The sequence below is a fragment of the Podarcis cretensis genome, assembly GCF_951804945.1.
Source record: "Podarcis cretensis genome assembly, chromosome: 2".
Classification (NCBI taxonomy): Eukaryota; Metazoa; Chordata; class Lepidosauria; order Squamata; family Lacertidae; genus Podarcis; species Podarcis cretensis.
The window spans coordinates 59694515-59766311 of NC_137171.1; the positions used below are offsets into that span (position 1 = coordinate 59694515).

A 71797-nucleotide genomic window follows, 5' to 3' on the forward strand; every position below is an offset into this window, starting at 1 on the left:
CTCCGGCGCTGGTGCGACAGTTCCCTCCCCAGTCAGCATGGCTTAACAGTCCTGCTCCACACACCCCACCTGCCTGGACTATTCCCTTGAATTATGATAGTGTCTCTAGCTTGGATGGATGAATTGAAGTGTATATAAAAAGGGGGAGTATTAAAAAAAAATTCTGGCCTTTGCATAACTGAAATGCATCCTACTGTGCAAAAGTAAGAGTTGCATCCATTGCGCTGCCCCTTTTTAATCTCAACTGCTACTCCACACTAGCAAATGGTTGCTCTTGATCCTGTTAATGCCCTCCCTGAATCCGTACAAATGTTTCTCCATGCAGATGTGAACCATACTCATAATCCTACAGACAGCAATGGCCATTTGCTTTGAGGCTACACTCCAAAGCACACTTACCTAGGAGTAAGTCCAAATGAACTTATTTTGGAGCAGGCATGTTTAGGAATTGAAAGCAGAGAGTTTAAACAGTTTTAAAGATAATTTTGCTCACATTTATCTGCCTTGGGGATCTTGTAACCTTCCCTTCATTCCTCAAATAAAAGATCAACAATAGGAGAGGAGAGAAATGTAACTCTGTAAGGAACCAGGGAATTTGTAGGGCTGAAATGGACATTGGATATAGGGACAGAGTCACGTCTGAGACTAAATAGGAATTAGAGAATGTGTGTTTTCTCCTAAACAGAAATGGCCATTTTCTGTCTATTCTGGTATTTCCTTTCTTCCATAAAAATTCTCAGTGCTATTCAGGGCTTTTCATAAGTCTCTAGGAACTCTCCTTTTAAAAAAACGCCTTGTGATTTCACTGTAGCACTGTATTTCCCCCCATTATTGTTTGCCAATATGTCTGTGGGTAAACAGAAACATTTGCCTTCAAGACAAGCCAGCTTCTCCTTCCTAAACGATGACCTCAGGCTGCCATTGAGCCCCATGTTGGCACCAACACAATCCCATCCATGGAAAGCAAACAACAGAGTGAGAAAGGGGGAAGAACGCTTGGAGAGGCAAACATGGATGGAGCTATATTTAGTTTTGACAAATTCCCACAAACTTATACTATTCCTGAATTAAATATTTCAACAACTTAAAAATTGGATTTGCTTTGGCATTTGAAAGCCCTTCTCCCCAAAGCTGTGCATATAAAGCTACTTAGCTAGCAAGTAAATATGTTAGTGAAAGTAACATGCAAATAGGCATTGTATTATTATTATTATTATTATTATTATTATTATTATTAAAATTTGTTAGTTGCTTTATCTTGACCAGGGCAAACCAAAGAAACTTATAAACAGACAGACAGATGAACAATGAACACCTCATAGATACATTAAAACCAAGGGGAAAGAGAAATACAATAAAAACATCCCACCCACTTCTAAAAAGCCAAAGATAGCTAAAGGCCAAAGGCCTGGTTATAAAGGAAAGTTTTTGCCAGGCGCTAAAGATATATGATGAAGGTGCCAGGCAGGCCGCCCAGGAGAGAGCAGTCAATAAATAGGGAGTCACTGCAGGAAAGGCCCATTCCTGTGTTGCTGCCCTCTGTGGAGTGGGCAGGCATAGAAGGGCCTCAGCTGATGAGTGCATGGTCTGGGTTGGTTCATATGCGCAGAAGTGGTCCTGGAGTTATTACAGTCCTGAGCCGTTTATTGGGTAAAGAAAGGGGCTTGCCAAACAAAATGTGCACATTAGTCGACTTCCGGGTTGGCGCCATCGCCCAATGGCGGACTCCCTCCGAGCTCCGGAGGGAGCCTGCTCGGCAGGGGCTGGGTTCTACCGCGCCGGCGACGCGGGTACCCTTAAAAACCATGGGCGCTGAAACCCATGGGCATGGTGACTCGGCGGGCACCGTTTGCGCCCCCCCAACCTGCGAAGGAGCCTTTTTAAAGGCTGCGGAGCGGGTGACAGGGGGGGTGGTGGTGCTGTGAGTCCTCCGCTTCCCCTGCCGAGCGAAGCCGCATGCCATTCGATGGAGAGCGCTAACTTCTTCCATTGAAAATTTGGACTTTAAAAGAATAACCCGTGAGTAATTGGAACTTGGATTAAAAAAGGGGAAAAATTCTTTTTAAATTCGGAGCGAGCGGGGGAGGTGCAAAAAGGAAGTCAGCCTCCCCCCAGTTGTAGAGGAGCTAAAACAAAGGATTTGACAACTAAGATCGAGCGCAACCTTTTTTTTTGATAAAGTTATTAACTTCGCGATGGAAAATTATAAGACTGGGCTGGAGGAGAAAAGTGGAATGTGAACTAAAATGCAACACCCCCCCCCCCCGGAAATCCCGGGAGCGATCCGTAAGAGCGCCGGGAGAGGAGAAATAGAGGTTTTGACAGCTGTCAAAGGAGCTGTCAAAGCGGAAGAACAAAAAGAGAACTTTGTTAAGAGGACTTTGCTGGTCACATTTGTTAGAAATTGGATATAAATTGTTTAAAACAAGGAATAATAAGTTACTTTGACTGTTGGGTCTGATCGGGAAGGAAACTGAGTTATTATAATCCCTCTAGAGGAGCTGTGGGACACTACAAGTATTGTTGGCATTGAATTTGAATAGGACTTTTTATCGCCTGGGAAACTGCAGAAATGGAACACTATTTTGTCTACAGAGGTCTACACACTAAAGGAGACAATAGATTTATCTATTGAAGAATGGAAGGGACTTGACGTAATGTTTTGTTCCTGAATAACCAAGCCTCTGCAGAGGAATTAGAAACTTTTTGGAATTAGAACATTTCTGCAGGAGAGCAGGGGGAAAAAAAAAAAGAGGAGGAGAGAGAACAATAAGAACAACAAGAATAACAAGAACTGCATAAAGTTGGAAGATAGACTCCTTCCAAGATCGGACATGTGAAATCAAAGATGACCAAAAGACGGCAAAGACTAATAAAAAGACGGCAAAGCGGATTGGTGAAGGACTGTGGTTTAGATGTGGGAGCTCCAGGATGACAGTAGACAGTGACAGACATTGGGAACGCAACCGGGAAGGGGGGGAGGGAAATTTGGAATCCAAAGGGTGTTAAATTACATTTTATTCTTTTTTCTATTTTTCTGTTTATCTTAATCTGTATTGCATATTAAAGAGGGGAACTCGCGGAAGGGAACAGGTCGATTTTAGGGGATGGGAAAATATTTTTTAAATTGGGCCAATGATAATAATTTTAAAATCTGGGGTAAGAATTTGTTGAATCTATTTGAAAGAACTGGAATACAAGAGGGGGAGGGGAGGGGAAGTCCTGGAAAGAAGCCAATGAAAATAAGGTTTTAAATTTGGATGTTTTTCTTTTTTTGTTATATTTGAAAATCTTTAATAAATATTATTTAAAAAAAAAACAAAATGTGCACATTAGTCATAGCTACATACAGAAATGTGATTATCAGGAGAAATTCAGACATGAATTTTCATGTGGATTATAAATAAATAAATTGGAAAATTCTGTGGAAATGTGGAGAACTGAATTTAAGATTGGAAAAATGAGAAATTGACAGGCTTGACTGTCCCTGGGAGTGAGCATTTCATATCAGCATCTTTAGTGTAAATGCCATCATGAGCTCTATGCAGAGATTATTTGTGTGCAAACAAAGCGCTGTTTGCAAATAAGTGGTATAATACTTCCAGTAAGGCAGGAAGTGATTGGGAACCTTCTGGTTTGCTCCCAACAACAAACACCAATCTCCCCCATGACAACTGAATGATGTCAAATAACCAGGCCGGCAACAACCTGAATAAGAATAAGCATAGGGTTGGGGTCAAGAGAGGAGTTTCCAGTTCTTCTGCTTTAAAGTTTTCTCTTTCCACTCATACAGAGGTAAGAGATGCCTGAGAGCGGGCCTACAGTGAACTTATGCCTGCAGCCAAAAACTAGCTGTTTTATTTCTACCCCTCTCAAGTTTTCCTTCGTGATAGATCCCAGGCTTAGAGGCTTTGGCTCAAGAAAGCTCACTTCTAGACACATCTGCAGAAGGAATTGCAGCACACACAGGAGACAGCTCCACTTTGTATGTGCAAATTATGTTAGACTTAATTCTCTTGATCATACTGTAGTTCTGTGAAGTCTGAGCGCAATAAACAAAAGTCTGCTTGACAGCTACACTTTTTTATGGAAAGAATTTGGGATTCAGAGCAAAACACAACATCTCTGGACATAAAAGCACAGAATTTTGCACCCAGTTTGGAATGGAGAGCTTCCTGTTGTTCCGCTTCTGGCTATATTACAGTACTGTGTGCTCCAGTGTGTCTTAAAACTCAGCGATGATGATATGCTAATCCTGTATCTCTTTGGTAATCTCCAGGCTTCTTATTAGAAAGAAAAGATGACTTTGAGTTCCACTTGGGACAAAGGAATATTTTCCCTCTGTGTATGAAGTCAATATAAACAGAGAAGGGAACTCTGCCCAGAGGCTGGAACATGAAAGAAATCCAGGACTTTAACTGATGAATGTTATGAATATGGGAGTAGAATGTGTTGCAGTAAAGCAGGTGCAGAGACATGAATTATAACTGCGGATAAAGGACCTGAAGGCCTTGATGGCATCCAGGTGGCTTTCTTTCCCCACCCAGAGAGTTTCATATCCTCAGCAGCCAACTGGATTGAGAGCTTAAAACATCTCCATTAGCACAAGTTGTTGGCAATGCAAGTGAAGGCAGGAGAAGAGTGGAACTGGACAACTGGGAAGAGAGCCTGTCTGCCAAAAGTCCAAATATCCTGTACTAGTTCAAGCTCTCACGCTAGTCCAGACTCCTACATTAAGGCAAGTTCTTCAAGAGTCCATACCCAGCATGTATTAAAGTATTGAAGGCAAAAAAGAGGAGGGGTTGCAGACAAAGTGTTGCTATTATCTTTCCTTTGCTTCAAGACATTTGAGCAAGTCGGTACCAGAGTAATAGCTAGGCTCTGGCATTAACTGACACGTTGATGAAAATATCATCTGCTGAATATTCTCATGTGTCTCATTTGTCTTTTTAAAGAAAATTTAGCACTTCAGGGCTGAGACAGATATGACAACAGAAGGAGATCTCTGATCTGATCTCCCTTTTTTTAACTTTACAACACACACAGGGCCCTCTGGGTTTGGATGCAAAAGCAGAGCTGGTAAAGATGCTTAATTCTTTTATCGACACCAGTTTCCTGATTAAATTGGCCTCCTAATTAAATTGTCCTTCCTCACCTGCTGTTATATCCACAGCAGGGATGATAAATGAAGATACAGCATTCTACCTGTATTCCACCCCCTGTGTAGTTTTGGGGGAGTGGGAAGTCCACCCCACACCTGTTTTGTTTTGTTTTTTTACATAATTTCAGAGTGCCAGTCATGTATTTAATTCCTCATCGTGTCTTATTTACCAGCCCTCAGTTGTATTGGACAGACTTGGTGTTCACTAAATGGGATAATAAAGGCCCAGGGAAAATCAGCTCTTGCTGACAGCAGATGGCAGTGTGCTAACAGTTTTCCTTTCTTTGTTTCTTTTTCATTTCACCTGCTGCTTGAGTCAGAAGCAGTTTGTGGCTTGTCGCTGATGGCCCAAATGCAAAAGGCAGACGAATTCCTTGCAAGCCATGACTTGGAGCCTAAGTACAATGATGCTAAATGCATCACTACCAATAGCAGGACAGGGGAGGGGTTTTCATGGATATCACAGCGGCGATTTGGAGATGTGAAATCACCCTTGCATCATAGTCTTGATAAAAAGTGGGTGTTCACTATTAAATAAACAAAAGCCACTGATGTGGATGGGCAGTGACCCATTTAATATCACATGTAGTTAGAGTTTTAGGTTTGTGGGGTCATCAGAGCCAGGTGAACTTTGAGCTAAGTTTACAGGCACATAAAAACAGTTGCACGTGTACCCCTTTCCTGGGAAAAGCAGCATTTCAAGGTGGAGTGTGTGTGTTGTGATTATCTTATTAAACGAAGTTCAGTGAAAATGAATCAGTTTTTGGAAAAGTTGCAAAAATATGGCACATATGTGTTTTGAAAGTTTTATCTAGGCAGCTTAAGGAACCATAAAGGAATTTAACAAATATTTTTGAGCAATGGTGTGCAACGATTTTGGTTTCCCTCAGTTTCTCATTTGTCCAATCTTATGCTCCGTTCTTTACATTAGCACATCGGTTTGTGAATTTTTTAACTCCTCGTGCAAAATCAACAGCATTTCAGTAATATAACATTTGTATGCAATTTTACCTATTAGACTCATTTTTACAAAGCAATTTTTTACTCTTCACAGATATATGCTTTTTTAATATACCTTTTCTCCTAGTGTGTGACTTTTTGCACACATTTCCTGGCTGGAGAACTGCATTGCAATGTTTGGAGAAGCCTGAATTTCACAGGATGGCTGTCTTTCAGTTTGCACAATGTCTCAAAAAATGTGAAATAGTTAGAACTGAATTGAATTTCTCTTCCCTGTCTGCTCAGAACTAAGAGATGACAGAATTCAATCAGTCTTACCTTCCGGTATTTGTGAGCTGGAAAGGCGAGCCTTATTAGACTTGCTATGTCAATTATTCTTGAGACGGCTGAGAAGATATTAGAGCAGCTGTTAATCTGCTGATGTAATAAAGTAAGCCCATTGCAGAGTATTATCCCTTGGCACTTTTTCTCTCACAGACATTTTTGACAGGTCATCTTTCCTCTGAGCTGCTGTTGGACAGCAAAAACCAAACCCCCTCATTTAATTTTAGATCTGTACTATATTTCCAGTTACTGTTTTCTTTCACTGTATGTAATTCAACTTCATGTTGCAGAAGAGCTAAGAATAGTCACCAAATCCATTCTGGCATGACTTGAAGAGTGGGCACAACAGGAGTTTGGATTGGGTAAGAACTAAGACTGTCACAGCAGAAGTCTGCACCATATTCTCAAACAGAAATTCAGAAGACTGGTTAACCAAAGTATGGGTTATAGTGAATATGATAAAAGTGACCAATCAGATAGGGCAAGAGGGGAAGGCAGTTTTAGAATGCTTTATAGAAGAATGATATACGGTACGTTCATAATGCATTGGATGACTAGACACAATCAAATGCAACTCACACATACAGTGGTACCTCGGTTTAAGAACAGCCCTGTTTAGGAACAATTCGGTTTATGAACTCCGCAAAACTGGAAGTTGTGTCCCGGTTTGTAAACTTTACCTCCGTCTAAGAACGGAATCTGAACGGTGGAAGGGCCTCATTAGGGAAAGCACGCCTCGGTTTATGAACGGTTTCAGTTTAAGAACGGACTTCCAGAACTGATTAAGTTTGTAAACCGAGGTGCCACTGTACTTTGTTAGGTGTGATCTATGATCATTGTCAAATGCACACTTATTCTTAGTCTATATGGCCATGTATATGATAGTATAATTATTAATGGAAAAGGTAATCTTTTTTCTTCATTTTTTAATTATCTTTTCTTCCTCTTTTTGCACATACATTATATAAATATATCTTCCTTCACTGGTACTGTACTTTTTTACAACCATGATCATGATAATGACATTCAGAAGATGTCACACAGTGGTCTCTCACACATTTTCCATAGCTGACTTTGTTTTAGCAACTTGTTCATGTCCAAACTGTATTGTTTTAGAAAATCCCAGTGAGATCATTTGCTTTCATGATTGTGGCTCTGTTGACTGGCCTGCTTCTTTACACCTCTAGAGATTATTTCTCTAAAAGCTTAACTTAAATATGAATGCACTTAAATGATAAGCGGTTGTTTTCTTAACAATAGTCACAGACGTGAGGAAATAAGAGTTCATCCTGGGTCTGCACAATTCATAGTTGGAAATCTTTTACCTTTGGGGTAAAAAGTAAAGAACTGAGGTCATCATATTATGAAATTAAGTGATCTTAGTTAATGTGCCACTGGTTTTATCTGATAATGTATAACTATAGGTCAAGAGTGAAAATCCTGAGAGTTTGGTTACTACTGTGCTAACGAATCCCAATCCTCATTCAAAGTATTAGCACTGGGCTCTGTGGATTCTGAGTAGCAAAATGTCATTTCCATCATGGAAATTTTCTTAAATGCACAGGCCAGGGTAGGGGATGCAGTGCTGAGTTTGGGAGTGGGAGGCTCAGATTCAAATGTATGCCTAGCCATGATTGAACTGGGTACATAGACATTTTCTTACAAAGAGGGGCAAATACCCCCACCCCACCCCACCCCACCCCACCCCAATGAATGTGCAGAATACAATATCCAATTTCCTTAGATTTGCTTTTTGGGACAAAACACATACACAGTGTATACAGTGAAGGAACAGCACAGTACACATAACTCTGTGTGTATGCTGGCTTAACCATTTTGCAACCTCTGTGATACATTGTCCACTCTGGACAGTTACTTTGTATTTCATAATTCTGAGATTAGGAAACCTGTTTTTCTAGTTCTCAGTAACCTGGCAGCAGCTGATGTTGCTCCTAAAATATGCCTCAGTTTAGCAATCTGTTTCCAAAGAATTCAACCCGTTAATTTGCTTGTTGCTTGTCCAGTCTCCTTCTTTGCATGACATTTGCACCACTGTCCCAATAATGTGAAAAGTAAGCCAGCAGATCTAAGCAGTGTGTGCATATAGTGAAATGTACACAGGAAGAAATTCAGCAGTAACAAAAGCCCCATATGGAATAAACATGTGTGAGGGTGGACAATTGTATTGCACCTGCTGGTCCAACAAACTGGCTTTCATATGTTCACTTGAACCTAAGAAAGGAGTCTACATGCGATTCAGGGATCACTGATGCAAACAAAGGTTGCAGGACTTGTGTACTGACCCAAAGCACATACAAGATGAATGGGTGCAAGATCTGTCCAGGCATTTGGGCGAACAAACAGAGGACGCAGCAAGTATGACAAGTTCATATCCCAAAGGGATTGCTATCTAAAACAGACCTGGGGAAACAACAATATTAAATAATTAGCTGAGCACTCCTTCTAGAAATGCATTTTGTTGCAGCAAAAGAGGAAGAAGAAGAAGAGAAGAGTTTGGATTTGATATCCCGCCTTTCACTCCCTTTAAGGAGTCTCAAAGCAGCTAACATTCTCCTTTCCCTTCCTCCCCCACAACAAACACTCTGTGAGGTGAGTGGGGCTGAGACACTTCAAAGAAGTGTGACTGGCCCAAGGTCACCCAGCAGCTGCATGTGGAGGAGCGGAGATGCGAACCCGGTTCCCCAGATTACGAGACTACCGCTCTTAACCACTACACCACAGGTGAATTGATTATGGCACTAACTTCCACATCCAGGTATCTATTGGAAACACCTTCCTGTCCATCGTTACATTTTGCTGGAAAAACAATTAAGAGCATAGGTATATTTCTGATTATCAACAACAATCCTCCTAGTGTTGATGGCTGGGGATGGGTGGGTATTAACAGAGGATCAAGTAGGCCCCATCCCAGCCTACTTGCCTCTTCACCAACCTCTGTGAGTAGAGAAGAGCACTGCTGCTGGGGAGCAGGGGGCTCACTAAGCAAGCTTCACCTGCCAAGTGGGAATGTACCACTAGCAGCAACCCAGGGTGTTTCACAGCACTGGCAGCTTTGCATCTGCTGGATGCAGATCCTTGTAATCCCTCCACAGCCCTGATCCTCAGGCTCCTCAGCTGGGCCAGCCTAGAGCTAGTGCAGCAAAAAATGTGGGGTGGGTGGGAACTGTCCCCCACTTGCACTTTCCACCTTAGCCAGCAGGAGTTGGCAGGGCTGCAGCTGAAGTGGTGGGTGCCAGACCCTCCCCAGCCCCCCACCAGGATTGCTCTGTAGCTCAAAATGAAGCAGCAGCAACTCATCTGTGTTAAAGCTAATGCTGTTTAGCCTAAATTCTCTTTTGGCTAAATTTTCCTTCCTATTCATCCAGAGAATTCATGACGATCTTCTTGAGTTCTTCTGTTTTCAGGAGGATAGTTAAGTTAAAGATTGTCAACATCTTTTAGAAGCAGAGTGCTCTCATGTTTCTGTAACTGCTTAGTAATGTTCACCCTATGGGTGAGGAGGTGAGATGACTTTCATTTCATCCCCGCAAATATTGCTGGCCACTTTGGGTTTCTTATATGGTTATGTAATTCCAGCTATATGTCCACCAGTGCCAGATTTACGCAGGAGCTAAACCAGCTATAGCTTAGGGCCCCACTCTCTTGGGGGGAATTTAAAAGAAAAAAAAACCTGGATGTACATTTCCAAAATATAAGAATAAAAACAAATAAAATAAAACCTACATACAGCAACAGTGTTTTGTGTTGTGTAGGCTCCTATAATGTAAGTAATGGGCCCTGCAAATTGTTATTTGCACATTTGTTATGTGCAAATGGCTTTAGATACCTATTAGGTCCATAAATTACCATATAGCATATATTCAACACAAAAAACAGCGATAATTTGTTGTTGACAAAGGACAGCTGGACATATAAAAGGCCTCATTACCTTCAGTAGCTTAGGGCCTCATCAAACCTAAATCTGGCCCTGATGCCCACCCATACAATTGTACTTTTGGGTTGCAAACCAGCATGCACACACACACACACACACACACAGAGAGAGAGAGAGAGAGAGAGAGAATGAACTTCCCTTTTTCAAAAGCAAAAAACATATATGTGAACAAAGCAACTTAGTTATTTGCATTTAATTGGTAACGTATCCAGACTGTTTCTGTAGCCTTTGACTCTTGTGGCACTGTCCCTTTAAACTGGGTGAGTGTGATGTCACTGTGGGCTTTGAAGGCACTTTGGGAGAGACACAGTGTGAGAGGTTGGAATCAGAGTTGTTTCAGTTCTGAGGCTGCTGAAAGTTGTCAAAGAAACAAACTGCTGCAGTCACTCTGGGACACTGTGGGATGTGGAAAAAAACAGGCTGAAGGAGGCAGATTCAGATTCTCTTCTGTTGCTTGCTTGGTGCTGAAGGAGCTGAATGTGAACTGCAAACTGCCCAAGAATAAAACTGAACAGGACTGCTTTTTAAAAAACAATAATAATAATATTATGGGCAGCCTTCAGTTGGATGATTTTGTAGCTGGATGGGTAGGAGGTAAGTGAGCCTTGTGGGGTGCTGTGAAAAAGGATCAGCAGAGGGGCACATATTGAGCTGAATACTAGTTAACTCTGAGCTTGGCTTATGGTACACATGACATTCTGTGTAAGTGTTCCATGTATGTTAATATGTCCAATTTTGGAAGAAAAATTCTGAATTCAGCAGTATTCCTTGTGCCTCGTGAAGTTTTATCTACTTGTTATGGATATAAAGACCTGTGTGTGTGTGTGTGTGTTTGTGTGTTTGTGTGTGTGTCAAAGGTAGCATACTCACACCCACAGGTAATGTATGGTTCAGATAAAAAAAAAAGTATACTTCTGGGTGAAATACCATTATTAGCATATCCTAGGTCAATTAGCTACGGAGACAGAGGCCAATGTTTGGACAGCTGGGACATTGTGTTGGCCAGTCAAAATGCACCATTCATCCACTCCCTTGCCCTTCATGAACTCCAGTTCTTTCTAGAAATTCTGATAAGAAAATATGGATAATTGCCAGCATTTCAAGTCCACTTTGCTGCCTGTTTTTGCTGCCTGTGGACAAAAAGGCTGATTGCCTCCCCTCACTCTTCTTGTTCAGTTGGATCCAGAGGTACTGTAAGGCCCTACAAAAAAGAGACCATTTCCTCGGATTTCCTCTTCCCATGTAGCTCCCTATCCTCCATCAAAATTTGCTCTGGAGATGTGGGGGAAACATAAATACCAATGGGCTTGATTCATAGATCCAGCGGATTTTTGTTCGTTGAATGTTTCAGTTGATAGAAAGAGGGAAGCGAATTTCCCAAATTTATCTGCCAGCAGCCTACTCTACAAAAACTGCATCAGAGGCTCAGAAGAAGACCCCTTTCCCCCCAAAACACCATGAGAGGTAACGTGGGTAATTTGAACCCCTGATCTTCCGATCGGCAAGCCCAAGAGGTTCAGTGGTTTAGACCACAGTGCCACCTGCATCCCTAGGGCATGATTAGGGGAAACTAAGTGAAAATCACCTTTCCCTCCTCTAACCGAGAGAGCTTCTGCTGAACTGAAGCCAGATCTGCAAAGAGATGAAGCCCTTCCAGGAATGGAAGAACCCCTTTTGCAAATGGAAGGGCTCTGCTGGCTTCACGCCAGTTGTTTTTCCGGATTCCTACTGAGAATTGAAAGGCAATGCTTGCCACAATGGGCTACTAATAGTCCATGAGTAAATACACACATACATGAAGCAGTCAAAAGTGGATCTTGTGGTGACAAGCGCTGCACTGTACATTGATGGGTAAAATCTCTCACCAGCTCCCTTTTTGCTCAGAATTTACCAGCTCTCTGAGCAAGCATTTGGGAAAACCTCATCTGTTTTCTAAAAATGTGGACTACAGGAGCCACATGCACCCCAGGAGATCACCTTGTGGCAAATGGTGAAATTTGCCATACATGCACAGCTACTGAGAGCTCAGATAGACAATTTGCCAGATTATTTTTTTTTGTAAAACTGTCCAAAGGAAACATTCTGGACAGGAAAAATTACTTTCTGTGCTTTTCTCACTGGAGGAATAGTCATGCAAAAAGTTGCTTCAATTTAATGAGCTCTTAATGCATTGCAGCCCTTGAGATGAAGCTGAAGACAGGAACAGTCATAGCTCAGTGCTAGCAGAGCATCTGCTTTGCATGCAGAAGCTTCTAGGTTCAATCCCTGCCATCTCCAGTTTGGGCTGGGAATGTCCCCTGCCTGAGACCCTAGGGAGCTGTTGCCAGTAGACAACACTGAGCTAGACAAACCAGCAACTTATGTTCCTAGAAGGAATCGGAAATACTGGTGTGTGTGTTTTAGTAGAAAGGTCATATTGGGTAGGATGGGCTTTTGTCCCTCCAGTAATGGACAGTTGATTAAGTGAAGGCTTATGTAAGCAGAATGGAGGAAGGAAAGCAATTTTTGCATATTCCCTCTTCTCCCTGCATTATCTACCACCTACCCCTCCAAATCTGCCTGGTGGATTGGGGGACTCTTTGAACCATGTGAGAGGTGGCATGTGGGTGAAGAGGGGAGGGCAAATTGGGATCAATATTCCCCTCCTTGTTCCATTGACAGGAGCCTCTGATGGATTAAAGAGCCTCCCCATAGCAAGAAGCAGAATTAGATACGACTAATGTATTCCCAAACCTTTGTTCATGTGTTTACTGTATTTTCCAAGTATGACACAAAGTAAGACCCTCCTGGAATGTATCAGGGATTTGTGGCTTTCTCCAGAAAGGAGAGCATATGAAATGTCTGTGATAGCTTTGCAGAGTTTCATTGAGCCTGATCCTCCTTTGAGCCAAAAAGGGGGTTGGTCTGTCTTATCCCATGATTCTTTGTACTGTCTGAAGCAGAATGTGCACATATTTTCCCCCTGTGCAATGTGAGAGCTTCCTCTCTTCATCAGGCCCTCATATGTTCATTAGGAATATCACTGAATCTTAGAATTGTCGAGCTGGAAGGGAGCCCAAGGGTCATATTGGTGGTGGGTGATGAGAGGATTCTGCTTCACAGATTACAATGAAGCAGAGAACAGGAAGTATGAGTGGCTTGTGCTTCCTTTGGCGCTCTCCACCAAGTCATAAGATTCGAAGTCACTGAAGAGATGAGTTATAGAGAAGAACAGGAGTACAGTCTTCCTTGTTTTCTTCTTTTGAGGAATTTCCCTACTCCTTAGATTGGGTTGCCACATTCAGTGTTTGGCCCTCCTTCTCGAGCCTTGGAGACGGCCTTAGATCTCAGGTCCAACAGCTTCTCCATTGGCTTCCCCACTCTCTCATACCCAGTTCCAGGGCTTGTCCCTCATAATGATGTGAATGCTTGTGCTCTCTTGATATTGACTGTTCGTGCCTTCCTGCTTTTAAGAGGTGCAAAGATGTATAGTACCAAATTGTAATCCTACCCCTTTCAGGAGAACCTGAGGTGACAGCCTCTTATTGTTATTTCCAGAGTAAGAGTTCAAGCATGCAGGTGTCCCAGGAAAATGTATGAGATCTCCTGAAGAGGCTGCAACAATGGCCTTTAGTTTACTAGAAGTGAGCACAGAAGGAGGTTGAGGTGGAAGATGGACTGGGGGTGTTCCTGGTAACCCTGTTGAATTTCTTAAGCAGGAGAATCATGTGCACCATCTTGAGCTCCTTGGGAGAAAATGTGGTATATATAAATCATAGAATCATAGAATTGTAGAGTTGGTCATCTAGTCCTACCCCTGCAATGCAGGAATCTCAGCTAAAGCATGTAAATACATACATACATACATACATACATACATACAGAAGTGGCAGATAGAAAAGCCAGCTATCCCAGGACTCTTGTTTTGCTAATTAACTCTTATAAGAGAGACTGTTAGTTACTTTGCAAAATCCTTGGAGTAAGAGAAATAAGGCTATTTTTCTCATTGCTTCTTACCCTAAGATGCAGAGCTTTTGTAACAGGTGTAAAATTCTTATATTTCACTTGATGAAAGAGTTAAGGAAGGGGGAAGTCTTCAAATTATAGCCTAATAGTGTTTGTTTATATATATGTGTGTGTGTGTGTGTGTGTGTGTATGTATGTGTATATATATATATATATATATATATATATATATATACACACACACACACACACACACACACATACAGTGGTACCTTGGGATGTGAACGGGATCCGTTCCAGAGCCCTATTCGCATCCTGAACAGAACGTAAGACACAACTCCGTGTCTGCAGGTGCGCATGCTGCCTTTTGACGCTTCCGCGCATGCGCATGACATCATTTTGAGCGTCTGCGTGAGCGGCACATGCGTGAGCGGTGAAACCCAAAAGTAATGCACTCCATTACTTCCGGGTCGCCACGGAGCGCAACAATACTTATCCTGAAGCGTATTTATCCCGAGGTATGACCGTGTGTGTGTGTGTGTGTGTGTATAGTGCCATGCTCATGCAACATCCTCTTCTGTTTTTCAATGGGCAAATGTTTATTTGGCAAATAGCACAGCCTGCCGTCTTGCTATTACCTCCCAAGGGAGCACATTTCATGGCCACCAGCCTTTCCACCTGATTTTGTCTAGTGGCAGTCCCAGACACTGTAGTGGTTGTTTATACTGTAAAGCTGTAAAATGACAAGGTAATTAACGGTGAGGAAAAATGCTCCCTCTTATAGATACAGGGAGAGGCAATTTCCATTGAATGGCACTACAGTATATATATTTATATCTCCACTCATTAGTGCATATTCACTGGGTACTTTATAAATACTTTCAGTCCCTGAAAATCTACTCTAGATAATTGGGGGATCCTTCAGTCCTACATGGAAGGTGGTATAGAAGCTTGAAGCAGAAAGGTGGGAAATTTGGCCAAAAATTAAAATAAATCACCTCAATCAGTGAGAGTCTCTGCTGGATCAAAGGCTCTCCAAGAATGAAAGATCAATTCTGGATCCAAAATTCTCTCTTCTATTCCACCTACAATTTTACATTAATTTTTAAAAAGAAAAGGGGGGGGGGGAAGAAGATTGTTACTTCAGGTACAGAACTACTCATGTTCTCAGACTTTGCTTAAACAATATCACAAGGAACAGTAACTGTTCAAATTTAGGCAAATGATAAAAGTATAGTTTTATAAGCAGGTGAGACTGATGGTCCAATGGTCAAGAAGGTGATTTCTGCAAGTGCTGTAGAGGGAAATGAGGGGCGGGCAGGTAGCCCAGCCTGATCAGATCTAAAAAGTGCTGCTAGTGATCTTATAATAGAATTCCAAGAACTGATCTTATTAACACCTTGTGATACAACCCAAGATCTCTGTGGTAGAACATCTGTCCTGGACGCATGGAACACCAGGTCCAATCCCTGGTGTCTCTATGTAGGGATGGAAAAGGCTTGTGCCTGACACCTTGGAATGCCATTGCCAGTCAGAGAAGACAATCTTGAGCTAGATGGGCCATGGGTTAGATTCATTATAAGGCAACTTCCCTATGTTTCTAATAGATAAGCAGAACACAATTCTTGCATAGAGAGAGCTATTGATTAAGTTTGGAACCTAAGGCTTGTATCCCATGTAGTGCTAGGTAGCTGCAGGGGCGTAGGAAAGGGGAGTCAGGGTTGGGTCGCCCCAGGTACCATCATGGAGGGGGTTGACAAATTATCAAGGAACAATTACTGCCCTACTAGGGCGGTTCATTAAAAAAAAAATTTTTAAAAAAATGTCTGCTCCAAAGGTCTTATCTTACTACACTAGGGATTATATAGCTACATACGAAATTTCATGCATATCAGTTAATATCTTGACCCTCCTCCACGAAAATAGCTGTTTACTTGGCCTTTTTCCTATGTCATGAAGGCTGAAATTTCAACAAAGCACACACCTTTGCTAGACACTTTTCGGGCACCTGCTAAAAGCCTTCTTCTTTAAGCAAGCATACCTAGATGCTTAGGAAGTTGAAGTATTTTTAATCTTAATATTTTAGCTTTTGTATGTTTTAAAGTAGGATTGTTAATTTTTCTTGATTTTATTGCTGTGGTGTTTTTTTGTTTTGGTAAACCACTCTGGAGGTTTTTTAAAATAAATTTTATTAAATAAATAAACAATAAATATAAATAAAATAACACAAGCCAAAACACAATCCATCCTGTAGCTTTAAGTATCTGTCCATAGTTGCATTCTTGTTATCAGAGGCTCAGAATCCACATTCCTTTGTAAGAAAATGTGAAATAACGTAAAACCATTTTTGCAGGCAAAAAAAAAAAAAATCAATGTGGGGGGCGTGACAAAATATTTTCCCCACCGGGTACCACCTGACCTTCCTACGCCTCTGGGTAGCTGTCATAGAATCATAGAATTGTAGAGTTGGAGTCATCCAGTCCAGCCCCCTGCATTGTCCCATTGGTGCAAGGATTTATTCTTGCGCAATGGGACTTTCCCCCTCTTTCTTCCCACACCTCCTGTGCATGCCCTGTGCCCTCCCCGTAAAATCTGCTCTGGAGCATTGGGGGGAAATCCCAGAACAGATTTAGGGGGTATGTAGGGGGAGGAGGTCCCGGGACCCAGGTGGCGCTGTGGGTTAAAGCCTCAGTGCCTAGGACTTGCCGATCGAAAGGTCGTGGTTCGAATCCCTGCGGCGGGGTGCGCTCCCGCTGCTCGGTCCCAGCGCCTGCCAACCTAGCAGTTCGAAAGCATCTCTGGGTGCAAGTAGATAAATAGGGACCGCTTCCAGCGGGAAGGTAAACGGCGTTTCCGTGTGTGGCTCTGGCTTGCCAGAGCAGCGATGTCACGCTGGCCACGTGACCCGGAAGTGTCTCCGGACAGCGCTGGCCCCTGGCCTCTTAAGTGAGATGGGCGCACAACCCCAGAGTCTGTCAAGACTGGCCCGTACGGGCAGGGGTACCTTTACCTTTACTAGGGGGAGGAGAAAAGGAAAAGCACCATTGCGCAAGTGGAAATCCTTGTGCTGACAGGATGGTTATGCAGCGCTATTTTGGATACAAGCCTAACAGTTTCAAAACATTGGCAATATTTAGATCCTTGGTGGGAGGCAAGCCAAAATGCCAAGGTGCTAATCGCTTGGCTTTTAATCTAACAGCTAAGCTGTAGTTGCCAGATATCTCAGTTTGAGAATAACAACCACAGATACTGATGGGTTCAAACTTGTTCTATAGATTGGTTGTCAGTACATCATCTGTGACTTACCTGGCTAATGACCAAAGACAAGAATGTTCATTTCCTCATCTGTATACTTAAATAAGTTTTGTCATAGCACTCGCTCAGAAAAGTTAACAGTATATTTGACTCCACATTGGTATGTGCTAAAAGAAACACACCTTTGGTGCAGGAAAGTATAGGTAGCTTTCTCTGACTGAAAGTAATTTGATGGGAATCCCTTCCAATTAAGAGAATGCATCACATATGACAAAAAACACCAACAACCTGAAAAGGGTGGAACTAAATTTTACTCGGAATATTGAAATTAATGGGCTAAATCTGTGATGTTCATTCATTTCAGTGGGTTTGCTCTGAGTAAAACTTAGCTGAATACCACCCTAAAACAGGAAACGGTTTCCAGATGGTTTCCAATAATAGTTTCCAATAAAGTTGATCAAACTAATTGGTTTCAAATTGGTAGGCAAATTCCTGCCCCATTTATTTACATTGATTTACCAATTACATTGGTTTCAATGTTAACCGAACCAAATAGCATGGTAACAATTGGGATCCTCATCAATATTGTACTTAAAAACCTCCCCAGGAGCAAAATCCTCTCCTGGCACCTTACTTCACTGATGACGATGATGCATTAGATATTTTCCTGCTGAATGAGAAACAGGTGGGTAAGAGTTGAGAGTGTTAGCTCAGATTTGGCAGCCTCCTCCTCTCGCACAACTACTGTCTTATTGAAAAACTCTCAGAAATGCTCCCAAGTAAGCAAAAAACCCCCAAAAAATCTACACAAAACTGTCATTTATTTTCTCCATGAAAGAAATCTGAAAACTTAATTTCTGTATGCATGTTATGCACGTCTTATCCATAGTATGTTTAATTATTTGTCTGTATTCTCAGTGTCTCCTGGCAATTTTGAGTCATCTTGATCTCAAATCGGGTGAACAATCAATTGGATGTAAAAATCAATGTTAAGGGTAAATCTTTCCAAATACATTCTGTAGATGTGCTTTCAACACATCCTGACTTGTAAAAGAAAGCTTCAGAGAATCTTTCCAAATACATTCTGTAGATCACTTTTAGCACAAGTTGTGGAGGGTTATGGGCTACATAATTCCTCACAGGGAAAGTACCGCCTGGATAGGTGAATTGAAAATAGGCAATATTTAACTTCAGCTGACGGTCTGTAGTTATTTCATTCATGTATTTTTCATGGCATCCAAACGATTGTGCTCAGGAATATTTTTCTAGAAAAATAGGTGCCAGAACTCACCATGAAACCTTCCTCATTCTTCTGAGAGGTGCCAGAACTGAGTTCCTGTGAGTTCTCCCTGGAAAAAAAAAGCCCTTATTACATTCTGACACACAGGTTGGAAATTGCCGGCTCAGGATGCAACCCTAATCCTGGCTAGTCTTAAGAGAGAGGTGGGGCCATTGCTGCATCCACAGCCCCACTGAGCATGGTGTCAAGGGTGAAAGGGAAGGCTGATTGCTGCACCAACCTGGATATGACACAGTGAATGGACCCAGACTGGACCCTATGCTATCATGTGGCAGCAGTGGGGCTGGCCTGAGATCTATTCCAGAGCTTTCTGTTGCCTTCTGTCAATGGGGAACCCACCAGCAGCACTTTCACCCACCTGTTTGGTGGGCAGAAGGGTGGCTCTGTGCTAGAGATGGGGCATCACTCTGCAGACAGAAGTTGGCAGAGCTGGGCAGAGGAACCCTTTCGCCCAGCCTGGTCCAGAGAAAGTACAGATTTGTACTGACAAGCAATTCCTCTAGGGTGCTTATGCAGTGACCATCTATGGTTCATATTGTTTTCTCAGCTTGCATAATTCTGCTGGTGGGAGCTGACTAGGAATTTACAAAACAGAGAGGTTTGTCATTTGTTTAGATGGCAACCCGCCCCCCTGGCCATGCTTTGAGGTAAACAAGAAGATCCATGTTAAAAAAATGACTTGTTTTTTATTCAGTTGTTTTATTTTAATCTCCAGGAGCTGCTGCTGTAATTGTGGGACATCCTCTGGACACAGTAAAGGTAAATAGTGTTGTGGTTGTTCTGAAATCAGTTTAGTATACCTCGGGTTACAGACGCTTCAGGTTACAGACTCCACTAACCTCAGGTTAAGAACTTTGCTTCAGGATGAGAACAGAAATCATGCTCTGGCAGTGCAGCGGCAGTGGGAGGCCCCATTAGCTAAAGTGGTACCTCAGGTTAAGAACAGTTTCAGGTTAAGAATGGACCTCCAGAACAAATTAAGTTCTTAACCCGAGGTACCACTGTATACAAAACAGAAAGAGATTATGTTACAGAAAACACAGGTACTCTTTGTAGTGAGATACGTAGTGAGAATCTTGCACACCATTCAGAGATTGAGGTGGTGTGCAACAGTGTGTGTGTATGTGTATGTGTATGTGTATGTGTATGTGTATGTGTATGTGTATGTGTATGTGTATGTAAAAGGACCCCTGGACGGTTAATTCCAGTCAAAGGCGACTATGGGGTGTGGCGTTCATCTTGCTTCAGGCTGAGGGAGCTGACATTTGTCCACAGATGGCTTTCCGGGTCATGTGGAAAGCCTGGGGCAGCATTTCACAAATGCATGAAACACCCTCATAGTTGTGTTTAGGGTTGCCACCTTTTCACTGACCCTGCTCTTATGTCTTTACTTCAGAGAAGTCACAGAAATATCAGTGAAGTTTTCTCCATATTTTACCCGCTTATTTTCTTTCCTGCTGTTAATTCACAGAAGTAGGACTAATTTAAAAATGGCAAATCCTAGCTATAATTGGCAGGAAGTTTAGTATCATAGTAAGTTGCAGGTGTCTGCACAATTTATGCCTGGGGGGGAAAGCCCATATGCCTTTTTTGTCCTGTTTCTGCAATGTTCAGTTCGATTTATTGTATTTAGCGAGCAGTCATTATACACATAAAATTAATAACAAGAATACTGCTAATAATAGTGGTTTACATTTTTACTCCCTGACCTCTACAGGATAAATCATTTCCCATTCCCCCTTTAAGTTTCATTACTCAAATCTGTAAAGCCTTGGTAGAAATTTGGATGTTCTAATCTAAACGATAAATATACCTCCCGATATCAGAATACAAAAAACAGATTTTTGCAAGAGATGTCCTTCCCTTCTGCGATCTTAACAATGGGTGGATGCAATTGTTTCTAAGGGCATAAGAAAAAAGGCAAAAAGGGTTTCTGCAATGTGAATCAGAAATGAAGGTCCATGTTATAGAAAATTGGTAGCTGCTCCATTTGGGGGGTTCTTCTAGAGATGCCTTACATTTGTGTGGTTGTTTCCATGGCTTGAAAATATCCAGTGCTTTTTTTCTTAAGAAATGTTTAGGGGTACTCTCATTTTGACTCAAGAAAATCACCACTTTATAGTTCAAATCGGGAAAAATAAATCCAGTAAATGGACAAAGATTCACAAAATGTTTAGGGGCATGCGTACCCTTGCGTACCCCCAGAAAAAAAGCACTGAAAATATCTAAAGAGAAGCCACTGTGACTGCAGAAAGCACCACCAGAGTTCAGCTCCTGATTCAGCATGCCACTGCGAACATTATACCATGGATTTGCCATGCTGCAACCCAAGGAGCACTTGGATGCACACAGATGTCGCTGTAGGTTGCAAAGAAGCCGTGATCCATGTGAGACTCAGCCCTGAGACTGGGTGTCTGTTCCAACCTTGGTTTACAGCCTTGTCCATTTTACGATGCAGAAGATGCTGCCTGTTGCCAGGGCCAGGATATTGCAGGAGACTGTTCCAGCGTGTAGCAAGTGCTGTCTTCCCATGAACAGGGTTGTGGCTGTGCATGCTTGGAGGGTTTGAAAGCGAGAGGCGTCAAAGTACAGTGCTTGGCTGAATGCTCTCCCCCCCTCCTTCCTGTTGTTGCTGTGCCAGAGGACTAATCGCATTTGTGTGTTTACAATTTGTTGTGCCGTCCATGAAGCAAGCGTCGAAGGAATATGTGCCTTCCAGTTCTGGCAAATGGATTGTTTCATACTGTCGCTGCTGGTAGTGCGTGCCGCGAGCCGACAATAGGTCTTGTGGGAACATTTTTCCTACGTTTCCTACATTTGCTTGAGCACAGCCAAGAAACAAGCAACGCATCTTTCAAGGCTTAAAAGACAACTGTCAAGCTGGCACCTTCTTTGCCCTTGGATCTGGATGCAGCAGGGGAATAGCAACGAGGCAGCTTTGTTGCATTTCCAAATCAGTGGGGGGAAGGGAAAGGTCTTAAATGGTGAATGGAGAAGTGGAGTCATAGAGTAATTCAGTATTTACTGATGAACATAGCAAAGGCGCATCCTGAAGAATAGGGGGGTGAGAATGGGGAGCTGTGAGGAATAGCTTGGTGCATTGAATGTGGATTATGTTCCAGTACATCAGGTCTCTTCAAACAAACTAACAAGTAAGCCATGTAGGCCGTGCTCAGAGGGAGTACTTTGACAAAACTTTAAACCCCATGAGAGATCTGCCAGCCAGAGGGCTGATTTCAGTGAACAAGAAATTAATGTGATGGTCAGTGAATAAAAGGAATTTGGAAGGTAGCTTAAGCAAGCATGACCTGGATTTTAATGTAGCTAAACCAGATTGCTCTTATGGTTTGTGTCTGTGTATGGGTAAGTATGGGACTCAGCTTTTGCTTAAAGCCAGACAGAGACACTTAAGTGCAGCCCAGCACTCTAGTTTTTGATGAATCCTTGAGTAACAAATCTGTTAAATGATATGGTATAATTAACCAAGCAAATAATAAAATAAAGAAGTGAAAAAGTAAAAGATTGTGCTAAATCCCACATGTGCTGTCTCCCTCTCTCTCCTCTTTTACTTTTTGGTAAGACAGTAGTTAGCCTGGTATTCTGTAAAGAATTTAAATGCTATTTCCCAGACTGATGGATCTATACAAGATTCATTCTCATAAATAATATAGGATCCTCCCCAATTTTTGTACTCTTTTTTGCCAAAAATAAATAATTTTATCCTACAATGTAGCAGTATATAAATCTTTTATATTGTAAACTGTCCTGTGTTCCTCAGATGAAGAGCTCTATAGAAGTAGTAGTAGTAGTAGTAGTAGTAGTAGTAAATACGGTAATTCCTACATTCAAAATATGTTGATAATAGGGGCTTTAGATATCACATTGTGGTTAGAACTGCTTCTGGTAATGCATAGACTGGACAGAGAGCATGATTTGTTGCCCTGATTTTTCTTTGGAACAAAGCAAGAATTATAGTCAAATAAAAGTGGACATTGTTTGTAAAGCATGTGCTCTCGATTAATTGGAAACACATTTCTTTCTGTTTAATTTCATAACTGTGTTCTTCTGCAGACTCGCTTACAAGCTGGACAAGGCTATGGAAACACATTTAAATGTGTTCTCACTGTCTACAGGAATGAAGCTGTAAGTATATAATTTTGTCAGAATACACCATGACAACTCTAGATTTGAAGAGGCCCTCAGCATAGCAGCCTCTGATCCTATTCTGCTAGTGTCTCCCCCCACCCACCTGCTCACCATGGCAGCCTTAGCTGTTGTTGGGTGTTAGTAGCAGGCAGCAGTGTTGGTGATCAGAGTGCCAAAAATAGGTGCTGAGCAGCGTTTGGCCCAAGCAGGACATGTCAGGTGCTGAAACTGTCCTTGGAATATACAACACTAAATGGATCAATGGTCTAATTTCATGTAAGGCAACTGGCTCATGATTCTGCTAACCGACATGGCTCATTCTGTGGTGACTTGAGACAGGGCCTTCTTGGTGGCAGCACCCAGATCAGACAGTTCCTTCCCTGAGAAAGTGTGATTGTCCCACACACTGTCAAGTTTGAGATATCAGGTAAAAAGATTTTTGTTGGAGATATGCTTTTCATCCTGGGTCTTAACAGTGTTATAGCTCCACCGCTGCATACCCTCCAACATTTCTCCAATGAAAAGAGGGATGTCCCATTCCATAATGATAATTTAACTATTTATACCCCACACAACTTACTGGGTTCCCCCAGCCACTCTGAGCAGCTTCCAACATATACAAAAATGCAATAAAACATTAAACATTAAAAAAAGCTTCCTGTAGAGGATTGCCTTCAGATGGCTCAGGGGTCGGAGAACTCCAAACCCTCCAACATTTCTCCAAGAAAAATAGAGATATCCTAACATACCCTCCAACACTTCTCCAATGAAAATTGGGACTTCCTAAGGAAAAGTGGGACATTCTGGGATCAAATCAGAAACCAGGACAGCCTCTGTAAATCAGGGATGTCCCTGGAAAATAGGGACACTTGGAGGATCTGCTGCTGTATGATGTCATTATTTTAGTTATGCTGTTCTTAAACATATTGAGTTACTGTGTACAACTGCTGCACTTGCTATTGTGTTGCTCAGTGTCAAGAGGAAGGGAGGTGTTGTTTTTTAAAGCCATCACTCTTGTCTTATCCGGGTAAAACTGTGATTTTAAAGCTTTCATACACATTCTTATTCACATCCAACTTTCTTTCATCTGCAGGTGGCTGGGTTCTTCAAGGGAATGTCTTTCCCACTAGTTAGCATTGCTATCTACAACTCAGTGGTATTTGGTGTATTTAGCAATACCCAAAGGCTCATTAGCCAACAGCGCTATGGAAATTCTCATCATCCTCCATCACTTGCGGACTTGGCTTTAGCAAGCATGGCAGCAGGGGCTGTTTCAGTTGGAATTGGTGGTCCAGTTGATCTGGTAAAGATAAGGCTGCAGATGCAGACACAAACATTTATTGCAGGTAAAAGGAAATCAATTTTTTATTTATTTTTAATCTTCTGTGTTTGTTTCTAGCTTATACTTTATCCCACCTTATAATGATATGTCGGTGGTGTTATAGCTAGATATGACCAACATATATGGCTCATTCTTGTATATAATATTTTTTACTCTACCATGTGTTCTCATATGTGTAGAATGAAGTATACCTAACACAACTCTCATTTAGCATTTATGGAGCAAAAAAGTTTAAAATGCTTCTAATTGCAGATGAATAAATATTTAGCCACATGAAGGTGCAAAGATTATTCAGAGTCCGGACCTCAAATTATGTGATGGAAAACATACAGGGAATAGAAGCAGTATTGTGAGGCTCATTCATCTGATATGAGTGGAGAATTTCTCCCGCTCTTTAATTTCTGAGCTTTGAGCTACAGAGAACTACACAAGCAAAAAACAGTATCTGCCACAGTATTGTTTTATTTATTAAAGCAGAAAACAAATAGAAAACAGTAGGTTTTTTATAAGCTGTTAAGGCCAGAACATGAGTATGACAAAGAAAATCTGAATGTATTGTACAGCTCATTTTGAAAAGTGAGCTGTTGTTGAAATGAAAAGATTACCATCAAAGCTGCAGGCAATTTTCCTTCCTCCTTTTTTGCCATTGCTGTCAGTTTTCTCCCAGTGCAATATTACAGAGGGATGTTCCCAAAACTATTTGTCCTACAGGCAAACTGCATCGCATTAGTCACATGTTTAACTTAGTGTGATTAGCACTTAATCTGACCAGTTGTATTTTAGAGAGCAGTTTCAGGGGCAAAAGGCAGACCAGGAAAGGGTAATTGGCAGCAAAAGTTGGAATAGGACCAGAATGGGAGCAGGTTCCAGATTAAGGTTCTGCAGTGCAGATACTTTTTATTCAAAGTTAAGAGCAGCTGGATCTAACACTTTTGTTAAATATGAAAGGTAGTTTGGACCTTAAATTGCAATCCCAAGCACCAGAGCCAGCACTGGGTTTGTAGGTAAGGTGCCTCCCCCACCTTCCCAGAACCACCTGGGAAGAATCATAGAGTTGGAAGGGACCCTGAGGATAATCTAGTCCAACCCCCAGCAATGCAGGAATCGCAGCTAAATAATCCATGACACGTGGCCAGCCAACCTCTGCTTTAAAACTTCCATAGCAGCTTTTAGTCAGACAGAGATTGTCAAAACGAAAGAAGGAACACATGGAAAGTGATGTTCTGAAGAATACCAGGTAACTTGATACTAAGCATGTTTTTCCTTGCTCCAGCAGCCAACCTAAACCTGAAGCACAGAGCGGCTGGCTTTTCAGTAGAGACTGCTTACAGAGGTCCAGTTCACTGTGTTGGCATGATTCTTCGGCAGGAGGGCTTAGGGGGATTGTACCGTGGTTCTTCTGCCATGATTCTGAGGGATATTCCAGGATATTGCTTATACTTCATCCCTTACACGTTACTTTGTGGATGGATCACTCCAGATGGATGCCTTTCTCCGAGTCCCTTTTCTGTGTGGATGGCCGGTGGCATTGCAGGTATGTCCATTTCTGTTCTCCTTCACCAGAAATGATGCTGTCTAGAGGCTTGATTAAATTTGAGCTCATTTATTCATTCCTAACATGCTTTTTTTCTGTAGTGATGGCAGCCCTAGAAGTGTTTTAAATTGAAGACATATTGCGTTTATCACATAAATTGCTCCTAGGATTGCCATCAGTATTCTGAAAAGTTTTAATGTGCTTATCTATTATATGAAATGCACACTGTGCAGGGAGAGGCCCAGAAAAATATGTTATTACTGTGCAATACACTGATCAGTGTGCATAATTTAGCAGCTGTGTGCTGTGGCTGATGTTGCACAAGGCAATGAGGTGTCTGGCTGGCTGCCTCCCTCCACTTGGTGGCCCATGCCTTTTGAGCAGTAGAGTCACAGTGGAACGGAAGAGAAAAGGTGATGAAAACAGGGCACACAGTCAGAAGAAGCTGACATCTGACTGACACCTTGAGTCCACCAGCCAAGCCAAGCTCATCTCACCTTAAGGATGAGCTAGCTCAGTCTCACTCATCTGCTTGGTGCCTGCCTACGTCCAATAATTTAGTTTTAATTATTTAATTGGGTTTCTATACTGCTTAATCAGCCACAGCTCAAAGTGGTATACATGGTTGCTTCGAAAACCTCCTTCTAACAACAAAGGGACAGACACTGGAGAGACCTGTCAGGAGTAAACATGGACCATTGGTATCAAATAGTATGGGAAACAGCCTTATTAGAAAAGCTAACCAATACCCCGAAACTGACATGGGGACAAGTAGAAGAAGACGCCTTCACCCCGGTTTGTTTCCCCTTTATCACATACATAGCCCAACAAGACAACAACAAGAATCCCCTGACAACATACGAATCAATCTGGCTAACCTGATTAAAAAATACACACTCACACCCCACTCACACACAAAAACAATTCTCACTACAGCCAACCAAAGACAACCAGCCACACCCTTAGCCACACCCAACCTCTCTCACCACCAAGGAAATACAAGTGGATAGTAAGAGAACACATACAAGTAACACTGACACAACCCCTCACACACACTAAGTAGAATAATAGAAGCATAACCACCCGACCCCACCCCACTCACCACTCCCACTCCCCCACTTCCCCCCTTAATTTTTTCTTCTTTTTCCTAGTTGTTTAAACCAATTCATAAACCAAGAATTTATACATTGATCACTAATAATGAAACATATGTTCTAGATATTTTCCCACATTTATTGTGCTGTTTTTTTGATATACAAATGACATGAGAAAACTTGGTATGCTTATTTGTATATTATTATTCTTGTTTATAAAACCCAATAAAAAAGTGGTTTACATGGAATATAGTGGGAGGAATTCAACGTTTCGCTCTTCTCAACATTCTGCCAGTGCAAGCATTTCTGCTTGCCAGAAGGAACAATCCTCCTCTCCTCTCCACCATGAGATATGTTGGGGGTGGGGGGTTCTCCTGATCAGCCAGAGTGGATTTGGGGGGAAGCTTGAGCTTTGAGGGAAAATCACAGAACAGCAGAGAGCAAGGATTGTTCCATCTGGCAAGCTGGCATTGAATTCCTCCCTATGCATTTTTATGAGCATGGGTCTTTCATTGTAAACCACCCTGGTAATTTCTGTAGAAGGATGGAGCATCATTTTACTTAGAAAATATAGTTTACTCCACTGTTGGCTCTCTGTTACTGAAGAGCAGAAGCCCAGCTGAAGAAAGTAAGTTAAGTGACAATTCCAGCACATTAACACCATCTCACGTGAAAACAAAGTAGCTGCCAGTTAACAAGAAGAGGACCTCTAGTACAGGCATAGGCAAACTCCGGCCCTCCAGATGTATGAGACTACAATTCCCATCATCCCTGACCACCGGTTCTGTTAGCTAGGGATGGTCGGAATTGTAGTCCCAAACATCTGGAGTTTTCCTATGTCTGCTCTAGTATTTCACAACACTGGCACCATCTCAAGTCACTGTCCTGTAAAAACACATTTAGCCCAATGTGAAAAGCCCCAGATTTAACTATAGCAAGCAATCCATATTTATGAAACTGTAGTGCATTAACATTTCACAACAAATACTACATTCAAAACTCTGCAGTTCTTAAATGTCACCTCTTTTTAGTACTGAACAGAGAAACACTTAGGAGAAGGGGAAAAATAAGTCATTGAATAAAATAGGTCAAAATCTACTTCCTGAAATCTCACTTCCCTGCTGTAGCAAGAAACATTGACAAGCTTGTCTGAAGCATATGAGGTAATTTTAAATGGCAAGCTAGGGCCACTTCAGAAGTGGATATATTTGTTATTAAGTACAGTACACCCATCTACCATTCAACAAACAATGAGCATGTTGTATTTAGACAAGCAAGCCAAGTACCATTAGCTACCAATCTAACTTTATTTTAACCAGGTAGCAAAATTCACATTATCTTAAGTTACATTTCATATTCTAGCATATTTTTTATAGCTTGACTCCTAAAGACGACTACCATTCTCTTTGATGAAGGTGCTCAGAAGGCCTTTTGTATTCATATCTAATACTTTCCCCTTTTCTCGTAGGAGCAATATCTTGGGGAACAGCCACTCCTATGGATGTTGTCAAGAGTCGTCTTCAAGCTGACGGGGTTTATTTGAACAAATACAGAGGAGTCATTGACTGTATCTCCCAAAGTTACCACAGTGAAGGTCTAAAAGTAAGCACTATCAAAATACTAAATATCAGGAAATAGGTTTTGGTAACAAGTTGCATGTGGGTGTATTGTCCCCATGGCAGCCCTTATTTACAACTTAACTAGCAGAGTTATGCATAATGAAGAAATGGAATTCAAGTCCAAATGGCCTTGAATATCCATGATAACCATCTTCTGCCTCCAGTTAATGGGGCCTATCCACTTTTTTATTTTCAGGGCCCACCTTATTTCTATGATTGTAAACTGTTTTTAACATGGTGTTTTATTTGTTGTCACTCACTCTAGGACCTTAGGGTGGGGGGTAAGGTAAAGGTAAAGGGACCCCTGACCATTAGGTCCAGTCGTGACCGACTCTGGGGTTGCGGCGCTCATCTCTCTTTATTGGCCGAGGGAGCCGGCGTTTGTCCGCAGACAGCTTTCGGGTCATGTGGCCAGCATGACTAAGCCGCTTCTGGCGAACCAGAGCAGCACACGGAAACGCCGTTTACCTTCCCGCCGGAGCGGTACCTATTTATCTACTTGCACTTTGACGTGCTTTCGAACTGCTAGGTTGGCAGGAGCAGGGACCGAGCAACGGGAGCTCACCCCGTCGCAGGGATTCGAACCGCTGACCTTCTGATCGGCAAGTCCTAGGCTCTGTGGTTTAACCCACAGCGCCACCCGCGTCCCTAGGGTGGGGGGTAAGTAATTAATAATATTACTTGCCATGCTGTGGTGGCAGACTGCGCATCCCCCATTCCCATGGACCATAATTTTTACAGACATTCCTTTGCCAAGTGAAAAATGTTGCCTCATGTCACTTGAAAATCATGCAGACTAAAGAATTACAGCTTGAAGTTTTGCTCATTAACCATTGCTGATCATGGAGCTGTTTATAACTGATAAGGAACCACTAAACAAGGCTAGCTAGTTGTTCTGGTCGATATGAATTATCCTAATTTTGTGATGTGGGAAGCAGGCACGTGGAATGTCAGTACCAATAAATCAGCACTTGCTTATAGATGATTAAATCCTGCTATCTCAGCACTTACCTCAATCATCATCATCCTGTTTATCTCAGCTCATCAGCCTTAGGATGCTGCCATGAATATTCCCACTGCGAATTTATATTGCCTGCAGCCACCCACAGCTGTATAAACAGATATCATCAGTGGAAAAAACATCACCCCAGACAACTCCTTGTTGTCTATATGGCATCCCAATTATGGAAACTTCTCCTTCTGAAGCACCTAATTTATATATTTTCCAGTGCCAGGTGAAGACAGTTCCCTTTCCACAGTCTTTTGGATAGGCCTTCTGAAAATCTGAGACCCTTATGACGGATGGGGGTGCTGATATGTTTTTAAATGTAATTTTCATATTGCGTTTTATACTGTTGTGACTTTCCCTGTGATCGATTATGATGAGGGGTGGAATATTGATTTATTTAACTTATTAAATAATAATAAATAATAAATAATTATTTATACCCCGCCCATCTGGCTGGGTTTCCCCAACCACTCTGGGCAGCTTCCAGCAAAATATTAAAATACAATAATTCATCAAATATTAATAACTTCCCTAAAGTAACCTGGACACAAAACTGCTCACTGACCAGTCCTTGTATCCATTTCAAATAAGGTAAAGGTAAAGGTACCCCTGCCCGTACGGGCCAGTCTTGCCAGACTCTGGGGTTGTGCGCCCATCTCACTTAAGAGGCCAGGGGCCAGTGCTGTCCGGAGACACTTCCGGGTCACGTAGCCAGCGTGACATCGCTGCTCTGGCCAGAGCCAGAGCCAGAGCCAGAGCCAGAGCCACACACGGAAACGCCGTTTACCTTCCCGCTGGTAAGCGGTCCCTATTTATCTACTTGCACCCGGAGGTGCTTCCGAACTGCTAGGTTGGCAGGCGCTGGGACCGAGCAGCGGGAGCGCACCCCGCCGCAGGGATTCGAACCGCCGACCTTTGGATCGGCAAGCCCTAGGCGCTGAGGCTTTAACCCACAGCGCCACCTGCGTCCTCCATTTCAAATATATATATATATAAATCATCTTTAAAAAAAAACACCACTTGGGCGGGAAACAACCTTGTTCAAATTCATTTTGGCTCTATGCCTATAAACATAAAAGCACAAAAGAGAAAACCGTCAACGAGGAGAACAGACATGGGAGGAAAGATTCTCCTGAAATCCATTGTCATGGACTGGCTGGATGCAGAAGATTTGTGGAAGGCACCAGCCAGGGAACCCCCAACAGAACCACATGGGGATGAAGGCTCAGAGACACAGGGGATTGGTGGTGGAACAGCAGTGAGTGGTCAGAGGAAGAAGGAGCAGTCATTGCTGTTCCACCACCAATCCCCGCGACGGGATGAGCTCCCATTTCTCGGTCCCTGCTCCTGCCAACCTAGCAGTTTGAAAGCACGTCCAAGTGCAAGTAGATAAATAGTGGGAAGGTAAACAGCATTTCCATGCACTGCTCTGGTTCACCAGTAGCAGCTTAGTCATGCTGGCCACATGTCCTGGAAGCTGTACGCCGGCTCCCTCGGCCAATAAAGCGAGATGAGCGTCGCAACCCCAGAGTCGGTCACGACTGGACCTAATGGTCAGGGGTCCCTTTACCTTTCTTTTTAGCATATATTCAACACAAAAAACCACGACAATTTGTCGTTGACAAAGGACAGCTGTAAATATAAAGGGCCCCATTACCTTCAGGAACGTAGGGCCTCATCAAACCTAAATCCGGCCCTGGTCATTTATCAATTATCACAATCCTTTTAGAACATTAATGAGAAAACCGGAGTCTCCTGATGTCTAATTCCCATTTGTTAGGTCCTATTCCAATTATGTTCTGTCCAAAATACAAATTGATAAGCTCTTTTGCTATAAACCTTCCTTCTTTGTTCTGAACAGGTCTTTTTCAGGGGCCTTACAGTAAATGCAGTGCGAGGATTCCCAATGAGTGCTGCCATGTTTCTTGGATATGAACTTTCACTCAAAGCTCTAAGAGAACAAGCAGAAGCAAATCCTTGAATTCCAGGTCAGCTGCATGGTAATGTTTTGAGATTTCATGCTTTTTCTGTCTATACAGGTAGGGAATTATTGCAACACCAAGGTAGACAGTGATGCTACATATATTTATTTGAAGGCAATTTCCACTTAAACCAGTTAAAAATACTTTCACATAATTGTCAAAATCCAGCACAGACTTGAATGCTCTCCAGCACATTAAAATCAATGTAAAACCAATTAAGGTTGTATTCCTGCATGGTCTGCCTTGCGAATGAGTCTCATTCAACTCATTGAAGCTTACTTCTAGGCATGTGTGCATAAGATTAGACTTTAAATGAACCAGATCGGCTAGGAATGGAAGAGATATTCAATTTAGTACTTACGTAAAGTCGAATCTACCAAATATGCACTTTTTGAAGCAATATATGAACCAAGACACACATTTGCACTACTCTGAATTTTGTGATGCAGTTCTTCACCCAAACAATATTTACAGCAATGCATATATTAGGGGAAAGTATGCATAACATGAAAATATTAGTGAAAATTACATCAAAAAATGCATTACCGTAGGGGAAATTGCTTACAAAAAAATGGTACATTGGTCAAAACTGCGTATAAAAATATTTTAATTAGGAGAAATTTGCATGAAAATTGACTTTGCGTGAGGATTTCTTTTTTAAAAATCTCAAATTGTTGCAAAATGTGGAGAACGTAATTTAAGATTTGAAAATGAGATATGGTGAGAACTAAAATTGACAGATCCTTTGACCCCTTAACCTTTGTGTCGGATTGTTGCCACTAAGTCCACCATTCCCTCATTTTCAGACAGAAGCACCATTCTTTATATAGCTAAAACTGCATTGTGCACACACAAGAGGGCGGTATCAGCTGGCTTGAGAGAATCCCAATGTTTGCAGAAGTAAAAATAAATAAAAATTAAAAAATAGTGGAGGAAGCAAAATAGCCTTTGGGAACATAAGCTGCCATACAGTGTCAGAACACTGGTCTTACCTACCTATTGTCTACACTGACTGGTGGCACCTGTCCAGAGTTCCAGATGGGTCTCACCCAGCCTGACACAGCATAGTTCTGGTCATGGGAGTAGCTTACTCAGAACGGGCCCATCCAGTAGATCTGTTGCAGGAATATTGGCCATGTTTCTGGAAGTTGCTTTTGGCTTTTCCAAGAAACTAGTTTAAGCTTTATAAGCTCTTAAACATTCACAACCAGTTCAACCAGAGATGATGCAGGAATTCCAAATTAATGTGTGTGCCACAGGCACCAGCTACAGTACAATATCAAAGTCTCTAAAATGTTGCTGTATGTCAGCAGCTTGTGGGATTGCTTTTCTGATGACTGTTTCTTTTGATCCTAAGGGAACTTCTGTACTTGACCATTGCTTTCACTTCCTGAGCCAAATCAACTGCACGGCCTTGATCAGAAACTTGATTTTACCAACATGGAATATGAAGTGAAGAAATTTCATCAGAGAATGCTCTGTTCACGATGAGTGATTTTTGATATGGCACATGGACTTAAGAGTTTCGAGGATGGATCAGCTGAATTCTCATTCAAATCCTCTCTCTTCTAAAATGTTTTGTTCTAAAGACAAAAACAATTTTAACATGCGCATGGTTGTCTGGCAATGATAAAAAACATTTATTGGTGAAGTAAGAGTGCAACATGTTCTGCTGGGAAACGACCACAGATGTCAATTTCTAGCACCATCAGTAAGTAGTTAATTGTGGTCCTTGAAGAATCAAAGAAAATATATTCCCGTGTACCAAACTGTCTTCCTGTTTGTTGCCATGTGACTAGATATTTTATCCACTGTAAGACAAGAAAGAATGTAATAACCTCATGAAGAGTTTAAGCATTTATGTAGCAAATTTACACTTTTGATTCTTTCCCCCCATCCCAAATGTAACTCAATGTGATAAAATTATTTGTACTGTCCCATGATGTTGCGCTCTCTGACATTTTATCTTATGGAGCATGGTTTGTTGCACCAAATGAGAATCCAGATGTAAGCTCAAGTAAATCAGGTGGAATCACTGTATATCTGCCATCCATTCAGCACTGCTGTGGGTATCTGACTCCTAGTTTGCTCCTGTTAGTAAATGGGTGGCAGAGGAGTAGTGCATGCAGAATAAGGCTAGGCTGCTGTTTTCAGAATTTCCCCTAGTTAGCCCTTCTTAGCCAAGTAAAAACCAGTTTCTCAATTAGCAGACCTCAGTTTCAGACATTATTTCTCAATTCAGGATATAAGAAATAAATGAATGCATCAGTTTAGTTGTGACAGGTATCTGATGAGAAAATATAGGAGAGGATAAAGGTTATGGGTGCATTTCTGAGACTAGAGAATTTGAACAAACAGGAAGGGATGGTAAAGGAGTAGAAGAAATAAAACCTGCTTGATCCTTTTGCTTTACCAAAATAGCTAAAGAACACAACATAGTGCTTTTCTTTAACAACTGGAATGTTATCTGCTGCTGCAACTAGACGACCAGGGAAAATGCTTTGGATAAAATATCACTCTGAAATAAAAATTGCTTTACTATTAGCACAGCAACACAGCTCCACTGAACCCCAAATATACTGTAAATTGTGATCTTTGTTTACGTAAGGGGAGTAACTCCCTGTTGATGTTGTTGGAAGCTTCGGCAGCCTTTGTTATGGTGGAACATACTATTCTCTTGGACCATTTATCTGTCAAGAATGGCAGTACAGTACCCCTGTTCATTTTGCCCAGTAGGACCCAGAGGATGCTTATTGTGGATTATTAACACTGTCACCATTTAACTTAGTATGAACATACTGGTTAAGAACATCTAATCTAGGACTCACATAACCTGATGGATCCTGTCTTCCTACAGGTTGGGAAATCTAGCATGGATCTTTATGCTATCAGTGCACCAGATTAGGACAGTGATACCTAAGAACAGGGCACTTACCACTGTTTCCCCTACCCTACCCCATTGAGCCACTTTCCTACTGAAGTGAGGAAGACTTTGTTTGACTGGTTTTGCCAAAGAAATAGTTTCTTTATAATTTTAGTGAGATCTTAAATTATATTTTAACAGACCTGGGGTGGTTAATTTTAGTGGGACGCATTTCGTGTTTTATGTGAACTGCTTTGTACATTTAGGAACCAGACTTTACAGTGTTTTAATTTAAAAAGGGTTGTAGCCAATGTGAATCATACTAAGACCAGACCCATTGAAATGAATGGGCAAGATAAACTTAGGTTCATTCATTTCAATGACTCAGAATATAATTTAGCTTGATACAACTCAAGGAATGAAGCCGAAAGTTGGAAGGCTCAGGACATATGAAATTAACTACGCATTGTGTGAAGAAATAGTTTAATTTATGGTATTTTAAATTTAAATGGAGATTAGACAAATTCATAATATCAATTGTTACTCGACATAATGGCTATTTTCAGTACAATATCAGAAGCAGCAAATCCCTGAATGCCAGATGCTGGGAAGCACACAACACTCACATCATGCTCGTCGGCTTCCCATAAGCATCTGGTTGGATACTGTGAGAACAGGAAGCTGAATTAGTTGTGGCTTTGAGCTTATCCAGCTGGACTCTTCTAATATTCATCTGCTGAATTTCTAGATGACAAGTACTTAGAGTCATTAGGGACAGGTCCATATCTCAGGAACCCAGGAAACTGCCTTACAGCGGCTCAGACCCATTCATCCACCTAGCTCAGCATTGTCTATGCTTGTTGGCAGCAGTTCTCCAGGGTTTCAGTTTTAACTAGCCCTACCTGGTGATGCCAGATATTGAACATGGGACCATCTGCATGGGTTCCACCAATGAGTGGCAGCCCTCCCCTCTTCCATTTCATTTCCCTCTAAGCCCACTTTAAAACCACTTGTCAGCATTCTTGGTAGAGCTAGATAAGATAGACAACCCTTGTGCAAATAGGTTTCTGTAGAATTCAGGAAATGTCTTTCTCCCACCCTGTCATGAGATTCCAGTGAGCTGGGACCCTGCACATACAAGCATTGCAAGCCAGATTTCTTTTTACTGACTTCAAAATTATCCTAAGGTCTGATGTTCTCCAAGACAGGCCTGTCAATTTTTCAAAGAAAAAAGTGTAAACATTAATCCAAAACTGGAAGGAGTGTTGGTTCACTGAAGATGCAATCGTTAACTGTTCTTCTATAAGCTTACATATCAACTGATGGTCAGTGCCAGTGTAAACTGAATTTCAGAATACAACACTTCCAAAAGGGAAATATTTAACTCTTTGTATGTTTATTTTTATCCGTCATTTGGAGAAGGAAGAAAATAGGAGAACAAATGACATTTGCAAGGGGTTATTGACCTTTTAATTTCTCCTGTAGCTTGTATAAATGCACAGAGGGAATTCATATTGTCTGGAACATGAAACATGGTATATCCTCAAGTTGTCCATTACAAATCATGGATATCATGGCTGTTTTAGGAATGATGTATGACAAGAAGAGGGAGGCCATTTTAGTGATCAGTGGAAGTCAAATATCTGTCAGGTGCCATGTGGCATATATGCATACTTATATGCCTGGGATATATCCCAAAATATGCCAGGGAACTACTTTTTGTAATAACAAAAATGTAAAAAAGCAAACAAAAACCAGTACTATTGTGTTGTAACATTACAGGTTTTTACCATTATGGAAATTAGCTCTCTTTGTGAATTCTTTTGCCTCTAGTTTAGCAGTTGGATTTTTGTTCCAACTTGAGCCATGCTGGACTTTCATGCATGGCATTCTTCAAACAAGGGCAGGATTTTACTAATTTCCTTTAAGATATAACTTGAAAAATTTGCAGAATTATGTTCTAGAGAACTTGGTTCAGATGGGTAGGTTTGTATCTAAGTTGTTGGAGCACGATAGGGTTGTCAGCTTTCCTTTGCTTAAGCCACATGCAGACCTCCCGCCATTGCTGCATCTCCTGCGCTGTTGCACATGGCCAGGGCAGAAGGTAAGCATTGGGAAGATCACTGAAGTTGATGCAGTGGCCAGGCCACCATACAGCTACAGTGTGACCACCTTGGGATCTAATGAGCTGGCTGGCTCAGCCTTTCCCCCTCCCTGCCCCACTTCAGAGCCTTCCAAGAGCAGGCTGCAAACCAAAAACACTCTCACCTAGCCACACATTTGGTGATGCCCTCACTGATGGTGTGATGCTTGCAGCACTCTGTGGGTAGTGGGAGGCCAATATAGCTAGGAGAGCTGGCCAGAGGGACACCTCCATCCAAACCCACACCCACCAAGTGCAAGGTGGGGGTTAGATTGCTCTGTTACTCAGAGTACTGCAGGCATTCGTGAAGATAGACCTACCCTATCTTTTAAATTATTTCAAGTTGATTTTTACTGTGGTGAGTTCCCGAATATAAGAATATAAGATATATCCTCCTTATCCTCATGCGTTTTGTGCTAGTCCTACTCAGAGTAGATCCATTGAAGTTAATAGATAAATTAACTTCTGTGTATTAATTTCAGTGGGTTTATTCTGAGTAGAATCTGCTGCCAGGAGAATTTCAGTACTTATATCAATATGTTGTTTTACAGTTCTTACAAACAATTGCTAGTCACATCTACTAAGCGGGAATTTGCTATTCATTTTTGTTTCAAATTGAGATTTATACCACACCCTGCAAGAAAATTATGAAGGCTTGGTATGTATTGATCACTGTAATTGTCCTACAAATAAAGAAGTATGTTTTTGTTTTTACTGCTTCTGCGTTTCTCATGAATAAGGGTAATCCAGAGTTGATTAATGGATGGCCTTCCATTTGGATTTATTCATAAAATAAAGAATGGTCTTATCTGAAGTGAGGTATCTTTAAATGTCTGTACACTAAACTGTAGACACGGTTAGTTATATGCTGCCTGTTTTCAGTGTTTTGTTCTTTGAACTTCTAATATAGTTTCTTTAATTTGCTTTTTTATAATCAAATTGTGGCAATATTGTTTTTGCTCTTGCTGTTATTTGATCACAATCCCATCTTTTGGGGTGGATTTTTTTCTGCCTCTGGTTTCCTACCTGCTCCTTCATTTCCCTTCTCATTCTTCGGTGACTGTTCTTGGATAGATTCCGGTTTGAATTATAAAAAGAAAAAGTACTGCATCTAACAAACATTTCTTGCGATTATGTACTTACATTTTAGAGTAAAAGATAGATAGGTGCTTCCAAGGAGTAGTGGCAGGGTGACAAACCTCCCCCTCCTAAAAACCTACAAAAGAAAATGGAAAGGAACTCATATCACCACCACTCATGACCCATTTCACTTATTACATTTCCCCAGTCTCTATTTACAGAGTTTGCAAGTGTGGCATGTACAAGTACAGTGAAAGGCATAATTCCAAGTGCTGCTTTAAAGCTTGGGAATGCTGAAAGTGAAACTTCTTATACACCAAGCATCCCCAAACTCAGCCCTCCAGCTGTTTTGGGACTACAATTCCCATAATCCCTGACCACTGGTCCTGTTAGCTAGGGATGATGGGAGTTGTAGTCCCAAAACAACTGGAGGGATAAGTTTGGGGATGCCTGTTTTACACAAACCTACCCAGTTTTTGAAGGGACGCGGGTGGAGCTGTGGGTTAAACTACAGAGCCTAGGACTTGCCAATCAGAAGTCGGCGGTTCGAATACCCGCGACGGGATGAGCTCCCGTTGCTCGGTCCCTGCTCTTGCCAACCTAGCTGTTCAAAAGCACGTCAAAGTGCAAGTAGATAAATAGGTACTGCTCTGGCGGGAAGGTAAACGGTGTTTCCGTGCACTGCTCTGGTTCGCCAGAAGCGGCTTAGTCATACTGGCCACATGACCCGGAAGCTGTACGCCAGCTCCCTCGGCCAGTAAAGCAAGATGAGCGCTGCAACCCCAGAATCGTCCGCGACTGGACCTAATGGTCAGGGGTCCCTTTATCTTTACCTTTACCCAGTTTTTAAGAGCTTCGGAAGCCGCCTTGCTCAATCCTCTCTTCATGCGTTACATGCAGAAAGAGAGAAAGTGGCATGCAGTGATCCCCAAGGCCTGCCTTTTCTTTAGTTTGGCCATCTGAGTTGAGGAAGCATAGGTGCATTTACTTCTTCACATGGAGATTTTGACAGATTCTGGAGCCCTGGGAAATCAAAGCACTAGGATCCCAAGAAGCCTCTTGATCAACACAAAAAGGCTTCTCTGCTGTCAACCAAAGGAGCAGTGCTGCTAGGAGGCATGTTTCATGGGGACAGAGCCAAAAGCTTAGGCATATATAGCCTCTCCCTGCTCACTTTCTTTCTTGAACAAGGAAAGGGTCTTGTGTCCCACCAATCTCTGAGGTTAGGGATGTAACTTTAAAATATAATAATAATAATAATAATAATAATAATAATAATAATAATTTATTTATACCCTACCCATTTGGCTGGGCTTCCCCAGCCTCTCTGGGCTGTTTTCAACAAAATACTAAAATACAATAATGCATCAAACATTAAAAGCTTCCCTAAACAGGGAATTCAGATAATATTGTTACCAGTTTGAGTAACCCAACTACATTATTGGCTACTCCTGTTAAGATTATACTAGGCCCTGCTTGCGGATTTATGCATAGAAAGGTACAAACAACACACTCACATCAACAGGAACTTCTTCAGGGATAAAGGCGGGTTCCGTGCTCCACCCCAGGAAAGCTGCTCAGTCTTGTAGGCGAGAAGCAAGCATAGAAACAGGGAGACACGGACAGAAAGAGGGAGGTATTCTCCTTGCAACAACTCTACGGGTGTCAAACAGAGCTTTAAACGAGATAAATGCTATAAAGAGATAAAGTGAAGCAGGCAAAAGGAGCAGAGGATGATGAATTTTGTCTTCAAGTTATTTTTCTTTTGGCATGTGTCACAAGCCTAGCAACTTGACGGATTACGGATTTTCAAAATTTTATAAAAATGTGACATGCGTAGAATGCCTTATCCATAGGCGAGGGAAGACAGGTTCTGCAACTTGCACAGCCTAGCAAATTCAGGGTAGAAAGGTAAGTATCTTAGAAGCAAGACGAACCAATTGTTCTGCAATTATATAGGCTCATTTTGACCAACCTGCTTTGTCACTTACTCAGCTACTGTGTACAGTGAGCACCTTGACAACTTATCATAGTGGTATATATCAAGTTTTGGGACCTAATATGTAATCCAAGTTCTTCAAGACAGCACTTGCAAGCTTCTTTGATATTAATTCAAGGGGCAGTTTTGCCAAGCACAGTAAGAGAACAAGAGTTCTTCAGTTGTGATCAGAAGAAAATTCCATGATGTTGTAGGACACAGTTTGGAATCAGGTGAAATGCTGTATCTTCAGAATGAGGCTGTATACATGCAACAGTTTTTCAATATTGGGTGAAAGTTTCAACTGGAAGAATCTACTAAGTATGGAAAATGTGCCTACTTTCATCAAGATTATTATACACTGATGGCTTCCTATGGTGACATTATTCAATCATAGTCAATTTTATCACCGTGTTAAAAGTTAAATAAAATTTTCCCTGTCTGAAGGAAAACCACAAACACAGATGACTCATTTCCAAATTTACTAGAACTAAAATGTACCGTTACCTTAGAAGAAGCGGAAATGGCTACTGAGTTTCAGTTCTGAGACGAGTCTTTTCCCCACTTCTTGTGCAAAACGGAATTTTGATCAAATCTCAATTTAAAGGAGTCTCTCTTGCAACTTTGCTGGCATCAAACAGAATGAACTCCACAATGCTGTCTTATGTGGCTTTTTGTTGTTTGAACATAGTGAACCAGTGCAATGTCAATGAGTTCAGAAATAAAATAATTAGCCTTGTAAGTATATACAGCTTAATATTATTTTTAGATTACCATTATTTTCTATTTACAAAATGATCATAGTTATAATAAAATTGTTATAATATTGTCATTTCAGAATAACAGTAAAACCTGCCTGAACAGAGAATTTGTAAGTGTACAAGTCTTTTTTGCAAATATTATTTTTACAGATATTTGAGCCATGCTGATCTTTAATGCTCATTTTTCTCCACCTTTTCAGGTAAACTTAAGTCTTCCTACTAAGTGGGTAAGAAAACAATTAAAACACTTAAATTACAAAAACCTTGGAAGATTGAAGCCCTTGATTTATATGCATTGTTGTTCTTAACAATTTGTTATCACCTGTTTAAAATTCTTGCAAGAATGAACAAGTTAATACCAATAATGTTATTAACATGTCTATTTGGAATTGTTATTAATTAGCAGGAGTTGAGAATGTTGTTCCCAGATTAGTTTAAAAGGTGTAAGCGCATTTTTTTAAATTATAATATGTGTAAGAGTGTCGTCATCATCATCATCATCTTAAATAAACATAAAACTTAACTGGTTAGACCTGGATTTTATCTTCCACAAGCAGAAATGCTTCTTCTGTTTTACAGAATGTTTTTGATCTAGCAGAAGAATTCTGCTGATAGAGAGGGGTAGATGATAGCTGTCAATTTCCCCATTTCCCTTGGAGCCTCAAACAACACCTCCCACACTGCTCCAGAGATCCCACACTGCCGTTCTGAGGTTTCCACTGGTGGAAGTGAACTCTAGATCCAATTTAATAAGACAGACCACCCCCCAACAAATTATTTTAATTAATTAATTAATTAATTTTTATATCATCCTCTACCCGAAGGTCTCAGGGCAGTTCACATAAATTTATTGATATACCACTATTCACTGAAAAAAATGAGAGTGGTTTACAACATAAAACCATACAATTAAAACCAATAAACACCAATAAAAATTATCGGCAACTTAGATATGTTAAACAGACAGCATGAGTCACTCTGCTTTCAACATATACAGTGGTACCTCAGGTTACATACGCTTCGAGTTACATACACTTCAGGTTACAGACTCCACTAACCCAGAAATAGTGCTTCAGGTTAAGAACTTTGCTTCAGGGTGGGAACAGAAATCGGGCTCTGGCGGCGCAGCAGCAGCAGGAGGCCCCATTAGCTAAAGTGGTGCTTCAGGTTAAGAACAGTTTCAGGTTAAGTACGGACCTCCGGAACGAATTAAGTACTTAACCTGAGGTACCACTGTACTGTACATCTACAGTATATATTCGTGTTGAATTTTTTAATATATGAAAGTGGAAGCAGTGGGTTCATTAGATTTCTTTTCCAGACAGTTGTTGCAAAAAAAAAACCATTATCTGGATCTGCTAACCAACTATATCAAAATCAACACCTTGCTTGAAATTGCAAGGATGAGATTTGCAAATGAAATTTGAACATGTTATAAATTTTGGGTTATGAAAAGATTAAGACAAAGGGGTCTTAAGAAGTGAAATGTGGCCCAATGGCTTTTGTTGATCTTACCAGCATGAAAAGTGCATGGTTCTGAAATGTGAAATATGCATCAAAGTGAATAAACTAGAAACTGTGGCAGTTTTTAAGTTTCACAGAAATCAACAGTGCTGAACTCCTCTTATGAATAGTACTTAACAGTGCTTAAGTCTGGATGGATCATACTGTATCATTTTTGTAACATATATATGTTTAAATATATCTAAAAAACTACAGCCAAAAATGCATAAAACATGAAACAAAATTCCCTCTTGCTCCCTACAAATGAGGGAAAAAATCTAATATTTACAGGAAAACTGTCGGATTTTGTCAACCTGTCATACATTTTAAAAAAATAATCTCTGAGTGACAATGGACTAGACCATGTTTTTCAAATGGATTCTCAAAAGTATATGTTATTTCTAAATTATTATTTTTTTAGTTTGGCTAATTCAGATTTAGAATTATACAACTGTTTTTGGTTTTGGTAAAGAAGCTTTAAATGCTCTCTTGAAATCATTTTAAATACTGCATTAAACTGAAGACTTGTAGGTAAAATGACATAACTCTTAATTTCAAAATATTCACCAGAGCTAAGTTTTTTTAAAAACCAAACATACTAGGTTTGGATGTGAACCATTCCCCCTGCTATGCCTTGAGAACTGCATTCAACAGATGCACAGTCTCATCCTATGCAATTATTTAATTGGAAATAAGATCCATTGGGTTCAATGGGATTTACTGCTAAGTAATTATGCAGATGGTCTCAACCCTAGAGGCTAGGCTTTTAAAAACATTTTTATGGCAAGCAGACGGTCCACTCTGTTCTAAGACCATTTTCTTATGAAGGAACCGTAGAGAGCTGCTTATCGGACTGGAAATGTTATATGGGATAAGTGCATGAACGATCCAGTGTCTGCTTCTTGGAAACAGAAAGTCCTTCTCCGATGTTTATAAGACTGGCATAGCTTAGCTTATTTTGGGAGTTTGTTGCCTGGCTGAACAAATACATGGGAGCCCAATTTAAAGACATGTAAGTTGGCATGATTTGAGATTTTCAGAATAAAACTTAAGTGGCCCCTAGGTAACCTATGCACTTTTACGTTAAGTATATTAGACATCCAATATATACATATATTTGCAACAGCATTTAACAATCTGTCTCCCTTACACTTCAGACCAGATAATTTTATGTTCTTACATATCTGGTTTCCCTTTGCCCTTTAAAATTTATAGAAATAAAGATCAGGCCAGGCCGGGTGAAGGCTATAATTAGTTATGACATCAAAACCCATAACTGGTCAGTTCAGAAGTCGAATCTGAATGGTTGAAAAAACTACTGAGTGGCTGACTTGGCTGCAACAGCAACGTCCCATGTGCATTCCAAGGTTGGGCACAGCACGCTTCTGTTGTGGGGTTTTTTAAAGTAACCGGTCTAAAAGTGGCTACCATAGGGAAGCACAGGGTCTACAGAGGAATTGAACACAAAGTACGTAATGTAGAAATGTGAAGAATCATCTCAGAGGGCAATAGCATGTCATCAAGAAAACCTGTTGTTCTGTGGAACTTTCTCTACCCTGATTTTTAGCTGTGCTACCACTCTGTCAATCTCGATTAGTAGTACTGGCATTCAGTACTGCCTAGAGAGTGACAGCTCATCATAAAGCGGGAGCCACAGCAGTGTTTGCAAGTGCATGGACTGGACAGGAAGATAAAAATAACAAACAGTTACAGCAGGCACCCCCAAACTTGACCCTCCAGATGTTTTGGGACTACAACTCCCATCATCCCTGACCACTGGTCCTGTAAGCTAGGGATGATGGGAGTTGTAGTCCCAAAAACATCTCGAGGGCCGAGTTTGGGGATGCCTGAGTTACAGGATCTGTTAAAAGTTCAACCAAGATGATGCTGCGAGAAATAAATGGGGAGACAATTATGAGTTCCAACAGAGCAAGTCTGGCCATCCCTAATTGTTACACAGTGAGTTACGCCTCCGCTCACTTAACCATTAAGGATGGCTGAAATATAAACACACACTAATAATACATTTGACCATGGATGGCAATGTTAGCAATAAAATGGTAGTTTTATATTATGAGAAGTATGCCACAATTTCTGATCCAATATATGCATATTTCCAGTCCTAATCACGGTTTTATGCAGTGTTTTTTTTGGGGGGGGCGCATACCCCTAAATATTTTGTGAATCTTTTTACTTTTGTCCATTCACTGTGTTTATTTTTCCCAATTTCAACTAAAAATGGTGAGAGTACCCCTAAATGTTTTTTAGAAAAAAAGCAATGGTTTTATACCATTTTCTAATATAAAGGATGGGGTTATTACTCTATTTTATATTCTGTTAGCAGAACAGTATGTTTTTTACAAAGTTGTCATTGATATAAGTGCAGTTGGTTTTGATGTTAAAATAGTACTTATGTTTCTCAGACTGGTTGTAAATGGTCATGTCTTGATAAAGGATTTGAAGCTATTCAGAATCTGAAGCCAAATTCCAGGTGTGCCGAGAAGATTAAGAGCCTTAATAAACGTTATACACAAATCAAGAGGAAACAGGCATGCAAGGTAGGTGGTGTATTCCTATAAATATAAAATACATACAAGAGTTTATATATTTATAATACTTAACAAACACAGCTACATTATTATTCGCCATTTGTATTTCTAAGTCTTGCCCTTATATCTTTCTAATTTCTATTTGGTTCTACACTTATTAGCAGTTCATACAATTCTGCAACAGTTTTCGTATGAAATCTGGATCTCTGTATTAATTTCTCAAATGGGGTTAATTTTCTAGTTATTTTTTCTTTTAATAGCTTTTAATAGCTTTTTTTTACTGAAGAAGTAAGAGTTTTTGTCATAGTAGTAAACTGAAGACAGTAAACGGTACAAATATAAAAGCCACCCAGGAAATGGCCTCTTCAGAAGTGGCTCCCCCAATTAGCCTTCTCAGACGGGCTCACCTAGTGTCATATTTGTGGTATTTTCAGCATGAGGTAAAGACTTTTCTGTCCACCCAGACCTTTTACATATTTAAGGAATCTGGGTGTCTGTTTTTTAAAATCTATTTTTAATTTTAAAACTGCTAAAAGTGTAAAAGAAATCTATTATCTTAATAACTAGCATCCTAAGGAAGGCCCACAAGAATTCCAGAACAGTGAGATAGTCACCAATAACGCCTGTTCATATGGTTTTGAAGGACAAAGATGGTGTTCTCTCTTTTTTAAAAAAATGATTTTTCAGGTTTATACCTTTCAAAAAATTTACAGTCATTTTAACATTTCAAAACTTGACTTCCTTTCCCCTCTTTCTGAGGTTCCTTCAATTTATTTTTAATATTTTCTGCACCTCCAAATTAACTTAATTTGTGAAGTTGAGAAAGATGGTGTTCTCAATAGGTTTGAGACACTGTAGTGGGGGGAAAGGAGCGTGATGGTCTGTCATGTTGAGCGTGTGAAGTCCTGGCTTCACCATCAAACTACTAGTTCCTATAAGATGCTAAATACAGTATGTGGGATTTATGTAAACTGAAAATGGTAAAATTGCCATGGTGGGCAAAGGGAAGGCCACTCTGATAAAACTACCCTTCCACACATGCCATCAATGCAGCAGCTTGGTCCTATTATTATTCACTCAGAAGCAAGCACCAAGAAGTTCAATGGAACTTATTCTCAGGTAAATGTGCAAAGAACAGCAACCTGTTGTTTTACCTAACTATCATAAACCCCAGGGACCATTTTATTCCCTGTCTTCAGAGAAAGAATGTCCCTGCATAGTGAAGTTTTTAATATTTGATGTTTTATTGTGCTTTTCATATTTTGCTGGTGGCTGCCCAGAGTGGCTGGGGCAACCCAGTCAGATGGGAGGCACACCGTATTTTTCCGTCTATAAGATGCCACCATGTATAAGATGCCCCCTGTTTTGGGGCAACAACCAATCACCAGTACACCCTTGGCACTATCCATGTATAAGACCCCCCCCCTAATTTTTGACATTTTTTTAAAAAAACCTAGTCTTATAAACAGAAAAGTATGTTAATTAATTAATTTTTTGTTGTTGTTGTTTTCCACCAAAACTGTGTATGCCTAGTGATTATGCAGTTTTCTAAACACCAAAATCATGCACAGACTGAGCAATTGTATATTCCCTTTTCCAAAATATTTCAGAATGCTTCACATCCTTTTAACACCTCTGCAAAGCTGTCTCATGTTACCATCAGAACAGTGCAGATGGGGACTATGACTGAAAAAATGTGACCTAATTCCACTTGATGCCTTTTTTCTATACATCCAGGGCTGGAAAGCAGTGCGTACACAATGTTAGCCACAATCTATATTGATCCTGTCATTTCTCATGAAATGCTGCATTTTGATGCATCTTTTCCCCAACTTGTTTCAACCAGAATTAAGAAAAAATGCTCTAGGTATGTTTTAAGCTGTACCCAGTTTTGAAAAAAATGTGGGTGGGCTGAGAGAAGAACCTGGGAACTTCCTGACTGATAATCAAAGGTATTCATCACTACATCACACTATTTCTGTTTGCTTTTGCTAAGCCAGGAAGGGAAAATAAAAAGCACTTGAATTTCCGTGTGCAATAAATCTGTCCTTTAAACTTGCTTGATAAAATGTATTAGACCATTCATCATGTCCTTCCCCCCCTTCCACAGTCTATAATCTGCAACGCAATGTGTGACAACTCCACTAGCGGAGATACAGGGAAATTTTTCAGCGAGGCTATAGAACATCTTCAAGCAGTAACACGGGAGAACATGAGGTGGATCTCAAATTAGTATTTACTGTATTTGAGACATAAGGCCATACCTTTCAGTAACTTTCTGTAAAACCACAGAACTGCCATATACATGTGCAGAGAATAAAGATTTTCATATGTTAGCTTTTTACTCCTTTTTTATTTTCCAAATTATTGTGCCAAGAGCTTTCTCAGTAAACAGGCGTAGGATATGCCAGGTAACTCCCTGTGGAACACGCTCCCACCAGATGTCAAAGAGAACAACAACTATCAGACTTTTAGAAGACATCTAAAGGCAGCCCTGTTTAGGGAAGATTTAATGTTTGATGTAGTACAGTATTTTAATATTTTTTTGTTGGAAGCCGCCCAGAGTGGCTGGGGAAGCCCAGCCAGATGGGTGGGGTATAAATAATAAATTATTATTATTATTATTATTATTATTATTATTACTACTACGACTACTACTTGCATATTGAGCTTCCATCATGATCTCTTTGAAAAAGTTTGAGGACCTGTTGAAAATAATCAATTTGCACAATGATACTCTTTTCTAATGAGAAACCCTATTTTAAAGGGCATTTCTTGACCATAACTGTCAACCTTCCCTTTTTTTGGTGGGAAATTCCCTTATTCCAGCACCATTTCCCACTGCTTCCCACTGCTATCCCGGATTGTTAGATATCCTGTAGACTGTCCAGGGACAGGTGAGGCTGCTGATCCCTTATTTTCAAATCTGAAAGTTGACAGCTATGTTTTTGACTAAGAGTTTCACAACCTGATTCTTCCAGACGATGCCTGGAGCAGGGGTCTCCAAGCTTTCCTTGCCTCAGGCCGGGGGTCTCCAGGGATGATTGCGCAGTGGGCCAGAGGGCAGGGGAGCGCATGCCAGTACATGCCCACACATGCTATTTCCGGCGCACTTCCAGGTCACAGGAGGCCTGTGTGCATGCACGCCAAGCTATTTCCAGTGCTCCTCCACCCTGGAAGTGGATCCCCGCGCCGCGCCGTGCCGGTAAGAGCGGGTGGCAGTGGGCAGCAGTGGGGGTCACCGCGGGCTGGATAAACAAGTCCCTCGGGCCTTATTCGGCCCCCGGGCCGTAGGTTGGTGACCCCTGGTCTGGAGTTTACCTGGATTACAAGTACACAAGAAGCCAAACTCCACACGGAATTCAACTTAGTGCGAAGAATATACTGTCAACACAAGCATTTTTTATTGCCCAACAGAATGATCTTCCTCTTCTTCCCAGCGCACTGATCTGGGGATTCTCCAAACTCTCCAGAGCAGATTTGGGGGAGAAACGGAGGGTGAGGTGAAGGGGGGAGCACTAGCACCTTGAACTGTCTTCTGCTAGTGGAATGGGTACTTGGATCGGGACCCAAGCATTTTATTCATAATGCTTCATATCCTCCAACATTACTCAGATGAAAATAGGGACATTTCTCTCACACACCAATTCCCACCCTCCCACCCCCGGTCTACAGAGCATTTCCTATCAGAAGTGCTACCACTACTACGTCACTGGGACACAGCACAAACACCCTCCACCATCCTGAGAAAACTCCTTAATCCCAATTTTATTTTTATTCTGTGGCATCTGTCCCAAATCAAACTCTGATAACCCAGTGCTTGTGAATTCATCGCCCAGATAACACTGCTCATAAAGTTCAGCATAACACATTCTATGAAGCCTTTACAGGATGGATCACCTAGGGCATCTACAGGGTCCTGCCTGGTGCCGAAATCAGGCTTGAAAAAAGCCTTGTAACTGTTGCCAATAGGTGGTTTTTTCCAGTCCTTATTGTGACACAAGGAGGCAATATGGGTGGGTTAAAACTGGGGAGAGTTAATTCCCCTCCACCAAAAATTCACCTCTGCCATCATTAGGCTTGAACGAAGCATTCTGTTGCAGCCAATAGAAGACTTTGTTCAACCCTCACCGCAATCAAGGTGTTTTAGTGTGTGCAATTTAGGAAGTTCTTACTAGGAAAGCAAAAACTAACTCTTGCTTCCCCAGCTGCCACCGACATCAAAATTGCCCTTCTCTCACTGCATTTAGGCTCAAAGAAGTCCTCATATCACCTACAACAGAACACTTTTTTCAAGCCAAATTGCTGCCAGAGATGTGTGTGCACATGTGACTGTGGCGCACATGTGCACAGTTGCATGTGTTTGGTTGTGCACATACATGGTGTCTATGACTGCGGAATGTTTTGTTTTTGTTTGCCGGCTATCTAGGGTCAAATTTCTGTTTGGGCTCTCCAATAGGTTCACAGGCATACATAACTTGGATACACTTTGCTATCTACTGTTGATCAAAGCAAAGTTGCAATTCAAGGCAGACTAGACTATCTGCAGCAGTAAAACCTATCGTCATGCAGTCAGCTGCTGCTTACTATTGTGTAGTTTTCTTTAGGGTACAAAATTGCTAAGATTCTATAAGGCAAACTGAGTTTTGCAAGATCTGCTAGATAGATTAAGTGAACATGAACAATGGTGCTAAAACATATTTTCAGCGAAAACAAACCATCTGTTATCTTGATGTCACAAACCTTTATGGATTATTCAGTATTTGCCATGCTACTGATTCTGACATTTCCCAAGATAAGATTAATCTCTCCTTTTTTAAACCAAGTATAAACAAAGGTTGGCTTGACTTGCATCACTTAATCCCCCGGAACTCTTTTCTTTTTCTTCGTTCCGATTGTACATCCTCTTTCGCAAAATATGTGTAACTCGGCAATTTTCTGTAGGATCATTTTGAAATGGATCTGTGGGTGTGGGCCTCTTTTTACAGGAGCGGTGCCCGCTGAAAGTTCAGGGCTGACAGAAACAAGGATAAACCATTCAGCTGGAAGTGTAACCTAAAGGCAAAGTTGGTATAAGGAATGAAGCATCAGTGCATCAACTACCTTTGTGTTCATTTTAATACATTAAGAGTTATTAAACTCTTCATATTATGTCTGAACAAAGCAGTGCAAATGCGAATTCTGACACATATTGGGAATTACCCAAAACTGAAGAACCACTGAGACAACAGACTTCCAAGCATGCAATGGAGATTCTTTTTCGGTCCTCTGCAGATCCCCATTCCCCCTCAAAATCAGTTCTCGGGGGGTGGACCACCCCTTGGGGGGCATGCAGGGAAGGAGAGGAAATGCAAGTGCTCTTGTGCTAGCAGAATCCTGAATACAACTCATTATTTCTTGACACCAGCACCACCAGCAAAACTAGCTATACATAAATTATCAGTTTTCTTCAAATGTTTTATGTTTTGTTGCCCTATAGTTAAGCTGCCGTGCTCTTGGGCTTTTAAGCTTCACTGTTTCCAATTTACCAAACTTTCCTGAAAGTTTTCTCGTGAACATCCAATAGGACCAGCAGTTCCTATAGTAGGCTGGGAGTGGATGTCTGGAATATCTAAACAAGCATCAGTCCATGCCAACAAAAATAAAACATCCAAGAGCACCAAAAGGGCATTTGATAAGAATTTGAGCAGCTTGCCCAAAGGAGACATGCTTCAGAATTATTTTGGAAACTATAAACAAGAGATGAATGAAATAGTAACATCCTTAAGGCAACTGACATTGGATAATGAGAATCAATCTACTAACTTGTTAGTACCTGCTGTTTTGACACTGTTCTTTCCCTAAATGCCCTCTGGTCTCTTCCCAGAGAATACTTTTAATCATTTGAGACTCTTACAACATCCCACCTAGCATGAGCCAGAAAAAAAGGAATCTAGAGGAGGTCTTGACACACAGGGTTTGGTTCTTCATAGCTAAAAGAGCAAAGTAACCATAAAAGTTTACAAAAGCCCTTGGCTCTTGAAGTAGAGAACCCCTCCCTATGAAGACACAAAGCTCATTTTTTCTAGTAGTCTACTAACAGGCAAAACACTGAAGGATGGAACTGTTGCTAGCATTTTAAACAGTTATAGGGTTCTTTCTGCACACTTGGGTATAACGAAGTATCTGAATCCCCTCCCACTGCCTCCTTGATCATGGGAGGGTGAGGATAGTCATCTTCCCTTCCCTTTAAAAATACATAGAGCTGAAGAAGGAAGTTAGAAGCGTGACACTCCTTCCCACTTCCTACTTCAGCTCTATGCACTTTTCGAGACTCAGATTAATTTTACTGAAGTGTCCAGAGAGAGTGGCACCCATGGGAACGAGCAGTATAAACTTCATATTTTGTGCAGTGAGACTTCAACTTTCTCTCTCCCACCCTGCAGCCCTCCACACATCCTCAAAATCTGCTCTGGGTGGGTGGGGGACTCTTTGGAGCAGATTTTGGGAGTGTGGGGAGGAGTGGAAGGTGAAGCCCATTTGAGAAACGGAAGTCCTATTTGCAAATGGTCTGCTTTGTGAATGGTAAACTGTATGAGTGGGCAAATATTGGAAGTTTGCTTCGAACCGAGGCTCAAGAGTTGCAACGTATGGCTGGTCTTCAGCTGGCAATCTGCCAAGTAGCAGACTGAGACCGTTACAAAAGAGGTGACTGTGTGTCCCATAAGTCTACCATTATTTTACTTGGTCTTAGAAACAGATGATTAATTTGCATGGGTCAGATACATTACCATCATTGAAAGAGAGTTGTTTACAACCCAGTAGTGTTCCCATCTCAGTGACCGGTCCCAGTCTGCAGCCTGATCCCTGACATTCCCCAAGGGAAGGATCAACTCTGGGTTTCAAATGCTTTGGCAAGATATGTGCTTTACGTGCAAAGAGAAGGGAGTCCCCACGTCAGGTCCCAGTGTTATGTTCCAACAGCTTGTGTACCATACACATGCAACATTGACATCTGCTGGATAATGCCAGTCACAGCAGCCTTTCCTTAGCTAAGGTAATTATAATTCCATAACTTTTTCCTGTACAGCATGAGCAATCTTACTGTGCTAAAAAAAGGAGTGGAAGGTGTCTGTGATTACTGAGAATTCAGCTCAACATTACAGGTGAAACAATATGACATCCAGGCAAGGTCTTCTGGCTCCAGTACATAACATAATAATAATAATAATAATAATAATAATAATAATAATAATTATTATTATTATTTATACCCTGCCCATCTAGCTAGGTTTTCCCAGCCACTCTGGGCAGCTCCCAAAAGAATTAATGATCATAATAATTTAAAAAATGATAAAACAGCAGACATTAAAAACTTCCCCAAACAGGGCTGCCTTCAGATGTCTTCTAAAAGTCAGATAGCTGTTTATTTGCTTGACATCTGATAGGACGGTATTCCACAGGGCGGGCGCCACTACTGAGAAGGCCCTCTGCCTTAGAAGGATATGGCAGTCTAACTGCAAACACCATTTATAAGGATATTGGCATGTCTTGCTAAAGTGCATAGTCTCCTGCCAGCACTGGAAGGTTGCACTTTTGCAACCATAATGTGGTAGTACCCCCTTGTGGCCTGCCACAGCACTGCTGCTTCTTAAACATGAATTGTTTCCAGTCGCAATCAGGGTGTATGGGAATGAGAGTTTGAAAGTAACCTTTTCATCATTACGTATTTGGTCCTCCAAAAGTCACAGGACCAATCTATCGTATATACTAATGGCAAATTCATTCCAAGCTCCAATCATCATGCAGCCAGTGGTACCAACCACTAACCACACACAAGAGGAAAGTATCGGAAGATTTAAGGGAACATTAAGGTTTGCAAAAGTACCAGGTCACTTGCTTGCTCAGATGCAAGGGAACATTGAGTGTCCGTCGAGGGCAAAAATCTGGAGGAAACCTGAGAGAAGTGGGAATGCAATGGTGTATGCTAGAAGCAATATGTTTTGTGAGAGGAAGGGGAAACTCTATAACGTGGCTCTGTCCAGCATTTCATTCCACTTTGTCTGGGTTCTGACTGATCGATTTATGAGTAATCCAGAGGCAATAAAGTTGCAATTAAGTCTGTTTCCCATCTCTCCCACTGAGTGGCCTGATAGTTATGGGAAGAGAAAGGATTCAGATTATGTGACTTGTATGTAAAAGGTAATCCAATTACATTACAGAAATATAGGGACACAGACTCTTAGCTGGCTGAGGATTTATCAATTCCAGCATGTATCGACTAGTCAAAGCCACTTGTAGGACTTGAAAGGATGTTTATTAGTACAGAGTAATAAGAATATAAGGATGGGATCAGCTCTCTGTACAGACTGGAAATGCCCAGTAGACTTTTACTGGGATTGAAATGAGAAAAAAAGCAGCTTTTACTGAAAATTTGTAGGACAATTTATGACTATCTAAACCATATAAATTAGTATCCAGTAATATAAAGGAATGCTCATTAAAAATTAAACATGGAGGGCACTATACACTGGCACAGATTTATAGAAAAACATCTGGACACCCCTCGTAGGGTCAATTTCAGCAGACTACTGGCACAGGGGCCCAGTCCAGGTCTGCAACATCTTTCTTCAAAATAAAAGCAGTCAGATTGAGCACACTTACTTAAAGACATGAATGAGGTAACAGTGTAGTTTGGCACTTATCATAAGACTTTTAGCGATAGCCTGGGTAAGTGGTTTGTTTTTAAAATCTGTATCTTGCCACGTGGCAAAAAAAATACTCAGGGTTGTTAACAAAATAGAAAACCCATAACAGCAAATCTGTAAAAATTCAATATATCGTATTTTTCGCCATATAGGATGCACTTTTTCCCCTCCAAAAATAAAGGGGAAATGTGTGTGCGTCCTATGGGGCGAATGAAGGCTTTCACTGAAGCCTGGAGAGCGAGAGGCGTCGATGCGCAACGACACCTCTCGCTCTCCAGGCTCCAGGAAGCTATCCGCCCTCCGGAGGACATCCCGTGCTTCGCGCAGGTGTCGGCAAGCCTTGCGCACCCGGGGGATCTCCCGCCGGGCTCGCAAGGCTTCCGGACATCTGTGCGAAGCACGGGGAGTCCTCTGGAGGGCGCCCCATGCTCCGGGCTGCAGGCGGCAGCCTGGGGCGCAGAGCACGGGGCGCCCTCTGGAGGATGCCCCATGCTTCGCTCAGGTGTCGGCAAGCCTTGCACACCCGGGGGAACTCCCCCCAGGAGCGAAAGGCTTGCAGGCGGCACCCTGCAGCCCGGAGCACGGGGCGCCCTCCAGAGGACACCCCGTGCTTCGCACAGATGTCCGGAAGCCTTGCGAGCGGATAGCAGCCTGTTCTGGGGGCGGGGGAAGCTCGGGCTTCCCCTGCCCCAGACCCGTGGCTGGGGGGGAAATAATTTTTTTTAATTCATCCCCCCCCTAAAAAAACCGAGGTGCATCCTATGGGCCAGTGCGTCCTATAGGGCGAAAAATACGGTATTAAAACAATTCAACATAATGAAATGGGCAGAAAGACTATGTGTTGAATTATCAACAATCTAAAATCTTCAAAAACTCCCAATAACATTTGTTTAAAAACAGTTCCGGAATGCAATTAATTTTCATTTGGTTGTGGGAGTAAGATGGTCTTCACACATTTTCTACAAGAAGGCCTGATGAATGTCTCTAGAATGGAGTTCCACAATATGGATGACAATACAAAAAAGCCCTGGCCCTCAGGCCTAAGTTCAGGGGGGGAAATGTGACTAGAAATTAACCAGAAGTTCTTTCATGATGATGGTTCCTGTGCCTTATACCCCAAAACAAAATACCAATAGATTATTTATTTATTTATTTATTTAATTTGTATACTACCTTTTATCCACAGATCTCAGAGAGGTAATTATTTTATATTTGCTATTAATTACTTTGGAGAAGGAAAACAATTGCTATTACAGCTACTGTGGATACAATGGTAAAGGGGGTTAGAAAATATGGGAAATGTGAGTGTTTCCTTTTTTTGTAACACAGTTTCTATTCATTTTCTTCTTTAAAATTTTTAACATGATTGCATTGAAATGCAACAATTACATAAAAATAAAAATAAAACAAGAAACACTCAAACATTTCTGAATATACTAGCCAAGTTGTAGCAAAATGTAAATACCAAAATGATTACAAATATGAAACAATGTATAGTAATATGTCTTGTTTAGATTGGTGGCCATAAATAAAAGACATTTTGTATCCATTAGAATTTATAGAAAGAGGAGAGGGAGGGGAAAGGGGAAATACACTAAAAGGAAATATGTTCTTCATGCATGCCAGACTGTGCTGTAATCTATGGGTATTGTTCTCCCATATGCAGGACTATTTCTGTAATCAATAAATCCATATCACTGCATAACATTTGTGTTTCTTTTGGCCTCTTGCTACTTTTAAATTATTGTGTCAGTTTTTCCCAATAATGCTGTTTGCCAGATTACATTATGGCATGCCATTGGTCCATAGTTAACAATTGTAATGATTTCCATGTCCTGGCAATAGTTGTTCCTGCAAGGGTTTATAGATGTGTTGTGAGTTCTGTTTCCAACATCGTATGTCCATATTTGTTGTTTCCCATCCTTTGATATAATTTGTCTAATATACAGTAATTTGTTTAAATTATAAGTAACACAAATGTATCCCTATCGTGTTTTATGACTTCCCTGATACTGTATGTGTGAGCTGGAACTGGTTGTTGAATGGTTACTTTAAATGTAAAGGTTCATCATTGTTCCACCTAATGTGTATGTCTTTAAGGGGCCAGAGCAAGGGCCAGAGCAAGATAACGAGACCCAGCTTTACAGCTGTGAAACATAGCAGGTGCTGCCGAGTTGCATTGATTAAGGTGTGTCAGCATTTGCATGTAGTATATAAGGAGCAGCACCTAGCTCTACCATTACCCTGGGGGTTGGGTTGGTGGTTGGGTCTGGTTTGTTGATGTATTTAGTGTAAATGGAGTTTTTGTTTTTTCGTAATTAAAACCTTAAGTTATTTTTGAGTCCCTTTCTTTTTAATGCATGGTCTCCCCAGCAAGCTCTCTGCAGCGCTACCATACTGCAAATAGCCAACATCTTTGGTTATGGGCCCAGCTGCTGAGTGGATGACTGCATATTTTTGGACTCTGAGAAAGGTTTGAAAACTCCTTCTCCTGTTAGTTTAGTTTTTGTGGGTCTGGAAGATTTCCAGAATGGTTGACCGGGTTCCTGAAGCTGAGAAGGCTCTGGTCTTCCCACAGCTAACAGATGAGAACTATAGTTTATGGTCTTTTCGGGTGGAGACGCTTTTGACCTCTAGGGAAGTATGGACCTATGTGACTGATGACCCTCCTGACCCTGTAACTAATGCTTGGTCGAAAGGAGATGCAAAATGGTTTTAAATGTTTTAATCGCTTTTAATTTGCAGCACTTTAAATGGTGGTTGTTGTTTTTTATAATATTATATTATTTCATTATTTTATTTTTGCTTGGGGTGGGATAAGCACTGAGTCAGCACTATTGTTCCTTGTTTTGCTTTGTTTTGTTTTGTTTTGTTCTGTTTTGTTTTATTATTATTATTATTCTGTTAAATTATTATATAGTTTGTATTTTGCCTTTTAAGGGGGAGGGTCATGGCTGCCTGGGAGTGGGCCTCAGCCAATAGATTGGGTGGGGCAGGTTCCACAGGGGGAGATGTATTGGGACACCCGATCTCAGTGATCACGGGCAGGAGGAGGAGTTATGCTAAGACCAGACCATGTCATTACCGAGGAGGCAGGTTTAGTCGTTGTTTGAGGACTATCCCTGCCTCCAGGTCTGGTCCTGACCGGAAGGATACAGTAATCAGCAAGGGAAACCCACATGACCTGAAAGTGTTGCTGTGCAATGCCAGGTCAATGATGAATAAAACCACTGCCATCCACGACCTGATTGTGGATGGAGGATTTGACCTGGCATGTGTGACAGAGACCTGGTTGGATGAGGCAGATGGGCCTGTCCTTGCCGCTGCTTGCCCACCAGGTTTCTCTTACGCACAGCAACCCAGGTCATGTGGGCGGGGAGGGGGGGTTGCAGCGATTTTTAGGAAGTCATTAGTCTGCACCAGGCGTCCTATTGGGAAGACCCAGTTTTCTGAGTGCATGTTCTGGAAGTTGGGCAATAGGGGCAGTACAGGATTCCTACTGGTGTACCGACCTCCCCGCTGCACCAAGGATTCCCTGCCCGAGCTGCTTCAGGTCGTGGCGGATATGCTCCTGGAGACACCTAGCTTGGTTGTCCTGGGGGATTTTAACATCCATGCCGACACGACCTTACAAGGGGCAGCTCGGGACTTCGTGGAAAGCATGGCCTCCATGGGGCTGTCCCTGAATAAGTTTGGCCCAACTCATAGCCACGGACATGCCTTAGACTTGGTGTTTACCTCTACGGATGTTGGTGATCTGACATTAACTAAAAGCGAAACAAAAGAAGTGCCATGGTCAGATCACTTCCTGGTGCAACTGGACTTCTCCGCAACCCTTCCCCTCCGCAGGGAGGTGGGACCGATTCGGATGGTCCGCCCCCGCCACTTAATGGATCCAATTGGCTTCCAGAGAGTGGTAGGGGATGCTTTATCCCAAGTTGATGGCCTTTCAGCTGATTCCCTGGTGGCACGCTGGAATGCGGAGTTAACCAGGGCTATTGACTGTCTGGCTCCGAAGCGCCCTCTCCAATTGCATGGAGCCCGGACAGCCCCGTGGTTCTCCCCGGAGCTGAGGGTGATGAAACAATCGTTGAGACGGCTAGAGCGCCGGTGGCGGAAAACTCATTCTGAATCAGACCGGACACGGGTTAGAGCTCAACGTCGAGCCTACCAAGTGGCAATGGCGACGGCGAAGAGGGCCTTCTTCGCCGCCTCCATTGCATCTGCAGAAAACAGCAGCAGGAGACTTTTTCAGGTGGTTCGCAGTTTATCGGAACCACCTGTACCACCGGGGCCTGGTAGGGACCCCAAGATCTCCTGCAATGCTTTTGCAAAGTTTTTTGCAGATAAAATCGCTCAGATTCAGAAGGAAATAGACTCCACAGTGGGAGCAGGGCCAGGGCGGGAGAGTGCTAGAGTTCTGTCTGGTCCTGTTATATGGGATCAATTCCAATCTGTTACCTCCGAGGATGTGGACAGGCTGCTTGGACGAGTGAAACCGACCACCTGTCTTCTTGATCCTTGCCCATCCTGGCTGATAAAAGCGAGCCGGGAAGGGCTGGGCGATGGGCTTTGCGGGGTGGTGAATGCTTCCCTCTGTGAGGGAGCCTTCCCAGACCCGCTGAAAGAGGCGGTCATTAAACCGCTTCTTAAAAAAACATCTTTAGACCCGGCCAATTTGGCCAACTATCGCCCAGTCTCAAATCTTCCATTCTTGGGCAAGGTGATTGAGCGGGTGGTTGCTGAACAACTCCAAGCACGCCTGGAGGAAACGGACCATTTGGATCCCTTCCAATCGGGATTCAGGCCTCACCATGGGACTGAAACTGCCTTGGTCGCGCTGGTTGATGATCTCCGGCGGGCTAGGGACAAAGGTGAGAGCTGTTTCCTAGTTCTGCTGGATCTCTCAGCGGCCTTTGACACCATCGACCATAACATCCTTCTGGACCGTCTAGAGGGGCTGGGAGCTGGGGGCACTGTTATACAGTGGTTCCGCTCCTTCCTCCTGGGCCGTGTTCAGAAAGTGGTGGTGGGGGATGAGTGTTCAGACCCTTGGGCCCTCACTTGTGGGGTACCTCAGGGTTCCGTCCTCTCCCCCATGCTTTTTAACATCTATATGAAGCCGCTGGGAGAGATCATCAGGGGGTTTGGACTGGGTGTTCATCAGTATGCAGATGACACCCAGCTCTACCTCTCCTTTAAATCAGAACCAGTGAAGGCGGTGAAGGTCCTGTGTGAGTGCCTGGAGGAGGTTGGAGGTTGGATGGCGGCTAACAGATTGAGGTTGAATCCTGACAAGACAGAAGTACTGTTTTTGGGGGACAGGAGGCGGGCAGGTGTGGAGGATTCCCTGGTCCTGAATGGGGTAACTGTGCCCCTGAAGGACCAGGTGCGCAGCCTGGGAGTCATTTTGGACTCACAGCTGTCCATGGAGGCGCAGGTTAACTCTGTGTCCAGGGCAGCTGTCTACCAGCTCCACCTGGTACGCAGGCTAAGACCCTACCTTCCCGCGGACTGTCTCGCCAGAGTGGTGCATGCTCTGGTTATCTCACGCTTGGACTACTGCAACGCGCTCTACGTGGGGCTACCTTTGAAGGTGACCCGGAAACTGCAATTAATCCAGAATGCGGCAGCTAGACTGGTGACTGGGAGTGGCCGCCGGGACCACATAACACCGGTTCTGAGAGATCTGCACTGGCTCCCAGTACGTTTCCGAGCACGATTCAAAGTGTTGGTGCTGACCTTTAAAGCCCTAAACGGCCTCGGTCCTGTATACCTGAAGGAGCATCTCCACCCCCATCGTTCAGCCCGGACACTGAGATCCAGCGCCGAGGGCCTTCTGGCGGTTCCCTCATTGCGAGAAGTGAGGCTACAGGGAACCAGGCAGAGGGCCTTCTCGGTAGTGGCGCCCGACCTGTGGAACGCCCTCCCATCAGATGTCAAAGAGATAAAGAATTACCTGACATTCAGAAGACATCTTAAGGCAGCCCTGTTCAGGGAAGTTTTTAATATGTAATGCTGTATTGTTTTTAACACTGATTGGGAGCCGCCCAGAGTGGCTGGGGAAACTCAGCCAGATGGGCGGGGTATAAATAATAAATTATTATTATTATTATTATTATTATTATTATTATGCAAAAGCCAGGGCGATAATTAATTTGGCAGTTAGCGACCAGCAAGTAGTCTATATAAGGAATAAGAAAACTGCCAAAGAAATGTGGGACAGTCTTGCAGCAGTGCATGTTAGAAAGGAGTCAGCGTCTGCATTGACGTTTTTCAAGCAGCTGTACCAGACGAAGTTGCAGCCTGGTGGTGATTTGGAAGCACACTTGAGACGTCTGGAGGCAATACGTGGCGAATTAATTCGAAGGGACATGGACATACCTGATATTCAGTATGTTTTTATCATTCTTTGTTCCCTTAATGAGGACTTTGATGGTATAGCTAGCCAGATATCTGCCGTCCCACCAGCACAATTAACTGTGGAAGGGGTGACGGCAAGATTAATGGGCGAGTTGGATAGAAGGGAGGCTTGTGCCATAAGCACTCCTATTTCCAGAAGTAATGAGGAACGCCATATGCAACCTTTTGGTGATGCGACTGCATTTAAAGCTGCAAAGCGTTGTTGGTTCTGCAATAAGCAAGGACATTTTGCAAAGGACTGCAGATCCAAAAGAAAGCAAAGTACTCCTAAGCCTGTTTCTGCTCGTCAGTCACGGTTGTCATCTCAGCAGCCAACATCGCACCGTAAAGACAGAAATGAGCCGCGAGCTTTTCATGCTCGGACTGCAGATCATAAAAGAATTAAAGGTGCCAAGTGGAATTCTTTTATTGTGGACTCAGGAGCTTCTCACCACGTTTGCAACAATCGAAGCTTGTTTATTTCTTTCAAAGAGGAAATTGGTAATGTACATTTAGCCAATTCACAAGTCTTGCAGTCACTTGGCAGAGGTACTGTTAAACTTGACTCTTTAAACATTACAATAGCGAACTGCATTTACTGCCCATCAGTGGACAATTTATTATCAGTAAGGTGTTTTGCTCGTCAAGGCATAAGTGTGCGTTTCTTAAATTCAATGTGTGAGTTTTTTGAGGGGAACAAACGTCTATTGTATGCCCGGGACTCTGATGGTTTATATAGACTGTATTTTCGCACCTACTCCCAATCGCCTATAAATTGCAGAGCAGCACAGTCAAGCCAGGGGTTGAGGAATGTAAGGCCACATTCTGGGTGTGTCCATGAGGCGCACAGAATTCTGGGACACTTGAATTTTGCTGATGTAATTAAGACAAAGAATATTGTTAATGGCCTCAACTTAAAACCATGTAAATTCTTTATGCAATGTCTATCTTGTTGCAAGAATAAGATTAAGGTTGCACGCAAGGGTAGGTGCTCAGATAGGAAAGTAACTGAGCCATTTGAGCGTGTACATTGTGACTTAGTTGGGCCACTCCCGCCATCATTAGGAGGTTCTAAGTACTGGCTCACTCTCATAGACCAGTATAGTAGATATTGTTGGACTTACGCAATAGCTGAGAAGTCCCAAGCATTTGAGAAGTATAAAGTTTTTTGCAACTGGGTAAAAACACACTTTAACAAACCTATTAAGAACCTGTTTTCTGACCGGGGCGGAGAATTTGTTTCTGAGGATTTTGAGAAATTCCTGGAAGCGCAGGGGACTACTCATGAGTTATCTTGCCCCCGAAGTCCCTGGCAAAATGGGCTTGTTGAAGTTGTGCAGCGTGACTTACAGGCAGGGGTTAAAACGTATCTGCACGATGCTAATCTGCCCAAAGACTTTTGGGCTGAAGCGCTTAATGCTTTTTGTTATGTTAGAAATCGCAGTTATCATTCTGGTTTAGATGTCACCCCCTATGAGAAGCTGTTTAAAAAACGCCCTAATCTGAAATACCTACGCATTTGGGGTTCAGATGTAATTATGCATTATCCCGCTAAGCAAAAATTGGGTGAGCGTAATGTTCAGGGAAAATTAATGGGCTACCAGCAGGGGGCGTACAGAATTTACATACCAGCAACTGGCAAATTTCATATTACCAGAAGCATGATACAAACTGTAAATTGGAATGGAGTTGCTGTTTTCCAAGATACTGACGGTATAGATAGTACTGAGGAAGAAGAGGAAGAAGCAGCAGCAGCAGGAGGAAATGGTCTTCTGAATTAATGGAAAAAGACAAAAAGCCTGTTGAATCTGATAATTTGCTTGATGATTTAAAGTCACAGGCACCCGAGGGGAGGTTAGATTCTCTTGAGTTTTCTGACCGTGAGCTTAGCCTACAGGCACCTCTTCAGTCTGACAATGATGATTTACAACCAGAAACTAGTAGTTCACTTAGTCCCATTAAGTCTGAGGAGTCTGACTCTCCTTCTGGACTGAGACGTTCAGATAGAAAGAGGCAGAAGCCTCAACGTTTTGCAGATGAACATTTTAATACTGTGTATGCCAATAAGGCGGTTTTTGAGCCAAAAAGCTACAATGATGTTCAGAATTTACCTAAGCACCAAGCTGTAAATTGGTATAAAGCTATGAACTCTGAGATAGCTTCTTTAAAAGAGCATAACACTTGGTCTCTTGTACCACAAACCCCAGATATGAGACTTATTGATTCAAAATGGGTTTATAGAGTTAAAATGAATGACAAAAATGAAGTTGTAGGGTACAAAGCAAGATTAGTTGCTAGAGGATTTCAACAAATTCCAGGCGAAGATTATGATTTGTGTTATTCGCCAAGTGTAAAATATGAAACAGTTAAACTTTTGTTAAAAGATGCATCACAACGTGGACATTCTGTTTATCACCTAGATATAAAAACTGCATATTTGTTTGCAGATTTAAAAGAACAAATTTTTATGCGTGTCCCTGAAGGCATAGACGCCGCTGAAGGTTTGGTATGCAAATTAAATAAATCCCTTTATGGTCTGCACCAAAGTGGAAGGAATTGGCACCAAACTTTAGCAAAAGAATTGCTGGATATTGGTTTTTCACAAGGAAAGGCAGACAATTGTGTGTTTATAAAGGAAAGGGCAAACTCTGTAACAAAGATATGTGTGTATGTAGATGACGTGTTAATTTTTACAAAAACTAAACAAGAATATGAAGAGGTAGTTTCACAGTTACAGAAGAAATTTGATGTGGTGGAATTAGGCATAGCTAAAAATTACTTATCCATGCAAATTGAGAAAGGCAAAAATGGATCTTTTCTGGTTCATCAAACTGCAAAAATTGATGATCTTGTTGAAATGCTACGTTTAGAAAATGCAAATGGGAAGGAAACGCCTATGGTGTGTGGTTTCACCTTTACAGGTGAAGATAAACCATTTCCTAACAAAACTTTGTATCGTTCTGCCATAGGCAAGCTAAATTTCATTCAAAGAATCTCAAGACCAGATATAACTTATGCTTTTCACTTTCTGGCAAAATTTGTGGAAAAGCCTACTACACAATGTTTCTCTGCTCTTAAGAGAGTGGTAATGTACCTTAAACATACCAAACATTATAGGTTGCAGTTTACGTCAAGTATTGACAAAGGTTTTGAAATTTTCTGCGATGCATCTCATGCAGTGGAACAAAATAATTGCAGGGGTGTGTCTGGTATGGTGTTTTGTTATAACGGTTGTCCATTTGAATGGAAGTCCCAGACACAAACCATTATTTGTCTCTCCACAACAGAGAGTGAATTATGTGCATGCGTTCAGGCCACTCGTGATGTAGAATGGTATCTGCAAATATTCGCAGACCTACAGATGCAAGTAACACTACCAGTAAAAGTTTACCTTGATTCCCAGAGCGGCCTTGCTATCCTGTGCTCAGAGACCAATACGCAGCGCACCAGAGTCTTAAGATTACGTTTGCAGTTTGTAAAGAAACTAATTGCTGATGAAATGATTGTATTTGAATATGTTCCAGGTGACAATCAAATTGCGGACATTTTTACAAAAGCACTTCCAAAGGTTACACATGAAAGACATGTACAAAGTATGCTTTATGTTTTTGTTCCACAATGATGAACCGCAGGGGAAATGTTGAATGGTTACTTTAAATGTAAAGGTTCATCATTGTTCCACCTAATGTGTATGTCTTTAAGGGGCCAGAGCAAGGGCCAGAGCAAGATAACGAGACCCAGCTTTACAGCTGTGAAACATAGCAGGTGCTGCCGAGTTGCATTGATTAAGGTGTGTCAGCATTTGCATGTAGTATATAAGGAGCAGCACCTAGCTCTACCATTACCCTGGGGGTTGGGTTGGTGGTTGGGTCTGGTTTGTTGTTGATGTATTTAGTGTATAAGGAGTTTTTGTTTTTTGTAATTAAAACCTTGCTTAAGTTATTTTTGAGTCCCTTTCTTTTTAATGCATGGTCTCCCCAGCAAGCTCTCTGCAGCGCTACCATACTGCAAATAGCCAACACTGGTTTGTGACCGAAATAATAAATTCAATCAATGATAAGTAACTTGAATGCCTAAGTATCTGAAGCTTTTTCTCACTATTGAGATTTGTAATATTTTGGAAGCTTCCTGAAGTTGTGGGGGAGCATGAAAGAATATTATTTCCAATTGCTGAAAATTTACCTTAAGTCCAGAGACATTAAAAAATGGTTTCCAATTCTATACTCAATAACCTTCCAGTGTTAAGCAAGTCAGATGCAGATAAAACCAGACCGTTGGCATAAAGTCCCAGAATGCATTCCATTCCATTGATAGTTACACCATATCCTGCCAGAATTTGGCATAATTTCATTGCCAGTGGTTTTTTATTAGAGTATTGTTGGTTTTTTAATGTCTTATGTAGATTGTTCAATTTCATTGTTCTGTCTGGGACAATGACAATAAAGATTATCGTATCGTATTGTAAATAATGGGCAAACTTGTTTTGTCTCACGGCTAAGTTGACATGAATATTTATTTTGTACTGAAGCTAGGTATACCATGGAGTAGGGTTGTGCTAAATAATGGGGATGTGTCTTTAATAATTTCAGGAAAATATTTGGCAAGCCTAGTTTCTGTCACTGTTGGAATTATGTGACAATAGATTTCTATATCAATTTAAGTTCAAAAAGCTTATTTCATGCACTACAGTACATGCTGTTTGTCTTATCAGTCTTACCTATTTTTAAACAGGTGAAAGAACCCATGGCATGGATGAACTAGCATTTTATTTATAGAACTGATGTTACATCATGCTGACACATCATGCTGACCCTTTTCTTTAAAACTGCCTATTTTTTTTAAAGCAACACAAAACTTCCTTGAAGGCTGGAAAGTACAGACAAACTGTGTATGTCTTGACTCTCTTTATGATGCAGTTTTTTTTTATATAAGAAAACCCCAGAGATATAATTCCTCTTTTCAAAAAATAAAGAACTAAATAAATTGCCAAGACCCACTAAAGAACATTGCATGGCACACAGCCCTGAACACTGCTGGTGACTAACAGAACTACTAGCCAGCCTTCATGGATGTTGACATACTAACCTACTTTGAAGGTATTAATGCTGCTACCACTTCTGTCTCCTTGGCAATTTCAGCTCATTAGAACTGCAGTATCTAATTATAATAAGACCATTATTTCAATTTTAAAGAATTAGAATAGTGTTCTGAAATTTATTCCTGTTAACTAGTTCATCTGAATAGGTATATTTATGTGATAACAATCTTGTGCAGCTTTTATTGCCTTTCTAACCCTGAACTATTTATATTTGCACTAGACAAGTCTGTGCGTGACACTGCAAAATAAACTGCAGTGCAAATTTTCATCCTTTGACTGTTGTGCATGAGGAGGTGGTCTTCTCTGTGCACATACTTAGTTCAATTGGGGTAAAAGTAAGCAATTAAAGAGGCAATTTCAAGTCTATACGCAAATGACTAAAGGAATTCATGGATTGCATCTCCTTGATAAATAATTTATCAAGGATGAATCATTGTTTGTTTTGGTACATAGAATAATAGCAGAAATGCTACTAGAAGTCACCCACCCCAATCCAATAGCTTGGTGATGAGTGCATTGGGATGTGATGAAAGGTCGAAATTTAAATATGCTATACCTCCAAATTACTCCTGAAATGCTTTGTGCTACATTGTGTCTGTTTGCCTTGGTGTAAAACCATGCAAATGCATTGGTCTTTAGGAAAATTGGAAGCACACTAAGACCACCTCTACCCCCAGCTATCTACCCCCAGGTGCCATATAAATGTGCTGCCCTTTTACAGCTACTGAATGTACCAGGGTAGGTTGTTGATTATTTTTCCTCTGATTATGTGTGGTAGGCTCCTGATACTTTCTAAAGGCAACAGTGCAGGATTTCAACACATTTCCAGAATCATTTAAAAAGGTATTGGGTGAAGAACTAGATCCAGCCAGCAGGCCCAATCCTGAACTCCCCCACCCTTTCCTTGCAGGCTTTGACAAATGAGTGGCGCTCCTCTCCACAATGGCAGCAGGACTCAAAATAATAATAATAACAATCATTTGTGGGCACTATTCAAGTTATACATGTGTAGGACCATCCTTCACATCGCTTTGTTGGTTTTGGTTACGTCTTTTGTGTTTTCATTTTGTATTTTTATGTTGTGAATTGCCCTGTGATCTTTGGATGAAGAGTGGTATACAAATTAAATAAATAAATAAATGCTTGTGCTTATAGCAACTTGTGGCTTGCTGTAAGCACCAATGAGTTAATCGGTTTTGACAACAAGTCCACTTTGCTCAGGGTTTCACTGCACCATAGGGCTCCTGCTTGTTTATTTGTAGCTGTGTCACTATCTCTCCTACATCTGATGCCACATGTCAGCAAAGGAGGTGGTAGGTATGGTTTGGGGGAAATGGACTCACAGGTAAAAATGGGGGGGGCAGTGCTAGGCGCAGAAGTTCTCTACCCCCTAGAAAAGGCAACCCATTTCTCAGGAAACGAGTCAGGGGAAAAGGGAGGAGGCTGTTAAGGCAAGCCTGATGTTTTGGGTGGAATTCCAAAGTCCCTACAGACTATTAGGGGTTCATGATATTCCAAAATTATGCATTATGACTCTCTGCGTTCGAATCAACCTATTCCTTACAGCTGCACTCAACCAACCACATTGGCTCCACTCTGCAGCCTTCTGATATTCACAGCCTCCTTTAGCCAGTCAGCTAAACTGGGGAATGCTCCCCATTTTAATATCCTTCCAGCACATGAAGCGACCACTTAATTCAACTGATTTCATTCCCTAGGCAGGGATGTGGTCGAGATGTTGTTGGACCACACACTGTCCCCACCCAACTCCCATCTACTCCGTATTGAAACTGTGTTCAGAAGCTCCATTACTTGCGCATTTGCCAGCCTGGCCAAATGGCAGGCCATAAATTTAACATATACACAATAAATGCCCCTTCCATTGGCTATGCCATCTGAGACTAGTAGAAGTTAGGTGTCCACAGCATTTACCCAATCAAAAGTGCTTCGGCTCCAGCCCTATGAAGTGTTAAAACACATGCACTCAGTCTACAAAATAATTCTCTAACAGTGAAAGCAGCAGATGCCCTACGGGATTTTTTTCACTCCGCTTCCTTTTCCTCCTGTTTTTAGCCTTCCATCAGCATGACCAAATGGCACCTTCGTCACAGCTGCTCCTATTGAGAGGCAATAATTCTCTAACCCTATTAATAACTGCGCCTGCTACCCTACCTCTGCTTCAGAGTATCAGACGTGTATTACACACGAAAGCTCATACCTTAAAAGCTTATATTTAGTTGATCTTTAAGGTACCACTAGAATTATTAAAAAATATTTTTTTCATCTTGCTATTTATTATGCTATCCTAGTGTAAGCGGAGTTCCCTAAAGCTAAAGCACAGGCCTTTTCTACCATTTTAAGCGTCGCCATGGCAACCCCTGACAAGCACAAAATGGTGGCGGGAGGCACGCAGCCCCGCCCACCCCCGTATGCGCGCGCTACTACAACCCCGCATCAGACCTAACCCTACCCTACCGAACTCGACCCGCTTTTCGGCTCCAAGGGAGGGAAAGGCTCGCCTGTCGTAAAAAAAACGCGGCGAAGCGGCAGAGTGCGGAAGTGAGCGACGAGGAGATCGAGATGCGCACGCGCCGGAATCTAGGTCAACGGAGCTGGGCACGCTCGCGCATGCGCCAGAGGGGAAGGAAAGGAGGCGAGGGTGGGTCAGGCGTTGAGGCAGCTCCTCCTCCAGTCCGCCGCCGCGGAAGTGACTGGGCTTGTTGTGGGGTCGAGGTGGCGCCGCCGACTTGTTTTTCCTTGCCTCCCTCCTCCGCCTGCCCGCCCGCCCGCCACTCGCGTCCTGGCACGAGCCTTCGGGATTCTGAGGTGAGGGGAGAGCGGGGAGGGGGCGCCTTGGGTGTATTAGCTCCTGCGCCACAGACGCAACAACAAGGCCCGTTTGGGGGGAGGGCGGGGGGCCGCGGCGGAGAAACGGCCGCGCGCACTTTCAGGGCCTGGAAGGCGTCGGGAGCGTTGGAGGCGCGACTGAGCCAGGATGCGGGAGAGGAGCAGCCGCCTCCGCCGCGAGTCCCCATTGGCCCGGAGGGCGGCAGTGGGGCGTCCGCCAGAAGTGCGCGGCTGGGGGCGTCCGTTGGAATCCCTCGCGCCTGGCAGAAGTCACGAAGCCTGTTTGGAAGTCGGTGGCAGCTCTCGAGGGAGGGAGAAAGAAGCGCCTTTTGGTGGTGGTTGGGGGGGGGGGACACGAGGAAGAAGCAAAGCCGTAGCCTTCCTAAATCATAAAGCGATGCCAGTAATTAGCCCCCTAATGCACCCTGAGCTGCAAATCTGCTTCTGACGTAAAAGAGTGCGCGTCCGTGTACGCCTTGAGCGACTGTTTATAAACAGCCCTGCAGCTGCTGACAGGTAAATAGACTTATCTGCCTTTCGTTTGCCTGTCGGTGTGCTCGCAGCCAGTGGGACAAAACGGTGCAGTTGATGCGCTTTCGCTGCTGGAAGCTTTTCTCTTTTTTTGCCAGGAAGATTTTTTTAAAGGGAGAAAAGAAAAACAATTAACCCACACAGCTAGTATTGGGCACCTAATGAGTTACTTGATACTTAACATTGTGCTCTTGTGGCTTAGTACATGGGCTCTTTTCTTCGTAGGGGAAAGTGAACTGTTAACTTGACTCAATTCTGATTTTTGCCCAGCAGGTTTTGAAAAACAACAGTGTTGAATGAAAAATCTAGGGACCTTCATTGCAAGTTGGAGTGCTTAACACTAGACTGAACAAACGACAGTAGGTAGCTTTTTATTTCACAAATAACTGCAGGAGCTAATATATCATGAAATTTGTTTGCTAAAAATGCATTTTCTGGTATGTGTCCAGCGAGCTTGTCATTGAAAGACAGCTTAAGAGTGGTGATGTTAAACCCAATGTCAATTTTCTTTCAGATGGTAGAGATTTTAAATATCCTGTTTGATTCTTTGCTTTAGTTCTTGAAGATGGTCAGTTTTTCTACACCAATTTTCTATGCAGCAGATAAGGATAGTAGGACTGTTTACATCTTCACATGGATTTTACTGCAGAGCTATGAGTTCCAGTTATTAACATATATCTGAATCTAGTGCAAAAGGTACATAGTCACATGGTAAACAATTGTGTGGAAATGTGTCAACTATTTTTTTATTTTCTTTGCTACCATCTGAAGATCACAGGGCAATATACAACTAGAAATGGCAGCTGTTTTTAAACGAGTTATAAAGCAATATAACATGATTATGTTTGCACATCATTCTTAACAGCCATTACATGTCGTTTCCTGTTACTTCAGTCCAGAATACATTATATTTTTATTTCCAAAACAACCCTCAGTTTACATTTGAGACATTAAAACCTGTAACTTGGTTCTCAGTGTCTAAGTTAATACAACTGGGTCACAGCAAGTATGCTGTCTTCATGTTAAATAGTTGTCGGAATACAAGATGACTTTAAACCTGTATAATGGAAAACTAAACTATTGACAATACATAATATATATGGTAATGTGAGTTATTATGGGACAACTTCTTTCACCTGAGCCTATACTCAATTATTTCAACTGTCTGTGTTTTGGATTGGACATTTTATCTTGTCCTCTTTCAAAACTGTACTGTGTCATGACAGAATTGAAAGTTAGTGAAACAAGCAGTTTCCAGCATATCAGTTTGACTTGCAAATGGCAAAGTTTGTGTTCATGAATTCTCTGAAAATACCATGAATTGGGTAAAGTCGTCCACTGTGTTTGCACATGCCACACTACACTTACCAATTTCTATTCCAGCATTTGTACTTTAGGCAGTTTGAGATCATTGGCTGAACCTCTGAGAAAAGGAATATTCTCTTAATTTCTAAATTGTACTTAAAACCCCCTCATCAAAAAAAGGTGTACTTCTGTCAGATCTAGATTTCTTGGGTTTTTGTTAGATATGGCACTGTTGGGATTTTGTCCTGATCTGGTGTATGGCTTTCTGCATGATCATCTGAAGGCACCCTTGATTTTTATGAAATTATGCCTTATAAAGAAGCATATGCAGTGTGTGTGTCCTTTTTAAAATACCATTTTTTTAAAAGATCCTCTGCAGAGTCACCCAAACTGCTCTATAAATGCTCAGTATTCATTAATCGGTTTTGGGGTCTTTGCATGATAAATATTTTGTTTAAAATTCTCTGTGTTTTTTATATAAAAAGGAAACTAAATCAAAGTATTATATAAAACAGAAAAACCCGTTACATAAAACCGTGGCAGAATTAAAGCAGAACTAAAAATGCAATTAGGGAGCATATGGTGAAAAGTGTGTTTTAATACAAAAGAATTTAAACAGCAGTTGTCTGCTCTTCAGGGTTTTCTTTTTAATAGGAAATTTTGGGGGGAGGGGAAAGATTGTGGCTTGGATTTTATGTACTGATGGAAAGAGGTGTGCAATGAGTGACTTTCCTCCTTCTGAAAAGCCTCGCCACAAGGCTCAGGGGACTGAGATTGCTGAGGGAAGTCACTGAAGGCACATTCAGTGAGAATGTTGTCTACTCTTGGAAGGTGCCTCCACCTTCTTGCAGTTACCTTCAGTCTCCTTTGCCATAGCTCACCCTATTCAATAAAGGCATTTCAGGGGACTGCTAGGGAAAGAAGATGGAGAAGCCATCTTCTGCTCTCCCCCTGCCATCAGGAGTTGGATTCAAGCTGTTGTGTATGCAACAGCAGCATCAGTCCTTGGGGAAAGGGGGGGGGGGCGGAACTGTGGTGGCAAAACTCCAGATTGCTTTTTGCACTCAGGAAGTATTTGTAGTTTAAAGGGATCAGTTGAATCTATAATGGCACCTTATGAGAATGAATGTTCATAATTTTAAAAATAAAAAGGTGCACACACTCCAGGATCTTATACATAATTTATCAGGTGCAGTGATAAAGTTATAAGGTGTTTGTTGGATTGAGGATTGCAGATTGAATGTTAAACATTTTCCACTCCTAAAACTGGAACTTGGTTTCCAAGGAAGAAGAAAATTGATTTGTTTGGTACAGTGGTACCTCTAGTTACGAACTTAATTCGTTCTGGAGGTCTGTTCTTAAGCCGAAACCATTCTTAACATGAGACGCGCTTTCGCTAATGGGGTCTCCTGCTGCTGCCACGCCGGCGGCATGCGACTTCTGCTTGCATCCCGGGGCAAACTTTGCAACTAAGGGCATCTACTTTCGGGTTAGCGGAGCTCGTTACCCGAAGCATTCGTAAGGAGGACAGTACGTAACCCGAGGTTCCACTGTATCTTCCTCTCTCTGTGTCAGAATAGGTGAAAATCTGAACTCGGTGCAGTTGTAGTTCTTAAATTCCCACATATTATAGGAAGATTACAAACTCACTCTGAAATTCTGTTTTGGCAAACTAAATTAAAATTTCTTTGATATTTTACCTAGCCTAGAAGTACAAGCAGACAGATGTGGGTGATTGACTCATGGACGCAGATAACCCAGTTCATTCATCCAGCGTTAACTATAATTTGGACACATTCTTTAGGTAAGAGAATGTTGGTACAAAAATGTATAGTTTGCTTTGGGTTTAACATTGCCATATTAGTAATAGCTGAAAGTTATCCATAAATATTTGTTCATTGATGTGCTTTCTGTGCTTTGTGCAGCAATAAACAGGCTATCTATGCTATGATATCCATCATGTTCTGTTGCTAAATAAACCAGAAATATGTCTTCTGTATGTTTTTGAAATAAAATGCAAAAGAAATATCAAGACAACCACTTCATTTCAAAGAATTAATAGTGAAGAGTATTTTAATCTTCAATGAGATATTAATGTAACTTTTTTCCAACTGTTACTAACTTTTAAAATCCAGTTCCAGATGTCTGCATCTAATAATATATCTACAACCAAAATACCGCCTTAATAGTTAAAATACAGCGATACCTCTAGTTACGAACTTAATTTGTTCCAGAGGTCTGTTCTTAACCTGAAACTCTTCTTAACTAGAGGCGTTCTTTCGCTAATGGGGCCTCTTGGCGGCATACGATTTCTGTTCTCATCCTGGAGCAAAGTTCTCAACTCGAGGTAACTCTTCCAGGTTAGCGGAGTTTGTAACCTGAAGCATTTGGAACCTGAGGCGTTTGTAACTCGAGGTACCACTG

General features: G+C 41.8%; 3 protein-coding genes across 8 annotated transcripts in view; all 3 read left to right on the forward strand.

Annotated features, from left to right (window-relative positions):
* The first annotated feature begins 10711 nt into the window (after positions 1–10711).
* Positions 10712–33485, forward strand: SLC25A48 (solute carrier family 25 member 48). 4 transcript variants are annotated; one of them, XM_079968164.1, is made up of 9 exons: positions 10960–10994; positions 13938–14023; positions 19616–19659; positions 22972–23043; positions 24140–24392; positions 25662–25922; positions 28485–28618; positions 31506–31632; positions 32984–33485. In XM_079968164.1, the coding sequence occupies exons 5-8, from the start codon at positions 24161–24163 to the stop codon at positions 31623–31625; spliced, it is 747 nt and encodes a 248-aa protein (XP_079824290.1). In that variant the 5' UTR covers positions 10960–10994; positions 13938–14023; positions 19616–19659; positions 22972–23043; positions 24140–24160; the 3' UTR covers positions 31626–31632; positions 32984–33485. The 4 variants fall into 4 exon arrangements, with proteins under 4 accessions (XP_079824288.1, XP_079824287.1, XP_079824289.1 ...); XM_079968162.1 differs by lacking the exon at positions 13938–14023 and having other exon boundaries at positions 10712–10994; positions 31506–31644; XM_079968161.1 differs by lacking the exon at positions 13938–14023 and having other exon boundaries at positions 10712–10994.
* A 5770-nt stretch (positions 33486–39255) lies between these two features.
* Positions 39256–46839, forward strand: LOC307211504 (uncharacterized protein). The gene is made up of 5 exons (XM_079968168.1): positions 39256–40428; positions 40529–40561; positions 40652–40678; positions 44378–44512; positions 46614–46839. Exons 1-5 carry the CDS (start codon positions 40333–40335, stop codon positions 46734–46736), a joined length of 414 nt encoding a protein of 137 aa, XP_079824294.1. The 5' UTR covers positions 39256–40332; the 3' UTR covers positions 46737–46839.
* A 20485-nt stretch (positions 46840–67324) lies between these two features.
* Positions 67325–71797, forward strand: part of LOC307211488 (F-box/LRR-repeat protein 21-like) — a 14728-nt gene continuing 10255 nt past the window's right edge. The window contains exons 1-3 of one of the 3 annotated variants that reach the window (XM_079968137.1): positions 67325–67516; positions 68342–68427; positions 71078–71177. The gene's annotated coding sequence lies outside the window, so the exon portion shown is untranslated. The remainder of the gene's footprint in view (positions 67517–68341; positions 68428–71077; positions 71178–71797) is intronic. The other 2 variants (XM_079968138.1, XM_079968139.1) reach the window with 2 other exon arrangements.

Excerpts from the sequence above, each read along its gene's own strand:
- SLC25A48 (XM_079968162.1), top strand. The coding sequence starts at position 10,949 with ATGGGCAGCCTTCAGTTGGATGATTTTGTAGCTGGATGGGTAGGAG. Across the intron at positions 10,995-19,615 it reads TGTAGCTGGATGGGTAGGAG|GAGCTGCTGCTGTAATTGTG; the intron begins GTAAGTGAGCCT and ends TTTAATCTCCAG. Across the intron at positions 19,660-22,971 it reads ATCCTCTGGACACAGTAAAG|ACTCGCTTACAAGCTGGACA; the intron begins GTAAATAGTGTT and ends GTTCTTCTGCAG.
- LOC307211504 (XM_079968168.1), top strand. The coding sequence starts at position 40,333 with ATGAACTCCACAATGCTGTCTTATGTGGCTTTTTGTTGTTTGAACATA. Across the intron at positions 40,562-40,651 it reads CCTGCCTGAACAGAGAATTT|GTAAACTTAAGTCTTCCTAC; the intron begins GTAAGTGTACAA and ends CCACCTTTTCAG. Across the intron at positions 44,513-46,613 it reads AGAGGAAACAGGCATGCAAG|TCTATAATCTGCAACGCAAT; the intron begins GTAGGTGGTGTA and ends CCCCTTCCACAG.